At 37.2% G+C, this 57,443-nt stretch overlaps 5 protein-coding genes and 1 non-coding gene across 12 annotated transcripts in view; 2 read left to right on the forward strand and 4 right to left on the reverse strand.

The window, feature by feature from the left end:
• Window positions 1-17,713: 17,713 nt before the first annotated feature.
• On the reverse strand, window positions 17,714-35,038 carry Sdhd (succinate dehydrogenase complex subunit D). 2 transcript variants are annotated; one of them, XM_048796026.1, is made up of 5 exons: window positions 35,023-35,038; window positions 29,548-29,599; window positions 26,642-26,758; window positions 24,266-24,410; window positions 17,714-18,658 (listed from the first exon to the last, which is right to left on the reverse strand). In XM_048796026.1, the coding sequence occupies exons 2-5, from the start codon at window positions 29,597-29,599 to the stop codon at window positions 18,493-18,495; spliced, it is 480 nt and encodes a 159-aa protein (XP_048651983.1). In that variant the 5' UTR covers window positions 35,023-35,038; the 3' UTR covers window positions 17,714-18,492. The 2 variants fall into 2 exon arrangements, with proteins under 2 accessions (XP_048651983.1, XP_015345371.1); XM_015489885.2 differs by lacking the exon at window positions 35,023-35,038 and having other exon boundaries at window positions 29,548-29,694.
• Window positions 29,697-31,408, forward strand: Timm8b (translocase of inner mitochondrial membrane 8 homolog B). The gene is made up of 2 exons (XM_015489887.2): window positions 29,697-29,849; window positions 31,011-31,408. Exons 1-2 carry the CDS (start codon window positions 29,766-29,768, stop codon window positions 31,176-31,178), a joined length of 252 nt encoding a protein of 83 aa, XP_015345373.1. The 5' UTR covers window positions 29,697-29,765; the 3' UTR covers window positions 31,179-31,408.
• On the reverse strand, window positions 31,324-42,052 carry Nkapd1 (NKAP domain containing 1). 6 transcript variants are annotated; one of them, XM_015489882.2, is made up of 7 exons: window positions 41,919-42,038; window positions 41,005-41,166; window positions 40,310-40,386; window positions 38,356-38,456; window positions 35,989-36,138; window positions 35,182-35,235; window positions 31,324-34,080 (listed from the first exon to the last, which is right to left on the reverse strand). In XM_015489882.2, exons 3-7 carry the CDS (start codon window positions 40,376-40,378, stop codon window positions 33,573-33,575), a joined length of 882 nt encoding a protein of 293 aa, XP_015345368.1. In that variant the 5' UTR covers window positions 40,379-40,386; window positions 41,005-41,166; window positions 41,919-42,038; the 3' UTR covers window positions 31,324-33,572. The 6 variants fall into 6 exon arrangements, with proteins under 6 accessions (XP_015345368.1, XP_048651982.1, XP_015345366.1 ...); XM_048796025.1 differs by lacking the exon at window positions 41,919-42,038 and adding an exon at window positions 41,373-41,912; XM_015489880.2 differs by lacking the exon at window positions 41,005-41,166 and having other exon boundaries at window positions 41,919-42,052.
• A 104-nt stretch (window positions 42,053-42,156) lies between these two features.
• Window positions 42,157-49,334, forward strand: Pih1d2 (PIH1 domain containing 2). The gene is made up of 6 exons (XM_015489890.2): window positions 42,157-42,294; window positions 43,103-43,307; window positions 43,927-44,050; window positions 44,570-44,815; window positions 45,212-45,477; window positions 49,000-49,334. Exons 2-6 carry the CDS (start codon window positions 43,131-43,133, stop codon window positions 49,132-49,134), a joined length of 948 nt encoding a protein of 315 aa, XP_015345376.1. The 5' UTR covers window positions 42,157-42,294; window positions 43,103-43,130; the 3' UTR covers window positions 49,135-49,334.
• A 505-nt stretch (window positions 49,335-49,839) lies between these two features.
• Trnaa-ugc lies at window positions 49,840-49,912 on the reverse strand. Its single transcript has one exon. It is a non-coding gene; the product is annotated as a tRNA-Ala (tRNA).
• Window positions 49,913-53,913: 4,001 nt separating this feature from the next.
• Dlat (dihydrolipoamide S-acetyltransferase) overlaps window positions 53,914-57,443 on the reverse strand; it is a 39,273-nt gene continuing 35,743 nt past the window's right edge. The window contains exons 12-14 of the mRNA XM_015489889.2: window positions 55,660-55,822; window positions 55,233-55,369; window positions 53,914-54,136 (exon numbers count right to left, since the gene is read on the reverse strand). Coding sequence (XP_015345375.1) covers window positions 54,007-54,136; window positions 55,233-55,369; window positions 55,660-55,822 — 430 coding nt within the window. The 3' untranslated portion in view covers window positions 53,914-54,006. The remainder of the gene's footprint in view (window positions 54,137-55,232; window positions 55,370-55,659; window positions 55,823-57,443) is intronic.

Here is a 57,443-nt window from a genome sequence, read left to right on the forward strand (position 1 = left end):
CAATAGAGGTTTTTTTTTTTTTTTTTTTTTTTTTTTTTTTGCAGTGCCAGCAATAGAACTCTGGTCCTCATGAATGTCAGGCAAGTGCTCTACCACTGAGTCGAATGCCCAGCTCTCCATAGAAGGTTTAAATTTTTTTCTATTTGCATTTATTTTACGTAACATGGAAATGAGAAAAAAAAATTGGGGTAAGTTTACTAGTTAAAATTTCCCAGATCTTGTAAAAAGACAGAGGTTATATTGATGGTGTTTAGGTGGGATGTTGAGAATATTTGGGTTAAAATGTATACTGATATGTGGTTCAGTGGCAGAGCGTTCGCCTAGCACATGTGAGGCCCTGGGTTCCATCCTCAGCACCACATAAAAATAAATAAAATAAAGGTATTGTGTCCATCTAAAAAAAAAAAAAATTTAAACCTTTAAATAAAAAAGTACACTGAGTCCAAGATAACTTAGTGGTTATCTCTCATCTGGCCTGAAGAATATTTTGATTTGCTAAGCTTGTTAGATAAAACAAAAGAGCTAAGTAGTTTTTAAAAATTATTGTGTTCTCCAAGCTTCTAAGTCACAGAGGAAATAAACCAATGACACATAATCCCATAATTCTGCTCTGACAGCCTCGAGGGAAAATAACAAGTTTGGAGAGGGGAGGAAATGCTCTAGCCTCAAATTTGACAAGGCTACTAACATAGTTTAATTATGGTTGAGGCGGCAACATTGACATTATGTAAGCGATCACTCACACCCATCTTTTTAGGAAAAGAATATTCATAAATAGGACAATTGATAGACAAGAAAGTGCCACTTCCTTCCTTATTCACAGTAGCAGCTATCAGTCCAATTTCCTTTTAAGAATGTGGTATAAGAACTATTTGTATTGGTAAAATATTGAGATAGCAAGGAAAGATTTGGATTTGGAAACTGGTTCTTAAATTCTTTTGCAATGATTATCTCTTTCTTTCCACTAGGCGGCGCAGTTTTCTTGTTTCTTAATCAGTCTCCCCTGCCCGCTTCACTGACCCCCACCACCACCCACCACCACCACCACCCGCTCCCTCTGTAGCGAGAGAATAAAGGAGGAGGGGCGGGAGAGAGTGCAAGGGAAAGAGACAAGGAAAATCACGCGGGTAGTTGCTTTCCTTCATCTCTCTCCCCATGTCTGTCTCTCTGTGTGTCTTTTTCTTTCATTCATTTGAATCCCAAAAACAAACTGGACAGAATGCTTAGGAAAACTAGTCCTTAAGCATAGTCCTGGTGCTAGAGTTGGGAAGAAATAAGAAAAACCTTACCTGGATTTCATTTTTTTTTTTTAAGCACTATTTTTTCCATAGTAGAGTAGCTGAGACTAATAGAAACCCAGGCAATAGGAGTAGGAAGGAGGTGCAATTTCAACAGAGCAGAAGTATGCTAAATGAAAATTTGCTCGAAACTGGGAGTGTGTTTGGGATATGTTGGCATTATTCTGCCCTCCAGATGTAGACTTTAAAGGAGGAGTCAACCATGAGGCCACCATACAGTAAGCAGAACCAAAAGAGATACTGGTTTACTGTGCCTGGTAACAAACAATGACTCTGAATAGACACCACCTTGTTTAAAATTGAGTATGATGGGAAAAAGCAGCATGGAAACTATTTAAAAAAACAAAGCAAAGCTTAAAACAAGAGAAAGGAAAATATTCTAGCAGTGCAAAAGCTCTGCATTCACCTGAAATTTTTTTTCCCCCAGTAACCAGGGGGAGTAGGGGAAGATGTGGGAGACATTGGAAAACTGTTGGTTGTATTAAGTGGAATTGAGGAAGACATGAACTCTAACAGAAAAAAATTAATATAGGCTAAAATGAAAGGTAAAACAGATGTAATGAAGAAGGAAAAGACTGAAAAGAAATGAAAAACATAGAAAAAGGACTTAAAGCAAAATTAATTCTGTCAAAATTATAACAAAAGACATATTTGAATAAATTTTTCAGAAGCAGAGGACAAGAACAGACAAAAAAAAAATGCTTACCAAAAGACAAAGATGTAATCCCAATATGTTTCTCATACTATTATTTATGATAGGAAAAAAGATACAATTGGTTGGGTGCAATGAAACACACCTGTATTTCCAGCTGCTCAGTGTGCTAAAGCAGGAAGATCACAAATTCAAGTCCAGCCTCCATCACATAGAAATATCCTGTCTCAAAATAAATTAAAAAGTCCAGAGATGGAGCTTGGTGGTAAAGTGCTTGCCTAGCATGCGCAAAGCCCTGGGTTGTACCCCCAGTATAAAAAAAAAAAAAAAAAAAAAAAAGCCTAAAAATTTAACTGAAAGACCAGTTTAACCAATCATGGGACATTCATACACATTAGGTGGGTTTCCTTTAGGTTGCAAATAACAGCATATCCATTACTCTATCACACAAAAAAGAACACTAGAGCAGAATATGTCCTATTAAAGGTAGTAGGTGGACCCAGCTGGGTGCATGCAACAGATCACTGATGACATCCAACACCCGGGTTCCTTCTGCCTTTCTGTTATATCATTGTGGGCATATTGGCTTGTCACTTCTAGGTGGGTTGACTTGTGTCACAGTATGGTTGAAATAGCTTCAAGTATCACATTCTTATTTGACTGATTTTAAAGACAGGAAAAGGTTTCAGTAGGGAAGTTAAAGCCTTGGTTGAGAACATCTTTTTCAGAGAACATCTTTTTCAGAAAATGTAAAATCCTTTTACATTTTATTGACAAGAACTGAAAAACATGGCCACCTCTTGCTGTAAGAGAGGCTTAGAAAAAGAGAGGGTCCATGTTTTCAGTAAGCAGTAACAACAGAGAAAGAGGCTGGGGATAACAGGTGTACAACTCCAAAATAATAAGGAGTATTTCATGCATATTAAAGCGTGCACATCTATCTTTGACAATCTCATCATCTTCTTCGGATAGAGTTTTAAATTGGAATTCCTAGGTAAATTATCACTAGTCTTTTAAAAGCCCTGGTTATATAATGCAATTAATTTCCAGAAAGCAAGTACCATTGTATGTATGTCAATGTATGTGTCTTTCCTTTCCTTCTGAGTGAGTACTGAGTGATGTCCTTTGTTGAGGGTTCCTGTTTGTTTTAGCTGAAAAGCAGCAATAGGCATAAAAGGAAGAGCCAGGATTCTTTCTTAAATAGCAAAGATATGCATATTAAAACTAAGATAAAGCAAGATTTCCTGTTCTTTCTCATTTCCATTAATTGGAGATACTCACCTTAAAATAATGGGATTTTTTTTAATGAGGAATAAACATAAGGGAAAAAAGAACAATGTATCACTACTTTCAGGTGACATAAGCACATAATTAGACAATATAAGTAAGTAAAATAAAAACCATTAGAAAAAAGAGAGGTGGAGAAACAGAATAAGCAATATGCAAGGAGATGAGTGAGTACTCATGGTGTAAATTTTACATTTGGTGGGGGGCGGTACCAGGGATTGAACACAGGGGTACTTAACCACTGAGCCACATCCCCAGACCTTTTTTGTATTTTTTATTTAGAGATAGGGTTGCTGAGTTTCTTAGGACCCCACTACGTTCTGAGGCTGGCTTTGAACTCATGATCCTCCTGCCTCAGCCTCCCAAGACACTGAGATTGCAGGCATGAGCCACCACATCTGGCTAAGTTTTACATTTTTTAATAATAAAAGATCTTTTCCCAATTTTTACTTGTATCAAGATACATATAACATAAAATTTACTAAATTAACCATTTTAAATGCACAATTTGGTATTAAATACATTCATAATGTTGTACAACCATCACCATCTCCCAAACTCTTTTCCTCTTGGCAAAACTGAAACTCCATACCCATTAAACAATAACTTCCCATTTCTTCCTCCTCCCATCCCTGGGGACCACCATTCTACTTAATGTGTCTATCCCTTTGACCTCTCTAAGTACCTCACATATAGTATTATGGTTTAGATCTGGAATGTTCCCCAACGTCACATTTTGAATACATGATCCCCAGTGCAGCAAGGTTCAGAGGTGATGCTTTTAGGCAATGATTGTATCACGAAGGCCCTGACTACGTGTTGGACCTAGTTGGAGGAAGTAGGTTAATAGGAGTGTGCCCTGGAAGGGCTTATCATCTCCCCAGCTTTCTTTTCTCCTCTCCTTCTTCTCCTCTTGGTAAGAGCCATAGCCAAGTAGTATGATGCATGGCATTTTTGGTTGAAAGGTGACGCCAGCAAGCCATTGAGATGATATGATTATGTTAAGATCTGCATTCATATGGATATTAGACTCCTGTTGTCCACCTCGGCCTGCTACGGGACTCCTGGAGAGTTCCCATTGGTTGGGGAAGTGCGGTAGGAGGGAATTCCGGAGGAGGGACTTCCTGTTGGGGTCCGGGAGAGCGCCGCGTGTGTTGGTTGGCAATTTTCCCAGGAGCATACGGGGCATTGGCGGCAGTTTCAAAAATAAAGTTTGTTCCTGTTTGAGTGGCTCGTGATTTTGTGCCTAGCCAGACTGCGGCAATTGGTGGCCCATGTGGGGGACACCTGAAGCTTGGAGGTGAGTAAAATTGCTCGCCCCTGAGGGAAGGCGAGAGAATGGGTGACCATTTCAAAAAACAATGTGTTCTTGTTTTGATTTATTTTGTTTTTGTTTCAAGCTGCCTATCCCTAGAACTTTCTCAGGCAAACTGGGAAAAATGGTTGGCTCAAGGTTTGAAGTTGTTCCGCCCCGAGAAAGAGAAAATTGATACAACGATTTTTTGTTCCATTTTTGTTTCATTCTGTTTCGGTTTTGTTTTAAGTTATCTTGTTGGGTTGCGTTATCTTTATAGTAGATTAGAAATTAATAAAAAACAAACCGAAAGACTGTTAAGTAAATTGTTAGAGGTCCAGACTATGGTAGAAAACATGTTAGGTCAAGCAAAAGAGAAGGTCTCTCGAGCTAGTCAGATAGGGGAAAATTTAAAGGAAGAAAGCTTAGAGGAAAAACAACCATTGGGGGGGAGCTACAACAGGAGGCTGCTACTAACTCCATTCTATCACCAGAGGGCGTAATTCAACCAACAGCTCCATCTAGAGAGACAGCTGAGTGGCCCTCAACCCACGTAGTTGATAGACAGAATCCTGAGGCAGGACCTCAAAGATTAGCATGCCCTGTACTTGAGCAGGCAGGAAGGCAACGAATTCACCGTGCTTTAGATTTCAAAACAGTGAAGCAATTAAAGGAGGCTATAACAACCTATGGTCCACAAGCACCCTTCACCATAAGCATGGTCGAATCCATTACCAACTTGGACATGATGCCAGCAGATTGGGCTAATATATGTCGATCTGTGCTAAATGGAGGACAATATTTACTATGGAAGGTTGCCAATGAGGAATTTTGCACGGAGACAGCTAGGCGAAATGCAGCAGCCGGTTACCCTCAAAGAAATCTAGATATGTTGTTAGGAAAAGGACCTTATGAGAGTCAACAGCAACAAATTGAATATGATCCTGGCGTATACGCACAAATTGCTGTAGATGCGGTTAGGGCATGGAAAACTTTACAGGGGCATGGAGATTTACAAGGACAATTATCTAAGGTAATACAAGGAACTAATGAACCTTACGCTGAATTTGTAGATAGGCTTATTCAAACAGCTTCCAGAATTTTTGGGGATACAGAACAAGCAATGCCATTAAAAAAACAACTGGCTTATGACCAAGCAAATTGTTGCTGCAGAGAGGTCATTAGACCATGGAGACATGAAGATTTAAACACATATATTAAATTATGTAGAGACATTAATGAACAAGGGCAAGTCTTGGCAGCTGCCGTACAACAGGCTTTAGATGCCAGGCCAAAAACATGCTACAGTTGTAAACAAACAGGACATTTTAAAAGGAGTTGCCCCATAGGAGGAGGGTTTAACAAAGCTAGGTATAGAATACCGGGTATTTGCCCACGATGCCATAGAGGGAGATATTGGGCTAATGAATGCCATTCTCAAACTACCATAGAGGTATTCCGTTATCAAAAAATGGACAAGGACCAAGTATTTACCCACAATATCATGGAGAAAGGAATCAGGCTCCATTGCCAAAAAACGGACTGGGGGGCCCAATGCTCCGGGGCCCACAACCACAAATATATGGGGCAATGGAGGAACCCAGCAACACCATCAGGGTAGTGCCCAGGACACATTATCCATTAAATCCCTCATCAGACAAACTAGAGGGAGCACAGGGTTGGACATCTGCGTCTCCGCCAGAGCAGTACTAACTCCAGAGATGGGAGTTCAAATCATTCCCACAGGAGTAAAAGGACCTCTTCCCCAAGGAACAGTAGGCTTATTATTGGGACACAGTTCTTCTACACTAAAAGGACTTATGATAAGTCCTGGGGTAATTGATCCCAATTATGAAGGTAAAATAAAAATTATAGCTAGTTCTCCAAGAGGTATATCAGTAATTTCACCAGGATATAGAATAGCACAGTTATTAATAATACCCAGCCTACATGATAAATTTTCCAGTCATACTGAAGAAAGAGGTTCCAGGGGATTAGGCTCCACAGGTGTGGATTGGGCTATGCTGTCTTTACATTTAGATTCTCGCCCAATGCTAAAACTAAATATTCAAGGACATGAATTTAATGGGCTACTGGACACAGGTGCTGACCTTAGCATCATATCTCATCAAGAATGGCCAAAACATTGGCCATTACAACAAGCCACTCAAATGCTTCGAGGCCTAGGAGTGGCAACAAATCCCCATAGAAGTGCAATGGTATTAGATTGGAAGGATCCTGAAGGATGTGAAGGAACTATACAGCCATATGTATTGGATCATCTTCCCGTAAATTTATGGGGACGAGATGTCCTAGATCAATTAGGTTTGACATTAACAAATAACATCAACCAAAATGCACCCACTATTATGACTAGACAAGGTTTTAGGAAAGGAAAAAGATTAGAAAAACAAGAACAAGGTATAGCAGCACCAATACAAATAGATCAAGGAACAGACAGACATGGGTTGGATTTTCAGAAAGGGCCACTGAGACAATAAAAATTACTTGGAAATCAGAAAGACCAGTATGGGTTCCTCAGTGGCCCCTGACTAAAGAAAAGATACAAGCAGCCCATGACCTGGTCAAACAACAATTAGCAGAAGGACATATACAACCTTCTGTATCTCCCCATAATACTCCCATTTTTGTCATCAAAAAGAAATCTGGTAAATGGAGATTATTGCAAGATTTAAGAGCCATTAATAATGAGATGGTTATTATGGGACCTGCTCAATCAGGGATTCCTCAATTGTCTGCTTTGCCAAAAACCTGGTATGTTTTAGTTATAGATATTAAAGATTGTTTTTTTTCAATTCCAATTCATCCTGAGGATAGTCCACGTTTTGCATTTACTATCCCTGCACTGAATCATGAAGGTCCTGATCAGAGATATGAATGGAAAGTACTCCCTCAAGGGATGGCTAACAGCCCAACTATGTGTCAAATTTATGTTAACAAAGTAATCCAGCCACTTAGAAATCAAAATCCTGAACTACAAATATTTCACTATATGGATGATGTATTATTAGCACACAAAGATAAAAACACATTGCTAGAATGTTATGCCACACTTACAAACTTATTAAAAAATTATAATCTAGAGATAGCAATAGATAAAGTACAATTAAATTTTCCAATTAATTATTTAGGAGTTCTATTATCCTCAACCATGGTCCGTCCACCAAAAATTCAAATACGAGTAGATCAACTCAAATCACTTAATGACTTTCAAAAGTTATTAGGAGACATAAATTGGATAAGGCCTTATTTAGGTATACCAACAGGAGAGTTGGGACCTTTATTTGATATCCTAAAAGGTCCATCAGATCCAAATTCACCCCGAATGTTAACGCCTGAAGCAAGAAAGGCATTAAAAATCATTGAAACATATATGGAAAATATGCATTTGGATAGAATTGATATAAGTTTGCCTTTATTATTTATTGTACTACCAACAAAAAATATTCCTACAGGAGTATTTTGGCAAGAAGGTCCATTATTATGGATACATTTATCTTATTCTCCTAACACTATTCTTACTAGGTATCCTGAGGCTGTAGGACAATTAATACTCAAAGGAATAAAAGCAGCAAAGGGAGTGTTTGGAATTTCTCCCAATAAAATTATTACTCCATATACTATGAATCAAATTGATGAGTTAGCTAATGAGTTAAATACTTGGGCAATAATCATGTGCAAATCTAATGTTTCATTTGATAACCACTTACCATCTAATCCTTTATTGTCTTTTTGGTCATTGCATCCTGTAATTTTTCCAAAAATGACAAGAAAAACACCTATCATGAATGCTCCAAATATATTCACTGATGGGTCAAATAATGGTACAGCAGCAGTAGTTACCCCTGATCAAACTTTTACATTTTTAGTACCCAAACAATCAGCTCAAAAGGTAGAGCTTAATGCAGTTTTACAAGCTTTTGTGATGTTTAAAGATTCTGTATTTAATTTATTTTCTGATAGTCAGTATGTAGTTAATGCTATAGTATCTCTTGAAGATGCTGGTAGGATTTCCCCTTCTTCTACTGTTTTCTCTTTGCTTTCCACTATACAAAGTCTAATCTGGGACAGAAAAGATCCATTCTTTATAGGACATATCAGGGCACATACAGGATTGCCTGGAGCCCTTAGTTTGGGCAATGATTTAGCAGATAAAACTACACATGACATACATATTTTCTCTACACTAGAAGAAGCTATAAATTTTCATAAAAAGTTCCATGTCAATGCTAATACTTTACAAAAGCGTTTTAAAATAACTAAGGAACAAGCTAGACAAATAATAAAACAATGTCAAAATTGTGTGACCTTTTTACCACAAGTTAATCTTGGAGTCAATCCTAGAGGATTGATACCTAACCATATTTGGCAGATGGACGTCACACACTTGCCAGAATTTGGAAAATTAAAATATTTGCATGTTACAGTTGATACTTCTTCTGGATTTTTGATGGGCTCCCTTCATGCCGGAGAAAAAACTAAAGATGTTATAGCTCATTGCTTACAAAATTTTGCCACTGTGGGCGTTCCAAAACAGTTAAAAACAGATAATGGTCCTGGTTATACTTCTACCTCTTTTAAACAATTTTGCTCATCATTTGGCATTACTCATATAACAGGAATTCCATACAATCCACAGGGACAAGGCATAGTTGAAAGAGCTCATCAAACTATTAAAATGTACTTATTAAAGCAAAAAGAGGGAATTGGAAAGGGGTATATATCCCCCAAAGATAAACTTAAAATAACCCTTTTTACTCTAAACTTTTTAAATTTGGATTCCTCAGGGCTTAGTGCTGCGGAAAGGCATATGTGTCCAAAAAATGTACATAAGCCTAAGGTACTTTGGAAGGATATTCTAACAGGACAATGGAAAGGTCCTGACCCAGTGATTGTCTGGAGTCGGGGTTCTGTTTGTGTGTTTCCACAAGGAGAACAACAGCCGATTTGGATTCCAGAGAGACTAACCAAAACAATTTCTACAGACCAAAAAGAAGATGATTTGACTCAAATCCATAACAGCTAATATCCAGAGCTCCAGCTTGGCTATTCTTACATCTGCGACAGTGATTAACCAGGATGCTTTTTTCAATATCTATTTTATTATTGCTTTTTCCCACATTATAAAGTTCTATTTTATTTTTGAGCTCATACAGACCTAGGTTAATGTTTTTCTGATCAGTTTTATTTTTTGACTGTGGAGTTTTTAAACATTGCAATGGAGATTTCACTTATGTAAAGCTACAAGGCCTTTACTATTGTCTTATGTGTTGTATGTTATGTGTGCACATTTCTGTTTTGTGTTGTATGTCTGTATGTGCATATGTCCATATATCATATATGAGGAGCGCTCATGAATAAATGGATCCGAATTTTTTTTTATTATTCACGTGATTTTAATGGTTTAATTTAAATTGGGTAAATAGCTGTTGAGTATTGTTTTAATATGTGAACAAATAAGGAGATTAACAGATCTGTTTGTTTACTTTCACCTTTCCTTTTCATTATATATAATAATTCTGTTCAGGATAATGTAAATTGTTCAGAAAATTGTTTTCTTAGTACCTGTTGGAATGTTACATAATTTTTTTTTAGCATCATTGTCAGAATTCCTATCTTCAACCCAGTGCCGGTGAAGACAAAGATGAAACCAAACTAAGCTTCTTCGATAGTTATCACAACAAACTGTATAAACTGATGCATCAATGAATAATAACTCAACAAGCAATGCTCATTCAAGGAGTCAATTTATTTTGGGAGGAAATGGACACTGATAGATTCCTCCGCTTTGAACTGCTTGCAGAACTTGCCTGGACTGTGTATCACTTGTATGCATTGTGATCTATCTGTTGATGCAGCGAATTATGGTAGTGCTGGCGTATTTTTGCTGATGTGTCACCAGTGATGCAATTTTTCCTAGGAGCCGTCAATTGACTTGGTGTCGTGGCATTTCTGTATCCTCCTCCCTTCTACTAATGATGGTCTAAATTTGGGGGCCAACAGAGGTGAGGCAAAGAACCTCACCCCCCTACTGGTGCATAGGCCTATCCACAAGTATGGCTATATGCTGGACCGGTACTCAGTGACGGGTATGATCCAATTGCAGTGGTATCAACCTAAGACAGGAGGCTGACGCCTAGAGGTCAGTTCATCCGATGATGGGTAAGAACCATATGTTGAATTGGACAACCTAACAGGCATGGTCCCTAAGCCACATTGCTTGTTGGTTAATTAAACAGAAGGGGGGAGATGCTAAGAGCCATAGCCAAGTAGTATGATGCATGGCATTTTTGGTTGAAAGGTGATGCCAGCAAGCCATTGAGATGATATGATTATGTTAAGATCTGCATTCATATGGATATTAGACTCCTGCTGTCCACCTCGGCCTGCTACAGGACTCCTGGAGAGTTCCTATTGGTTGGGGAAGTGCGGTAGGAGGGAATTCCAGAGGAGGGACTTCCTGTTGGGGTCCGGAAGAGCGCCACGTGTGTTGGTTGGCAATTTTCCCGGGAGTGTACAGGGCATTGGTGGCAGTTTCAAAAATAAAGTTTGTTCCTGTTTGAGTGGCTCGTGATTTTGTGCCTAGCCAGACTGCGGCATCCTCTCCCTCCCTCCCTCCTTCCTGTTGAGCAGCTTTCCTCCACCACACCCTTCCTCCCAGATGTTTCTGCCTTGCAGCCACTCAACCATGGACTCAATCTTCTGAAACCATGAGCCAAAATAAATCTTGCCTTCTCTACGTTGTTCTTGTAAGGTATTTTGGTCACAGTGACAAAAAGCTGACTAGCACATACAGTATTTGTCTTTTTGTGACCGACTTATTTCACTTAGCAGAACGTTCTGAAGATTCATTCCTGTCATAGCGTCTGTCCAAATTTCCTTTCTTTTTAAGAGGGATAATATTCCCCTGTGTGTATATACCACAGTTTGCTTATTTATTCTTCCACTGATGAGCACTGGGGTTGTTTCCACCTGTTAGCTATAGTGAATAATACTGCTGTGAACATGTTATACAACCCTGTTTTCATTTCTTTGGGGTATTCAGCCTGATGTGGATTCAATCTGATGTGGAATTACTGGATCATATGGTAATTCTATTTTTGAGGAACCACCATACACTCTGCACAGTGGCTTTACACAAGCATTTCATTTCTCCACATACTCCCCTAATATTTATTATTTTCTGCTTTGGGCTTTAAAATAACAAAAAAACAAATAGTCATTCTAATGAGTAAGAAATGATATTTCATCGTAGCTTTTTTTTTAAGTAAGGAATTTTTTTTCAGTTGTATACACTACCTTTATTTTGTTTATTTATTTTTATGTGGTGCTAAGGATCGAACCCAGAGTCTTGCGCATGCTAGGCAAGCGCTCTACCACTGAGCCACAACCCCAGCTGGCCTTTCATGTGTGTGTGTGTGTGTGTGTGTGTGTGTTTGGTACCAGGGATTGTGAAAAACCAGCCTCTACCTCAGAGCAAACCAATTACAGACTGAAGGTAAAAGGATGGGAGAAAACATATTCACATGGATCTCATAAACAAGCAGGGGTTTCTAGCCTCCTATCCAATAAAGTGAACTTCAAGCTAAAGTTAATCAGAAGGGACAAAGAAGAACATTTCATACTGATTAAGGGAATTATACATCAACAAGAAATAACAATTGTAAATATTTATGCCCCAAACAATGGAGCATCTATGTACATCCAACAAACCCTTCTCAGTGTTAAGAATCAAATAGACCTCAACACAATAATACCAGGTTACTTTAACATACCTCTCTCACCTCTGGATAGATCCTCCAAACAAAAACTAAATAAAGAAGCTATAGAACTAAAATATACAATTAATAATTTAGACTTTACAGACATATATAGAATATTTCGTCCATCAATGACTGAATACACCTTCTTCTCAGCAGCACATGGAGCCTTCTCTAAAACAGAACATATCTTAGGCCACAAAGCAACTCTTAGCAAATATAAAAAAATAGAGATAATATCTTGTATTCTATCAGAACATAATGGAATAAAACTAGAAATCAATGATAAAATGGAATGAAATTAGAAATCAATGATAAAATAAAAAACAGAAGCTACTTTAACACCTGGAGATGAAATAATATGCTATCAAATGGCAAAGGAATAGCAGAAGAAATCAGGGATGAAATTAAGAAATATTTAGATGTAAATGAGAATATTGATACAACATCAAAATCTCTAGTAGGCTAAAATTTCCTTTATTCTAAGTTTTATGCCTATGTCTAATGATATTATAATTTATTTCTCAAAATCTTTTATTGTGTGTGTGGTGCAGGGGATTAGAACACAGGGCCTTGTGCATGCAAGGCAAGCACTCTACCAAGTAAGCTATATCCCCAGCCCCTCAATATCTTCTCTCTCATCTTAAACCATTATAGGTGAAGACCCCTTGGATCTATTATAAGAAGACTTCCTGGGCTAGACTCATCTTCTAAAGGATTCGATTTTTGATATGGTGTGATCTTGTTATATTTTATAAAAAATGAATCTCATATTCTATCTTATACAAATTATATGTCTGAAAGTGATAGAATTGGATATATTGTGCCTTCTATCACTTCCAGCAATGTATAAAACTGGGAAACTTAGATTTACTAAAAAAGACACCAATAAAAGCCTTGGAACCACACTAGAAATGGCTGTTTGGGGATTCTAACATGAAATGCAATTCTTAAGCGTCAGGTACACAGCTGTGGAGAAGCCTAATACAAAGGTGCTTAAGATCCTAGGACCTGAAAATCCAGCCCCATTGAGAAGTGACCCTGACAACTCAACAGGTCTCCAGAGAAAGGAATATCTTTCCTCAGTAAACAGTTATTTCTCATGAGTTTATGGATGAAGACTGCCAGGCATAAACTACTTCTTCAAAGACATTCTGATCCCTGACCAGACAACTGACTTATATTTAGGTTTACACCTATTTTATGTTTATATTGTGTATCTGAAAATTCCAGGATCTGCATTCTTTTTAGATGTGGTCCTGTTTCTTGTGCTGACTCACTTAAGGTATTCCTCTATGCATTTAAAAAAAAAAGATTACAATTTTTTTCTGCAAGTTCATATTAATCAAAAGATTGTAGGGATTTTTGAGGCCTGTGTTAGGGGAATCTTCCTTCAGTGAGGATTTGTGTTTATTTCTACCAAGCACTGCAGGTCTTACCAACTAGGTAAATGTTAAATTTGTAGCATGTAATCTTTTCAGACACGCAGACAGTATTAATTCAGGATCCAGACCACATGTGGACTGCTCCTTAACCACATATTCTCAAAGACTTTCTTTCCTCCAATCAGAACCAAGGTAAGACATCTTTTCTCTGCTCTCTGCATTTTCAGGTAAAAAATTTTTTCTAATTCACTCTCAGAGAGAGGGTAAGATTATAGTTCCTGGATTTATGAAGTCTCCGCTCTAACTCCCCAATCTGAGCCCAAGGATTTGCTCCTGGTCCCTGTATCTCCATCTCCAGACCAGAACTCTAGTTCACCTAGAGTAGGTGATGCTCCCAGTACAACTGATGCCCTCAGCATTTGCTTAGCTCTCTACTTGCATGATTATTCTGCTCTGACTTTAGAGATTTCAAGCTCACAAGTGTATTTATTTTTTGTATAACTTTATTTATTTATTTATTTATTTAGTGCTGAGGATCGAACCCAGGGCCTTGCACGTGTGAGGGGAGCACTCTATCACTGAGCAGTAACACCAGCCCTACAAGTGTTTTTAACAGTATTCCTGTTAACATTCCTACAGGCTTCATATTAAAATGTTTTCTAAAATTGTTCACCACGTTGCAGAAACAGAAGTCTATAAATTTTCTTCTTGGCCTATCTCACAAATTCAAAACTTCAGTTATTACATATCCCTCCCAGTATTAATTTCCCTTCAGAAATTCCCTCTGATCACCTCTTATCCACCTATTTAAAACAAAAAACTTTGAGAATAGATTTCTTCCTTGCTCTATCTTTAACACCCCAGTATAATTTGTTAACTCCAAGTTCAGAATATCTCTTGAATGTGTCTCCTTCATTCTGGGTACTAAATTTCTGAATTTATCATTTATGTTCTGACTTATTAGTTTCCTTTTTCATGCTTACCTTCCTCAAATCCATACTTCACACAGCTACAAGCAAAACTTATTTAAAATAACTGGCACATACCTGTAATACCAGCAATTCAGGAGGTTGAGGCAGGAGGATTACAAGTTTGAGGCTAGTCTTAAGAATTTAGCAAGACTCTTTAAAAAAAAAGGATGGGGGTGGGAGAATGTAGCTCAGTGGTAAAGTGCCCCTGGGTTCAAGCCCCAGTACCAAAAATAAATAAAAATTTAACTATGTACTTTGCATAACTAAGTCTTCAGTTGAAGACACCTTATCACCATCAAGATAGTGTCTCAATTATTTGCCATAGCATATAAATTCCCCCACAACCACTTGCTTGCTCTGCTACAGTAACACCAAATTACATGCCGTCTTGTTTCATCTACCATCCTCCTGTCTTCACACTTCCCTCCAGCTTCCTTGGCCACTGTCAGCTTCTTATCCCAGCTCAAAAATCTTCTTTCCTGGGATGGGGTTGTGGCTCAGTGGCAGAATGCTTACAAGGCATTTGTGAGGCACTGGTTCAAACTTCAGCACCACATAAAAAATAAATAAATAAAACAAAGGTATTGTGTCCATCTACAACTAAAAAATATTTTAAATATAATTTTTTAAAAATGATTTTTAAAAATGATTTTAAAAAATCTTTTCCAGAAAACTTAAGGCAAATTTCTTACTGTCCACTTTATCACAGCAGTATGTGCTTAACCATGATTTTACTTGTCACTGTAACCATTCATCTGTTGCCTCAATTAACTATAAATTCCTTTAAAAGTCAGAGAAAATTCCCTTTTTATCCATGGTGCCAATTACATGAGATACTTACATCTATGAAATGAACGAATGGTTTTGACTTAAACTTTATCTTTAGAAATTGACTCCTAGCTGGGCACAGTGGTGCACGCCTGTAATTCCAGCAACTTCAAAGTCAGCTTCCGCAAAAGGAAGTCACTCGGTGAGACCCTGTCTCTAAATAAAATACAGTACCAAAAAAGGAAAAAAATTGACTCCTACTTTCCACTGCCAAAGTTCAGGTCCTTTCTTCTACCTCTGCCCTCTTCCATCTCTTTCTGCTCTAGCTTATCAACCATCCTAAACGTACTAATTGTCACCTAACCTCTTCCTAAAGCACAATTCTCATCATTTCCTGCTTACCCTCAGGAACCCCTTAATGCAGATAGTCCCTTCCTCATTTTACTGCTGCTTTAGCAGTTCATAGCAACCACTGATTTTCCAGACAGAATCAGCTCCATCCTAATAACCAAATCAACTGGCACCTGGGCCAGGAAATGGCCAAACTCTCAAGTTTGCCTCAGCTGCTGGAGGTCATTTTTTTTTTAACTTTTATTTTTTAAATTCATGACAGCGGAATGCATCACAATTCATATTACACATATAGAACACCAATTTTTCGGGCTGGGGATGTGGCTCAGGCGGTAGCGCGCTCGCCTGGCATGCGTGTGGCCCGGGTTCGATCCTCAGCACCACATACAAAGATGTTGTGTCCGCCAAAAAACAAAACAAAACAAAAATGTTAAAAATTCTTTCTTTAAAAAAACAAACAAAAAAAAACCCCCACAAATTTTCATCTCTCTGATGGTATATAAAGTATGTGCACACCAATTCATGTCTTCATATATGTATTTTGGATAATGATGTCCATCACATTCCCCCGCCTTTACCTCCCTTTCCCTCCCACCCCTCTGCCCTATCTAGAGTTCGTCTATTCCTCCCATGCTCCCCCTCCTTACCCCACTGAGTCAGTCAGCTTATATCAGAGAAAACATTTACCATTTTTTGGGGGGGGCGGGGACTGGCTACCTTCACTTAGCATTATCTTCTCCAACTGCATTCATTTACCTGAAAATTCCATGATTTTATTCTTTTATTGCTGAGTAATATTCCATTGTGTATATATGCCACATTTTTTTAATGCATTTATCTACTGAAGGGCATTTACGTTGATTCCAGTTTAGTTATTGTGAATTGTGCTGCTATAAACACTGATGTGGCTGTGTCCCTGTAGTATGCTGTTTTTAAGTTCTTTGGGTATAGACCAAGGAGAGGGATAGCTGAGTCAAATGGTGGTTCCATTCCAAGTTTTCCAAGGAATCTCCATACTGCTTTCCATATTGGCTGCACCAATTTGCAGCCCCACCAGCAATGTCTGAGTGTACCTTTTTCCCCACATCCTCGCCAACACTTATTGTTTTGTCTTCATAATAGCTGCCATTCTAACTGGAGTGAGATGGTATCTTAGAATAGTTTTGATTTGCATTTCTCTAATTGCTAGAGATGATGAACACTTTTTCATATATTTGTTGATTCAATACCCTCTTCTGAGAAGTGTCTGTTCATGTCATTGGCCCATTTATTGATTGGGTTATTTGTTTTTTGGTGTTTAGCTCTTGAGTTCTTTATATACCCTAGAGATTAGTAATCTGATATGTGAGGGGTAAAAATTTGCTCCCAAGATGTAGGCTCTCTATTCACCTCACAGATTGTTTCTTTTGCCGAGAAGAAACTTTTTTAGTTTTAGTCCATCTCATTTATTGATTCTTGGTTTTAATTCTTCGGTGAGTGAAACATGCTAGCTCAATATTCTATATTATTAGGAAAAACACTTAAGCTGGCACTCACAAATCATCATGAGCTAGACATTTCTAATTCATACTACAAATCTTCATATACTATTCATAACAAACTATTTATACTTATTATTTCTACTAATCACATGTAAGTCTTTTTCATTATAGTACTTTGTGTCTGATTTACTTAACTCCTAAATCCCAGAACAAAACTTAAACAGTTCCGTTTTAGAGTTATGAATGCAACAATTAATTCTAATAAATAAAATTAGGGCCAAGCACAGTAGTGTACACCTGTAGTCCCAGCTACTTGGGAGGCTGAAAGCAGGAGGATCACTTCAGCTCAGGAGTTCAAGACCAGCCTTGGCAAAATAGTGAGATACCAACTTAAAAAAAAAAAAAAACACAAACAAACAAAAAAGACTAAGCACAGCTAATACATAAGAGTAGAATACATTTTTATTATACAACATTTTATTTAAAAAAAATTTTTTTCTTTTCATGGAATACATTTTCTTATTACCAATTCCCACAGTGGGCAAGTAATTTATTAGTTTTATATTTGTGGACAGATTATTTTAGGACAAGTAAAACACATTGGAGAATTACATCTGTTTAGAATTTGTAATATTCTGATGTGTCTACAAGGAAGACTTCTTCTCTAACTTGAGCATCTCTATATTCAGAAGCTTTCCAATCTTTCCTTCCTAGGATACAGAAATCTGTAATTTGAGATTTTAGCATCTCCTATAAAGTTTCCCTAGGACATAAAACCATCAGTAGCTGGTATCAACTGGACAGACGGAGAAGTTTCCAAAAGTAAACACCATCTAATTTTTTGCAAAGTCATGAATTAACAGTCTTTCCCTTTGTCCATTATTTCCAAGACAAATGCAGAAATGATCATATACTGATAATATTAAAGCTAAATTCTCTTTAAGAGACTGACAAAAGCAAAAGCTCATATGTAAAGTTTAGTCATACTGTGAATCTCATGAACTTGAAGACAACCCCATTAACTCACTAGAATGCAGAACTGGTTCTCATAATTTCTTGAATACATTTCCTCTCAAACCTCTTCCTCAACAATTAAATTCTAAAATAACCACGTGATTAGAAGAAGGTTTGCCCACCAATGAACTTTCTGTTATTTCCTCCTTATTGTGAGCTGAATGACAGAGCAGAGGCAGAGGCATACAATCAATTCTCAAGTCAAAACGGTCAAAGCTTCCACAGCATGGCAACAGCTTTGCAGATGCCCACGTCATGATAGTTGAAATAACAAAGCCCAGCAAAGGTTAAAGCTGAGAGTGCCAAAAGGCCTGCCTTGGCAGCTTTCTGTGATGCATCCCCATGAACATAATCAGTGACAATTTGTCCAAGGCCCCTACAGGGGGGGAAAAAAAAATCACACATGAGTGAAGTTGGAAGGCTAATAGATAATGTATCTAAAAACAACAGCAACAGAAAAAACCCAGTAGTTTAAAAATGCAATTTCTCTCTGTCCAGCCAGTAACTGTTTGCTTCTTTAGGGGATAGGTGGAATTATTTCCATATTTTTGTTGAGACAATAAACCAAACTCATGGTAATAAAAGTCATAAACCAAAATGAAGAAATATCAAGATTTTCGTAATATGTCATAAAAATATACTCATACTCTTTGGAAATCAATTTTCCAGAGTCATTTATATCAGAAACAATAACTGAATGCTCCCCTGTTTACAAAGTATAGTTATAGTTTAACTATAGAGCTTTTCATTAATTTGAAAAATATTCAAATTGATATTTGAATAGGAGATACTATGTGCCAGTACACAAAATGAAAATAATCATTCCATGCCTTTATGGGATAAATATTCTAAAAAGAAGAAAGAAAAAAATTAAATCTATGTGTTAGTATGAAGAAATATATTAGACAATATATATTGTCTACCTCAGTGGTAGAGCCCTTGCCTTGCTTGTCTGAGATTCTAAGTTCAATCCCTAGCTGCAATAATATTAACTGAAGAAATATATTAGAAAGAATGACTTAAAGAACAGTCCAAATAAACGTGACAATGACTGGTATCTCTGAAGGACATATAGGTGGAGCATACAAAGAACAGTATGGGGGACACAAGGAACAGTATAGCTGGAGCACATAAGGAAAAGATTAGAGGAAATGAGGAAAGATCAAAGGAAGGCAGAGGTAGATTGCTTAGGGCTTTGAAGTCACAGAAATTTAAATTTTATTTGAAATAGGAAACCAGGAGTATGTTTTAAGCAGGGAGGATCCTAAGTAAGGAGTGATCTAATTTTACTATTTTTATAGATAGTAATTTTATTGATAAATAATTTATACCATAAACTTCACCTTTTTATCTATACAATTCAGTGATTTTTATTATAGTCACAGAGTTGTGAACTATCATCACTATTTAATTCCAGAATATTTTTGTCATCCCCAAATAGAAACTTTCTACCATCAGCCATTACCCAACAACTAATTTGCTTCTGTCTCTGGATTTGCCTATTCCTTGTAAATGTTTCATATAAATGAAATCATGCAATACGTGGCCTTTGAGTCAAACTTTTTTTATTTAGCATTTTTTCAATGTTTACCCACATTGCAGCATGTATCAGCACCTCATTCCTCTGTATAGCTGAATAATATTCCATTGTATGAGTATGCCATATTTTATTCAGGTATTTATCAGTTGATGAACATTAGGATTGTTTACACTTTTTAGCTATTATAATGTGCTATAAACATTCTTATATAAGTTTGCAGGTGGAAACATTTTCAATTCTCTTGGGTATACACTTAAAAGTAGAATTACTGAGTAACATGATTACTAACTTTCGTTGGAACTGCTAAGGTATATCTAAATGTATAACATTTTTACATTCCTAGCAGAAATATATGAGAGTATCAACTTCTCTACATCTTTAGAAACACTTGTAATTGTCCGTTTTCTTTTCCACAGCCATCCTGAGTAGGTGTTTGGTAGTTTTATCATTGTGGGGTTTTTTAATCTGCATTTCTGTAATGACAAATAATATTGTCCAATTTTTCATGTGTTTATTGACCATTTATATCCTCTTTGGAAAAATCTGATTTAACTTTAAAAAGGTCACTTTGGCTATTGTGTGCGAATGGAAAGCAGGAAGAGATAAAAACAAAAGCAGAAAGTAACTGAAGTGACTTAAGCAAGACTGTTGGTTTAAAGAGACTCTGACCAAGGAGGTGATGTTAACTCACAATTCAGGCTACGTTTTGAAGAGAGAACTAATGGAAACTAAAAGGTAAGACAAAAAGAAATATCTAGAATTAATTCTAGGATTTTTAGATTGAGCAACTAGATTTAATAGAGGAGGAGGTTTTAAGGGGAAATCAAGAGAAATCTGGAAGAGAAAAAGAATGATTTGGGCAATATTAAATTGGGCATGATGCTCAGACATCCAAATAGACATGTCAATTAGACAACGGGATAAACAAGTATGCAGCTCAGGAAACGAGGTCAAAGCGGAGTTTGTCTGGGTAAACTATATAGAACATCAAGAAAGTCAAGATTAGCCAGGCATGGTGATGCAAGGCTGAGGCAAGAAGACTGTGTGTGTACAGAACCAGCCTCAGTAACTTAGCAAAACACGGTCAAAATAAAATATAAAAAGAGCTGGGAATATGGCTCAGTGGTCAAGTGCCCCTGGGTTCAATCTGCAGTACCACCCCCCCCACACACACACCAAAAAAAGCTCCTCAGGAGCCTGAAGCAGGAGGATCATGAGTCAAAGGCCAGCCCGGGCAACTTAGCAAGACCCTGTCTCAAATTTTTTAAAAATATATATTTTTTAAAGGGCTCAGTGATAGGGGCTTACCTAGCAAGCACAAGGCTAGGGGTTCAATCTTCAATTGCCAGCACCCCCTCCCCCACAAAAAAAGTCAAGAAAGTCAAGATTGAGCTCTGGTGACTTTATCATTCGGAGATCAGAAAAGAGGAGAAAGAGCTGAGAGGAAACATCTACAAAGAATCCAGAAAGAGAAAAGCTGACTTAAGGAGAGACCAGTCAATTGAGTTGAATGCTGCTGAAAGTTCAAGTGGAGGACAGAGAATAGACAACAGGATTTGGAAAGATCAAGGTCTTTGGTAAGAATGACTTAAGTGAACTGTTGAGAAAAAAGCCTAATACAGTTTAAAGAAATTGGATGCTGGGGCTGGGATTTGGCTCAGCGGTAGAGTGTTTGCCTAGCAGGTGCGAGGCCCTGGGTTCAATCCTCAGCACCACGTAGAAACAAACAAATAAACAAAATAAAAGTATTAAAAAAAAAAAGAAAGAAATTAGATGCTGAGGAACTGGAGCATAGACAACTCTTTCAAGTAATTTTTTCTGTGAAAAGGATAAGAGAATTAGTAAATGGAAGGAAATGGAGTCAAGAAATCAACTGAGATGAAAATGTATTTCTTTAGGATTATTCTCTTAGATAGACCTCCCTTCCAGGAACCATACTTATTTCTTAACCCAGTCTTAGAAAGCCTGGTAAGTAAAACCCCCCTTTAACATTAGTTAGAAATTTAGTCTGACATGTCACTTAACCTCCCTGGGATTTAGTTTCCACATTGGTAGAATCACAGGGTTGGTTAAGATATTCCAAGACTTTCTAGTTCTAACAATCTTAAAACACCTTCCCCCTCCCACCAATTATATTACATTGTCCTTGTAAAACAACAACTGAGTCAGGTGTGATGGTACCTCACACCTGCAATTCCAGCTATATGGGAGGCTGATGAGAAGAGACTGAAAGTTCCAGGCCAGTCTAGGCAACTTAGGGAGACTCTATCTCAAAATAAAATTAAAAGGGCTGGGGGTATACCTCAATGGCAGAGTGCTTGCCTAGCATGTGCATGGTTCTGGATTCTATCTGCAATATCTCCAAAAAAAAGAAAAGAAAAAGAAACAACTCAGGAAATTCAACCTGTTATTTAAACTCCTTTATACGTTTCATTAACTTAGCAAGTCTTAAAAGATAAGTAAATGGAAAATGGATATGCACTCATTCAACAAGTATTCACAATATGCTATGTGTCAGCTACTATTTTAAGTACAAAAGATACAAGAGCAAATAAAAATAATTTTTAAAATGCATTTTTTTTAAGGCAAGAGTAAACTATAGTATCTAGGGATGCACATTTGAGGGATAAAACTATGACAAAATGCAAGGAAGTGATTACTATAAAAATCAGGATAATGATTCCAGAGGGAGAAGGAATACTGAGCAGTTATGACTGAGATGAAATACAACGCAGAGGCTACTTGAATAGGTAGCAAAGTTCTATTTTTGATCTGGGTGCTATTACCCTTATAATTCATTAAACTATAGATCTAATTTTTGTGATTTTTCTGAATCTGTACTTTCATTATGCTGTTAAGGGTGGGAAATGACAAATATACAAATTAATAAACAGCTGATATTGTATATTAAAAGGTTATAAGCACTATTGATAAAAATAAAACAGAAAGATAAGGAATATCAGAAAAGATAAGAAACATTACACTTCTGAGGAATTAGTTTGGGAAGGATTTGTTGAAAGAGTGACATTTAAGATGTGAAGGAGATGATGGAACAAGCCAAGTATGTAACTACCAAACTTTCAGATAGAAAGAACATTAAGAGTAAAGCTAGGGTCATGGCTCAGTGGTAGAGTGATTACCTATCATGTGTGAGGCACTGGGTTCAATCCTCAGCACTTCATAAAAATAAATTAAATAAATAAATAGATAGATAAAATACAAGGTATGTGTCCATCTACAACTTAAAGAAAAAAAAAAAAGAGTAAAGCCCTGAAGCCTGAAGTGTCCCCAGTGTGTTTGAGAAATATCAAAGAATAATCTGATAAAAAAAAAAAAAAAGAATAGCTGGAGATGAGGGAAGCAGAGGACCAGATCATGTAAAGTCTGAGGGCAGAATCTATTTATTTACTTATTTTTATTAGAGACAGGTCTTGCCAAGTATGGTGGTGCACACCTGTAATAGTAGCTACTTGGAAAGCTAAGGCAGGAGAAAGTCCCAAGTTTGAGGCTAGCTGAGTAATTTAGCAAGACCCGGTCTCAAAATTAAAAAGTCAAAAGCAGCTGGGAATGTAGGTCACTTCTAAGAGTGCCCCTGGGTTCAATCCCAGTACCACAAAAAGAGAGGAGATGGAGAGAGACACTGAGTTGCTATGTTGCCCAGGCTGATCTTGAACTCAATATTTTCTCCTGTCACCTGGATGTGGTGGCACATGCCTGTAATCCCAGAGACTCAAGAGGCTGAAGGAGGAGGATCACAAGTTTGAGGCCAGCAATTAAGCAAGGCCCTAAGCAACTTAGTGAGACCCTGTCTCAAAATAAAAAATAAAAAGGGCTGGAGATGTGGCTGTAGCTCAGTGGTTAAGTGCCCCTAGATTCAATCTCTATTTAAATTAGAAAAAAAATCTCCTGTCAGCCTCCCCAATAATAGTTCGGACTATAGGCATATGCCACCATGTCCTAGGTCATGTACAGTCTGTAGAGCACTGAAAAATTCTTTTAGTTTGAGTAAGATTAGGAGATAAAAAAGGGCTTGATAAGGGGAATGTCTTTTCCTAACTTAATATTTTAACAGGATCACTGGATATGTTGTGTTGGGAACAGATAGTAAAGGAAGAAGTTAGGAGATTACTAGTGGAATTAAGGATGAGATCAGGTTTGACTTGAACAAACAGAAGCAAAATGGAAACATTGTCAATTAAGATAGGTAAGGGTACAGGAGGACCAGATTTGGAAAAGACAGGAACTCAATTTTACTTTTATTCAAAAGCCTGTTTAGATATGAAAATGAAAACATCAAATAGACAATGAATATATGTATCTGGATATATAGTTTTCTACAAGTCTTGAATATCTCAATCAACTTCTCCCTCACATACAATACAAAACTCACAAGCCAAGCAAACTGAGCAGACAACATAATACTGAAGAGACTGTTATACTTGCCAGTGACTATGAAGAGTGAGGACTGCAGCCAAGGAGTAGTCCATTGCAGAGCAAGGATTCAAATATGCAGCTGGAAGCAGGCCCAGGAGCAAAACACTGACAACCCTCTCACTAGTCCAGTGAAGAGATGCAGCCTTGGAACCAGCTGTAAAAACAGACCAAATTCCATAGAGTTAAGAGAAGAGGGCTGGGGTTATGGCTCAGCAGTAGAGCGCTCACCTAGCACGTGCGAGGCCCTGGGTTCGATCCTCAGCACCACATAAAAATAAATAAACAAAATAAAGGTATTGTGTACAACTAAAAGATAAACATTAAAAAAAAAAAAAAAAAGAGAAGAGACACACAGCTCTCATGTTCAACATTTAGCACATAATAACCTAAAATGAGAGAACGGCAAACAGTATACATGCAACATTTAACTGAGCAAAAAGAGATTAAGATATAAAAACAGGTCACTGAGAGAGAGAACATTCCTTTGTTGAAGTCTTTTAGCACTAGGGTGTCTCATGCCTATACATATTAATTAGAAGACAAACATACTTTGCTTATTAGCAAGAAGGCAGAATTAAGCCAACCTTGGACTTCAGTGAAATAGGTACCTTATGAATATAAGTTAGCAACATCTGAGGAATTACTTGTTTTTTTAGACCTTCTAACCTTTGCAAGTAATGTAGTATTATCCTCTGAAAATAAAGTTAAATCTACCAACTCAAAGCAAAGCAAAGGTCTGAGTCAACTTCAGAGATCATGGTCCTTCTTCTGACCTGGACTTACAAATAAGTCCAAAACAAATGAAACACAAAAAATATTATTAGGGGCTGGGGATGTGGCTCAAGCAGTAGCGTGCTCGCCTGCCATGCGCGGGGCTCTGGGTTCAATCCTCAGCACCACATAAAAATAAAATAAAGATGTTGTGTCCACCGAAAACTAAAAAATAAATATTAAAAAAAAAAAACTCTTATTAAAGTAAAAAACAGTAGGGACTTTAAATATCTCTTTGAAAGACTATCTTTTTTTGGTTACAGACCCCTTTGGGAATCTAATAAAAGGATGGAGGAGTTTCTTCCCAGAAAAATGTACATAAATACATATTTATGTATACAACTTCAGAGACTTTTCTTCAGCCCTGTGTACTCCAGAACCACTTTGCTAAATCCAACCATACTAAGCAAAGGAATCCACAAACAAAAAAGTTTTTTCAAAGCTGGGTATGGTGGTATATGCCTATCATCCAATGATGTAAGAGACTGAGACAGGAGGCTCACAAGTTTGAGGCAAGTCTGGGCAATTTAGCAAGACCACGTGTCAAACTAAAATAAAAAGAGCTGGGGATATAGTTCAGTGGTATAGCAACCCTGGATTCAATCACCAATAATAGGAAGAAGAAGCAGAAAAACTATTCTCATTTAGGCTCTCATAACTAATGAGTGAAGTCTTTATATAAAACACTGTTCCCAGTAGCTTGGGAGACTGAAGCAGGAGGACTGCACATTCAAAGCCTGCCTCAGAACCTAATGAAGTCCTAAAGCAATTCTGCGAGATCATCTCAAAATAAAACATAAAAAAGGGCCGGGGATGTGGCTCAGTGGGTTAAGCACCACTGGGTTCAGTCACTGGTTACTAACTGCCACTCCCCAAAAGCCAATCACTGATCTCTCCAGACTTTAAAAATAAAAATATGGTTGGGTCATTATTTACTTCCTCATTTTTGGGGTGGGGGTGGAGGGTGGGGATAGGTACTAGGGATCAAACCCAAAGACCCTACACCAGTAAGCTACAACCACAGTCCTTTTTATTTCAAGACAAGTTGCTTAGGGCCTCACTAAGTTGCTGAGGCTGACCTCAAACTTGCAATCCTCCTGCCTCAGCCTCTTGAGTTGCTGAGATTACAGGTGTTCACCACCACATCCAGTTCATCTTCAGATTTTCTAAGACTAATCTGAATAATACTAAATAGCATTCCTCTAAGAAATGCCATATGGTTTTAAAGTAACCTTAAAAAAAAAAAAATCCCAGCTATAAATACACATTACAGTGCACGGACATGACTTTTTAAATTGTCTCAATTATCTACATCTGGCTCCTATCCATTAGCTAAATATACACAAGTGATTAAATTGTACTGAGCAGAATCTTCCTAAGCATTTTCCTTTTTAAAGAAATTTTTTAAAAATTTTAAAGACCTAATTAGGCCAGAAGGTTCTCTCTGAGTATAAATGGTATTATTCAACTATGCTGTCATTGTCTGCCTAAAATTAGCTCTTCATTTGATACAGGTGGACAGAAGAGTCCCCCTAATAGACCTCAAGCCCTACCAAAGACATGATAATGAACCCAGGTTAGAGCCAAGAAAACAGCAGTGATGGAAAAACATACAATGGCGGTTTGGTGACAGGTGAATGTGCTGTGTTGCAGTCCATCCTGGGGTAGGTCGGTCCTGGAGAAATGCTGAGATGTGAGCAGGTCTGACCAATGGGGTTCGGAGGAACAGAGCTGAGGAAAGAAACATTACAGGGATCATAAGCACCTCTTCTTTAACAGAACTGACAGACTTTCTAAGTGATCATAATAAACAAACTACTTAACCCTAAACAGGAGATAATATCTCATCTACAAAATGAAGATAGTATTGATTTCACTGGGTTAACTATGAACTCAATCAGGTAATCATCAAAAGACTGAAGACTCAATGAAATACTTATGCAAAAGGACCTCACTTTTATCTACTTAAAAAAAAGGTAGCTTCTTCTCTATTCTCATCTATTTATCCAATATTTACTAAAATCAAGACTATGCTTGGTTCAGGAGCAAGACAGATAAAAGACAAAGTCTCTGCTCTTGAAGAATTCAGTCCAGTCTGAAAAGTTCACATATTAACTTCTTCCATTTCAAGACCAATGTCTCTACTTAATACTGTCGAACCATTTCTATCCCTGTTGGACCCTATCTCTTGGTTGAAAAATAGACCTAATTCACCCAGGTGCACCACTTTTTACCTCTGACATAATAATCAGCTTAATTAAATGGGGTCTCTAAGCCTCAATTTCCTCATTTGTTAAAGAATAATAGTACTTACTTCACAATGTTAAAAAATTGATAATATATATAAGGGATTTAGCACAGTTTTCATAAAATTGAAGACACACAAGAATTCATTATTATTTTATCTCCTGTATCTTTAATTTCTCCTTCCATTTGGCTATCTTCCCTCAATGTAATATACTTAACCCTTACTTTAATCCCATGTCATTTAAGAAATGCCGCACACACTTTCCCAGCTCTTTCTTTTTCTTTCCATCTTAACTCAGGGAGATGACACTGAGCCCAGACTTCTACCACAGTGTCTCCCTGACTTGTATCTGAGTCTACTATATCTTCCATCAGAGCCATGTACTATATTGTTACCAAATTGATGTTTAAATTGCAAATCTGTCAAACATTTTTTTTTAATTTTTTTAAGAGAGAGAGAGAAAGAGAATTTTTTAATATTTATTTTTCAGTTCTCAGCGGACACAACATCTTTGTTTGTATGTGGTGCTGAGGATTGAACCCAGGCCACACGCATGCCAGGCGAGCGCGCTACCGCTTGAGCCACATCCCCAGCCCCTGACAAACATTTCAATGGCAACCCTTTAGGAGTTGGAGGACAGCCTGGACAAAATATGAAGATTCTGTCTCAAAAAAAAAGAAAAAAAGAAAGAAAAAGTCAGGCACAGTGGTGCATGCCAGCAGCCTGGGAGGCTGAGACAGAAGAATTGTAAGCTCAAGGCTAGCCTCATCAATTTATCAAAGCCCTAAGCAACTTAATGAGACCCTGTTTCAAAATAAAAAGGAATGGGGATGTGCTCAATGGTAAAGCACCCTGGGTTTGATCCCCAGTACAAAAAACAAAAACCAAACCAAACCAAACAAACAAACAAACAAAAGCTACACTTCAATAAGGTAAGGCACACAATCTTATATTAAGATCAGTTCTTGGGGTTGTGGTTGAGTGGTAGAGTGCTCGCCTAGCACTTGTGAGGCACTGGGTTTGATCCTTAGCACCATGTAAAAATAAAAATAAATAAAGGTATTTGTCTATGTACAAGTAAAAAATATTTTTAAAAAAAGGATGGATTCTTTTATGATTCAGTTTCACTTCACATTTCTAAACTCATTTCTCACCTTGATCTTCATGTTCTCACACTATTTGTTTTCTCTCATACCATGCAGATTCTATGCCTTCATCATTGTTTTTGCTCATTTCAGCAGATCCTTATTTTCTTACTTTCTTTATCCTCAAGACTCAAATCAGGCATACCTCTTTAGGAGCCAAGTACTGGCCAAATAACACTGTTATACTGTGTGCATGCATAAATATATAATAAAAAAGCCCAAAATTATGTATAACAATAATACATAATTATTAAATTATTAAATCTTAGATCTTTAAGAAAAAAAAAAAAAAGAAAGAAAGTAAGAAAGAGAGGAGGGGTGGTACACGCCTATAATCCCAGCAAATCAAGAGCCTGAGGCAGGAGAATCTCAAATTCCAGGTCAGCCGCCACAACTTAGTGAGACCCGGTCTCAAAATAAAAAGCAAAAAGGGCTGGGGATGTAGCTCATTAGCAAAGAACCCCTGGGTTCAATCCCTAGTAGTAAAAACAAAAACAAACAAAAAAAACCAAGACAGGGTAATCCTTCCAAACTACAGCTAAAAATATTCCTTCTCTGAACTCACATAACAATTTACTTACACAACAAATTTTTGCTTTATGTTAGATTATTGTTATCAACATTTTCCCTAAAAAATGAAAGTTCTTCGAGGGCAGGCGTTACGTCTTATTCAAACTTGTATCCAGCCTTACTTCAGCACTGGTAGAACATAAATGCCCAGTTACAAGATTATCGAACTGATCCCCTACATCACTCTTAAACACAACTCGTTAGGAGAAACCTGAGAAACCACGCATTGGGACTCTTTCTCCTGGTGCAAGGTAAGAAAAAACAAAGAGTTCCTATGTGGAATATCCTCGGGAACACTGTAACTTCCAGAGGAACTTTCTTCCAAATTACCCCATCACCACTTCAGCCTTAAACAGGTGTGATACGCGCTCAGGTGAACATTTGGGCCCGCAGGCCACAGTGATCACTGCGGTGATTCGCACAGAGGCCTGAGGCGCAGCAGAGAGGGAAGACCTTCTACTCAAGATGTCTCCCCACAGGTCAGAAGAGTCTTCACTCCCACCCCCTTCCTCGGTTGGAGGCTGCGCTAAACAACTCTACCTGCCAGGACCCCTCACCTCGGCCTCCTTGAGCACCGCAGAGGACACCGAGCCTCAGGAGAACCGCCATCTCGCTTTTGAGGGCTCAAGGTCGTCCATCAACCCGGAAGCAGTTATGCGACAACTCCCACCCCACAACGACCACAGGAAACGCGGAGAAAAACGCTAAGTGAACCGGAAGTAGGAGTCTGTCGCACTCACTGCGCACGCTCACTCACCCGAGTCTGATTCTGAGAATGGCGGAGCTTGGGGAGGCGGACGAAGCGGAGTTACAGCGCCTGGTGGCCGCTGAACAGCAGAAAGCGCAGTTCACTGCACAGGTGAGAGGGCCGGGATCAGCCTTGGGAGTTGTAAGAAAAGGAAGGTGAAGTACAGGTCCCGGACCCGTGGAGCTCTGTATTACTGACGAAGTGGTGAGGCAACTGGAAGCTGGATCCCGGCTGTGACCCGGTCCCCTGCAGTAGTGCTCAGGTAGGGGATAGAACTTAAAAGCATGGGATCCTTACCAGCCAGGGGACCGTGTGGGCTCCCATCTGCCTCTGCCTTTTGAAGGCCACGTGCCAGGAGGCGAGACACCCACCCACTTTGTTTTGATTTCGTTGTCGCTTTCTGCCTCTGTGGATTGGTGAAGATCGTTTGCGATAATGTATTTGAAAATAGTGGGCACTAAAACATTATTGGAGAAAGCTCAGCTCTTAAGAATTCATTGCAGGACTGGGATTGTGGCTCAGCGGTAGAGCACTAGTCTAGCACGTGTGAGGCCCTGGTTCGATCCTCAGCACCACATAAAAATAAAGATATTGTGTGTTCAACTACTTCTAAAAAAAAAATAAATGTTAAAAAAAAAAAAAGAATTCATTGCAAAGCAAGGGTTTTGTTTTGTTTTGGAGAACTTAAGGGGAGATTCAAACCCCAGCGTGGCCTTTGCTGGCTGCATGACCTTGGACATAGAGTTATTTAGTACCTAGCCTCTCAATAATACCTCGGGTAAATGTTTATTTTGTCCCTTTTGCTGGGCAGTAGGAGGAGGCAGCTATGCAGGAAGAGTAGCAAGAACCTGTTAGAAATTTTTGGGTCTTGAATATTCTGAAAATGCACACATTTTCTGTGCCCATATATGCATTTTTTTCTGGAGAATGAATCCGTATTCTTAATGTTTCCATGGCCCCCACAATGTTAAGAACTAACATTGTCTTCAGGGCACAGGTTCTGAATGAGTGCTGCTACTTTCCTGTTTTTACCTTGTGCTGGCTGCCTTGGGGGATATTAAAGAAGGTATTAGCACTACCTGAGAATTTGCCATCTGTAGGGATGAGGATCTGGGCCAAGTGGAGACATGTAACAAAGAGCCCAAAGTGATTTCCCATGGTTCATTGGTTGAAAGGATGGTTTTGTGAGGAAATTGAAAATAAAGAAGTAAGAGAGTGATCACTTAGGGTTATCTACAGACCCCAATGGTTAATATTTTTCTTCCCCCTTAGGTGCACCACTTCATGGAGCTATGTTGGGATAAATGTGTGGAGAAGCCAGGGAATCGCCTAGACTCTCGAACTGAAAATTGTCTCTCTAGCTGTGTGGACCGCTTCATTGACACTACTCTTGCCATCACCAGTCGGTTTGCCCAGATTGTACAGAAAGGAGGGCAATAGGCCACCCCTTAAGAAAATGACAAAAGCAGTGGACTTGTTATTAAGCAGATTGAAGTGCAAGTGGGGGAGGAATTGTCAACTGATTGTCAAGTCAGCATCAGGCTGTTACCAAGTTTGTTGGTGCTAAAAAGTAACAGATCGAATGTTCAAAAAGTGAAATTTTATTTATTTGGAATTCAGAAATTCCAGGTTGTATCGCACCAGTTATTCAATAAACATGAATTCTCCAACTTTTTTTTTTCCTTTAAATTTCATTTTAGGATTTAATATTGAGATATCTGGCAGGAACAATAGAAATAAACATGTTCCAAGGCTAGTAGTGCAAATAGGAGATGATAGGTTTTGAAGAGCCACCCTAAGCCATAGTTAAAAGGGTTGGAAGTAGATCAAAGTCTTAGCTTAAGGCATAGAAGAGAATCTGGAGTTGAAAGATGAATAACAAAACAGCTTTATTGCTTATACTTGACCAAGAAAAGATAAAACATGGAAAGGAAAAAAAAACAGGCAAAATATGTATTCCTTGGGAAAGAGATAAGCCTGCTAGTATGGTAGGAGGGAAAGGTCAAGACCCAAAGAGCCAACTTCCTGGAGGTGCCTTATTCTACTGGGCTCATTTTCCCAAATCTGTGCTTTCAGTCAGTACTTAAGAGCACAAAACAATGCTAAAAAAATACACACTAATAACTCCTTCCAACAAAGACTTCAGTTGCTCCAAGAAGGTTAAGAGGTAGTAATTAAAAGACTCTTCTTACCCCCTATTAGGTTTCCACTTATGCCAAGGACAAAAAATATATACCATGGAACACTGACAACTGAGTACCAAAGTATTAGTATTTCAAATAAATATCCCAAAAGGTAGCACCCACTCATAATCAAAGGATAGGGCACCTCTGGCCAACCATGTATTTTAAAACCAAGCATTTATTAGAAATTGTTCCATAAAGAGAACTAATTTTAGTAGTTAGAACTATAAAATAAACTTCATGGAATGTCATCATAGTTGTATTCTATTGCTGGTGTCTTAAATTGTCATGCTACCATGAAGTACTTCTCTATTACACATGGGGAAAGGCCAGGGAGATTAACTTAAGCTGCTCTAGAACTTGCAACTGATTAATGGCAGAACTAAGAACAAAAGTCTTGAGTTTTTAAGCCTTTTTCTTAGCTCATAAAGTGACAATAAGGAAGAAAATGACAATATGCCACTTGACCTTTTCTCCCATAATGAAAAATTCACCTGTGTTCTGCCAGCCTTCTCTCAGTGATATTTTGGTTTCTGAAGAAATAACATAGTAGGGATCACAGTATGGCAAAGAGAAATAATGTGGTCTTTACTTGGTGCTTTAACTCAAAAAGGCAGAGTGGGAAGAAGTAGATATGTCCCTGAGAAGCCTGTTTCATTTTGGAACTGATTCAACTTAGTTTCAGGGAAAATCTAAATTCATTACTAGAATTAGAAACGAACAAGGATGACAAAGGGCTGGGAGTATAGCTCAGTGGTAGAGTGCTTGCCTAGCATGCATAAGACCTTGGGAACAATCCCCAGACTGGGGGGTGCGGACAATATTTAGACATTTAGATGGCTGTTGCTACCCTGAATCCCTTTCAGAGCATTATTAGCATAACTAATTCCTAATTCTTCCCCATTTGGTAGATGTTATGACAACTGAAGAAATAATTTTGAACACAAGTCTGTTTAGGCAATATACAGCAATGGAACTAGAAAACCATTTACTATTAAGTTACCATGTGTTACAAGTATACTAAGTGTAGCTATAGATCCTGTCCAGCAGGGAAATTGGGAAAACCCTAGACTCTCTTTTTAACAGTTGTCTTTGGATCTTAACATGAAACAGTTTGTTCTTAAGCCATTTTCTCATTAAATAAACCAGACCACAGTTGTGGGGTCAAAAAAACCCCAAGGATCAAAGCACCAAGGCTGAAGACAAATCAGTTAGGATACCTGCTGTATAAACATAGTGTTTGCTTTATCAAACCATTCTACTTAACACTGCTTTCCAATCAATCCCTCTTGATCTTGCCCTCAGTTTCCCCAACTTCAACATTCCAATTGGTGTACCCAGGTCATTATTGGATTCAGCTTTCTGGGTTCTTTAATTTACTATATATGTCCTCTACACTAAATGTGATTAATTGCAAAAAAATAATCTCTTCAAGAAACCTTCATAACAAAATACCAGATTCCCTATTAACAAGAAAAGGGGATCAAGTTTAACAGGCCAAAACAGAAGACAGGAGTCTGTCAAAACATATAGATGGCACAAGACAGCTCTGACCTCAGACCCCCTGTGCTGAAGGAGTCACTGGCAAAACTCCAGGTGTAAGAGCTGTAAATAACCAGAGTCAAATAAGAAATACAAGAATGTTTCCCATTTAGTCATCCTCTGAGCTCTCCGCAGACCTTTCATCTGTAGCCACTTTCCAATTTGTGCGTTTGTTTGTCCTCTCCTGTATGTCATTGTTAACTACGGGGATATGGACATTTTTCTCTCTCTTTTTCCTTTTGGTTTTCTCATTGTCTCTTTCCTCACTCTCCTCAGAACTGCTGGATGCTGAATCATCTGACTGGGAAGTGTCACTTTCTGCCCCTACAAATAAAGCAGATTTTTTGAGAGACTTTTTCCTAGATTTTTTCTTGCGCTTATGTGGTTGTTTTCTTTTCCGGGTACTAGAAGCCCCAGTTTCTTCTGAGAACTCGCTTGAGGAATCTGCTGTTACATCTGTGGCTTCCTTCTTGCTTTTCTTCTGTTTTTTGTGTGATCTTTTTTTCTGCTTCTTTTTGTGAGATTTCTTTGACTTCTTATGTTTGCGGGATTCATGAGTAGATGATTTTACCTGGGGAGATGTTTTTTTCCCATTGGTAATATCTTGCTGATCACTACTAATAAGAGTTAAAAACAAACAAATAAAAAAAAAAAAAATCTTTTATGTAGAAAAGGTACACATAAACATTTTAATATTCTGCATTCTAGATAAGAAATTGTTAACATTTGAATTTTAAATCAATTTTGACAAAGGATTACTATGAGTCTTACACACTTACATTGAGTATTTGTTTCATCTTTAAAATGAAGATAAAAATTCTAATATTGTACCATATTGTACAGAATAGTTAAACACCAGTCTCCCCTTATCCATGGTTTCATTTTCTGTGGTTTGTTGGCCAATCATAGGGCAAAAATACTAAATGGAAAATTTCAGAAATAAATATTCACAAGTTTTCAATTGCATGCCATTCTGAGTTGTATGATGAAATTCCTCACAGTCCCTCTTTGTCCCACTTGGTATGCAAATCACCTTGTCCAGCTACCCAACCCTTAGTCATTTAGAAGCCATCTGGGTTATCAGCTCTATCATGGTACAGCAGTGCTTATTTCAAGTAAACCTTATTTTACTTAACAGTGGCCCCAAAGCACAAGAGTAGTGATGCTGGCAGTTCAGATATACCAAAGAGAAGCCATAAAATGCTTCCTTTAAGTGAAAAGATAAAAGATAAAAGTTTGTTACAGGTACGTATTATGTGCAGGAAAAAAAAAAAAAGAGTAATATAGTGCTTGAGGTTCAGTACTATCTGAGATTTCAGGCATCCACTGCAGGTCTTAGAACACATCTACCATACATAGGGAAGGACTATTATATATAAAAATCAAAATATTTACAAATATGCCAAATATCAATCAAAAACAGACAAAATAGGGACTGCCTCCCAACCAAATCTTTTTTTGTTGTTGTTGTTGTTGTTGTGGGGGCAGGAAATAGGGGCTTTCTATATTGACCAGGCTGGTCTCACTTCCTGGGCTCAAGTGATCCTACTGCCTCAAACATCGGAATAGCTAGGACTAAAAGTATAAACCACCACACCTAATTCTAGCTACATTTTCAGTGGCAAATATTTTAAAAAATTAGGAAGGCAATTTATAATATAGACTGTTTATGCTACCTTAATTTTCAACTTCTTTTTCAGTAAACCTAATTACCTTACCTGTCTGTTTCAAACTCTTCAGGGTACAATTCTTTATAACCACTGTGACCCCATCTGTAAGGTGACACATTATATTGTTAAAGCAATGCATACATTTTGGGAAATTAAAAAGATTAATTTATGCCATATATACACATTCATACACATGGGACAAAGAAAATAGACATATAGTACAGCCATATCCTTATTATAGCTCAGTAATAGCTACATTTTCTGTATTGTACACTATCATTTCAGACACAAAGGATTCCTCTGTCCATTTGTAAAAGAATTATCCATTCTTTTTTAAGATACTGCTCTTTAGGTAAAAAGCACTTTTCCCAAAAAATAATGTCATTGGGGCAATTATTTTCTTAAATAACAGCAATTTAAAAATATTTATTGAAATATAATTCACATACTGAGAAATTTGCCCTTTCAAAATGTGGTGCCTCTAACCCATGACAACTATTAATCTGCTATCAATCTCTACTCATTTGCCTATCTTGGACATACCATGTAAAAATAAATCATGTCACTTTTTGTGTCTGGCTTTTCTTTCATCTTGCATAAGATTTAAGGTTCTTCTATGTTGTAGTACATATCAGTAATTCATTCCTCTTACTGCCAAAAATATATCCCCTTGTACAGATATCCCACATTTTGTTTATCAATTCATCAGGAAATATTTGGGTTTCTACTTTTTTGGCAATTATGAACAAAGCTGCTATAAACACCTGTGACCAGGTTTTTGTTAGGTCACTAATTCTCAAGTACATATTCTCAGGCCAAATACCATTAAAGATTATAAAAAAATTAATCACAAACCTGTCTGGCATGTTAGCTTCATAATCATATAGCTTCTTATTCCAGGATTTAGCTTTCAGAAAATCATCTTCCAGAGTCCCAGCAATTTCATTCTTTGGCCTCCAGTAGTCTCTTTGACTTTCTTCATCAAAACCATCACTACGCATCCGACTACAGAAGAAAACAGAACTTTTAGACTTCAAAACAATCTGTATGGTTACTTTATGAAGTATCATGCATAAAACACAGAACAGGCTGAGAGGAGGAAAAAAAACAACCAAATATTGTTTAAAAAATAAAAATAACAATCCTCAAGGAGAATAAACAAAATCGCAGTTGGGGACATTTTACTCTAGAGATTCTGAAATACACCTCCTGCTCTTGCAAATCAGCAACTTGCTGTAATAAGGCCATAGTAACAATGGGAATAAGGACTAATCCATGGTAATATTGGGGCAGGAAAAAATGTTGATAACCACTGATCTGGCCTCTGCTTACAATCTCCACTAACCAGCCACTAAGCCACCTCATGAGTTATTAAAAATGTTTAAGGCTCTCCTACATGCCAGGCACTACTGTTCTAGCTGGTAGGAACAGAACAGCAAATGACATTATCAGAATTCTTGTCCCTAAAAAGATTGTTTTAAAATTTATTCACTTTCAGTTGCAGCAAATCTAGGGGCTGAGACAGAAGGACTTCAACTTAGCAAGGTCCTAAGCAACTTCATGAGACCCTGTCTCAAAATAAAAAAAGGGATAGGAATGTAGCTCAGTGGTAAAGTGCCCCTGGGTTCAATCCCCAGTACTGAAAAACAAAAAAAAAGATTTACCATTCATTCACCATGACAGCATTAGGAGAAGTCTACTCCAAGAGAAATCGTTTTATTTGTGGATTGCCACTTGGAATTAACCAGTACAAAATAATCATTACCTGTACTAACTCTACTTCTGAATTCTCAAAGGACCACCTTCAGAAAGGAAAAAAAAAAAAAAAAAAAAAAAANTATCCTTATATTAATTGTGATCAGATATTTCTTTCTTTTAATGGTGAAGGAAAAACTATTCCTCAGGACCTTTGACTTCTAGTTCAGTGATCTTTCTTTTACCTCATACTTCTTTATAAAATTTAACAAAAGATGAGACAATCAAAGAGATTATTAAGTGTTATTTATTTATATTGTGACTGTCTTTTTCCCATGTACATCCTAAATACTTCTTACTTGAAGCTATTCACACATAGGTAATCATACACTGAAGTCCACATACTCCATAGGCATACATACTCTCCTTAAATATCTCATTATTAACTGTTAATTTCCACCACCACCCCCAAAAAAAGCTTTAGAAATCAGAATTATGACTTTATATTCATTTCTCTTAAACATAGCTCCTACACTTACAGGCATATGAGTGAAGCCTAAGAGATGTTCCAAGTTCCTCAGACATTCCTATACCTCCACAGATAAAAGAAAACTAAGCTTGTATAATCCTTCACATTCACACTCAAAATTATTACAAAGGAAATGTGGAAAGCTATTGATCTGGCAAAGACAGTAAGTAGACGGAGCAAAGAAAAAGGCTGAAAGAATGAAAAGTTAAAGGGAAATGAAATGATTGATTAATTAAATGACCAAAAGATTCCAATAGAAAACTGTAAGTTTAAAAACTATTAGACAAGGTCAGAATCTACGACCCTAAGTATTTACAATTGTCCACAGCCAAATTTTTTTTTAAGTTTTCCATTGCAAATAAGTATTGCTGGGCATAGTGGCACATGACTATAACCCAAGTGATTCAGGAGGCTTAGGCAAAAAGATCACAAGTTTGAGATCAGCCTTGGCAACTTAGTGAGACCTTTCTCAAATAAAAGATACAAAGGGTTGGGGATTTAGTTCAGAGGTAGAATGCCCACTGATATGGTTCAAGCCCCAGTACCACAAAATAAACTTGAATAAATTAAATGAAAAGGATTGGTATTCCAGCAATTCGGGACACAGAGGCAGGAGGATTTCCAGTCCAAGCCCAGCCTTGGCAACTTAGCAAGACCCTGCCTCAAAAAAAAAAAAAAAAAATGCTGGGAATGTAGCTCAGCTGTAGGAGTAAGAAATTTTAGAATAAGTACTAGCATGTGTGAGGCCCTCAATTCAATCCCCAGCACTGGAAAAAAAAAAAAAAAAAAAGGCAAATAAATACAAAGTGTCTAGCATATGGAATATGGATCATAGTCATTATCTTTATGTTTGGGTGTAGATTTGTGAAAAAGGGAAGGCTTAATATAACTCACATGACTGAATTGATCTATCTTAACATATCAAAATATTTTTAAGCAAAAGTTGATGATTATTAAGAAGATGAGAAATATTCTGGTTCTCAGAGCTGCAACTTCACCTTGAACTGCTGGGTAACATTTTCCTTTTCGTCCCCTGGTAAGCATCCTCCATCTGTTTCTCTAGTTCTCTTATTTTCCACATATCTGACTCCTCCTGAATCTAGATTTATTTTTAAAAGGAAAGAAACAAAAATAAGTCACTAAAAATAACACTTTACATTGCAGAAAAGTATCTGAAAATACAGTCTGCACTAATTACAGGTTACAGACTGGACTATGATCAGGCACCTAGAAAATAAATTCTGGCTTCTCTAGAAAGTGGCTGAACAATTTAATAGATGAAATCTCAAGTATGTAGAATTCTACAGCAACAGAACTTTTTAACCCCTGCATAATCAGACTTACTACCCTACCAATTTTACAATTGTGCTGCAATTAACAAATAACAACAATTTCTAAGATACAACATAATTTTAACTACATAATCTCAATTGACTCGTAAGCAACTTTATGAGGAAAACGAGGCAGGTATCATTATTACGTTTTACTGAGAAAAAACAAAAGCTCAGAGAAAGTAAAAAAAAAAACTAAAATTTCTAAGCCAAGACTCTTTGGACATTATAATTCTTGTCAAAAACAAAAACAGTATGGTTGCTAGAGAATTTCCTAGAAAGCAAAGTACAACTGCCCACGAACAAGAACACATTTTATTTCTAATTTCTCCTGCATAATTGTTTTAAATCTGTGCTAGGTTTATCATTTTTAGCTACCACTCTCAAATCTTAAGTCCCCCATACAACTAGAAGTAGGTTAACACAATTGCACATCAGCATAAGTAGCAGTTATAACCTCACCCACAATTAAAAACTCAAGTGATCTGATAGTGGTATTATTTATGATAAAACCAATGGTACAATTTACTGAAGAACACTAAACTAGGGGTCTTGGCCCCTCCTTTTCATTATATGTACTCTCCTAGGTGACCTTATCTACCTACTCTTATGACCTCTATCATTTATCTACATATCAATTTTCATTTATGTCCATTCCCAACTTTTCTCCTTTCTTCCAAATTCAAACTTTCAATTGTAAGCCCCACACTATAAAATGGTCAAAACCAAACTAAATAAAGTTCTCATCATATTTATCTTTCATTGTTATTGTTCCCTGTTTTAATTAATGGGACCATCATTATCATCTACCTAGTCACACACACTGATTCCACTCTTATCACTATCATCCCATCAGTCTCCAAGACTTTTGGACTGTATCTCCTAAATTGCTCTTCTGATCCCTACAGTCACTGCTTTCATTCAAACCCTCATCATCTCTCATCTGGAACACTATATTCATTTCCTCAATGATCCCTCTACTGTTTCTCCCATCTGATTTATTCCCTACCCAGTTAATAAATCATCTTTCTAAAATACAAATATAATCATGTCATGCCCTGCTGAAAATATTTGATGGCTTTTTTATTGCTTTGAGGTAAAAGTGTAATTTCTAAACATCACAAACTAACCCTAATTTGCCATTCAGATCTTATCTAATACTATATTCCCTATTTTCTAGATGTACACCAAGTGATTCATGCCCTTTTTTTTTTTTTTGGTGGTACTGGGCATTGAACCCAGGGCTTTGCACATGCTAGGAAAGTACTCTACTACTGAGCTACGGCTGCAGCCCATGCCTTATTGTTTCCATAGATGATACTCTGTTCAGAATGATCTTTTATATCAAATAAAATTATAGCAATTCATCAAGAACCAGTTAAAATATCAGCAGTTCAAATACATTCATTCTGCAGGAACTTTTCTAATTTCCCAAGGCAGAGTTCAATATTCCTTCTTCAGTGCTCTAACACACTTTGTAACTGTCTCTACTAAATAGTACTTACCAAACTGTACTGTAATTATCTATTGATTCATACTGGTACTTCCCAACTGTGCCAGAATAATGCTTAGTATACTACATGGGCTAAGAGTTGAGCAATGACTGGGATGTACCTCCCACCTTATTGTGAGCATCTGTATGCCGGATGACATTCCTCAGGAGGACTTTCCCCAATGGAACCCGAGACATTCTTCAATCTGAAAGGAATAAATAAATAACACTTAATAATCTCTTTGATTGTCTCATCTTTTGTTAAATTTTATAAAGAAGTATGAGGTAAAAGAAAGATCACTGAACTAGAAGTCAAAGGTCCTGAGGAATAGTTTTTCCTTCACCATTAAAAGAAAGAAATATCTGATCACAATTAATATAAGGATATAAAGAAATAATGCACATTAAAGTCCTTTAAAACTCTGTAAGACTGCACAAAATTAAGTGCTTTCATAGGCTCAGATTTATTTAATCTTCACAACTCTACGCTTTAATAAGGCAAATAGCTGTCCCTCAGTATCTACAAGGGATTGGTTCCAGGACCCTGAAGATATCAAAATCCAAAGATGCTCAAGTCTCTAATACAAAATGGAGTAGTATTTACATTTAGCCTATGTACATCCTTCTGTATACTTTAAATCATCTCTAGATTACTTATAATACCTAATACAATGCAATGTAAATAGTTGCTAAAGTGTATTCTTTAGATAATAACAACAAGAAAAACATCTGTACAGGTTCAGTACAGAGGCAATTTTTTTCTCAATATTTTCAATTGGCTGTTGGTTGAACCCGAAAACGCGAAGATGCGGAACAGAGGATACCGAAGGGCCGACTGCATCTCCATTCCTATTTTGTAGATGAAGTTCCCTTAAAAAGTCGTAACTTGCCCCAGGCCTCATAATCCCAGGCAAACGATGTGTGTCAATGTCCAGTTTAGAAATCAAATCTCGAATCCCAAAATTAGTTTGCGATGAAGCAAATACCTAGATTTAAGAGTGTCAGAAACCACAAAAGTCAACAGTAACAAAAACTGATGCCTAAAAACATCAAATGCAAAGATGGGTTTAATTTCTTAATTCGGGGCCTTTTATTTTCTATTCTGTATGGAAGTTTCCAAAAACTAGATGACAAAGCTATGCACATGTGCAGCTAGCAGGGGCTTTGTGCAACCACCCCAACGCTCACTCACCCCTCGATCCTGAGGAAATCAGGCATCTTGTTAGTGTGAGACGAAGAACCACTCCATTACAAGATCTCCTCCGACCCAGGAAGCCAAGGAGTCAGGGCTCAAAGGCAGCTCTGCAGCTTCACCCGAGTCCTTCGTGAAACGTAGCCTTCCCACCGGTTATTCTGCCCTCACCCGTGGCCCAGGCCACGGCTGCCTTCCCCCAGCCCAGATCTCTCTCCCGGACTGAGACCAGAGGGAGCGCCGGTACGGAATCCGGACCGCCGGGCTGACCCAAGCATGCCCCGCTCACACTCTGCTGGGATAGCCCCCCGGAGTAGGGTTTCACTCCCCAGAAAGGATGAAGACGCTCGGGATGGGTACGACCTTCCGTTGGGCCCCAAAAGTGTCTAGGGTGCTTGAAATGGGGGTTGAGGTTTCCAAGTGGAAAACAGAGAAAATACCCCCATCTTTGTCACCGGGGTCCCTGTCCCCCAGCGGCCTTGGAGCTCCCGGTGTTTTTCCCTTCAAACGCCCGCCCCACACAAATACACACAAACACACCCATACCGTGCGCCGCAGCCTCGCGTGGCGGGGGTGGGGGGAGGAAGCGATCTGGGAGAAAAAGGAGGAGGCTTCCCTTCCAGGCCGGAAGTCGTGCTCGCGAGAAATCTTTCCTTCCTATAGGAGACCCAAGACTCCCTCTGGGAGGGTTTCCTGGGCACTCTAGGGGCCGACGCCTACGGAAAGGAAGCAGGCGCTTTCTTGGAAGAGAACACCGGTCTGGTCCAGCTGAAGTGCAAGCCCGGCACCACAAGGGGGACATTCCGGAACTGCATGTAAAGAGACCTTCTCTGGCTGGAGCTTCCCGGGCTTAATTACAAGTTGTACCGTCTGGTTACCGTGGTAACAGGCGTCGCGGTTAGTCTAGGAACCGAGAGAAGAGGTGGGTTCCCAAGCTTTTGGAATGATTGTTCGTTGGGTTTGGTTGTCTATTTAATCTAACCCTAATGTAGTATTCAAAGACTCTAAGCCTCCTCTTTTCCTCATTCTGTGGACGCTATGAGACACCTCTCCAGTAGGAAGAGGGTAGGGGGACCAGGAGGGTTATCTCAAGAGATAGAAATATTATTACTCTTATGTAATGTTTACCAAGTGTTCCAGCTTCTGTATTTTAAGGAGCTAATTATTTAATCCTGACATTAATTGTCAGAGATAGGAGTTATCTTCATTTTGAGTAGAATAGAGACATATTTACATTTCTTACTCAAGGTCACATAGCTAGCAGGAGATAGAATTAAGATTAGAATCTATGCATACTGGCTCAGAGTCCTTGATCTTAACCACTAAACTACACTGAGGATTAAGAAGATCTCATGTGGACCTTACCCCACACACAAACTTGTCTATTTCAGTACTGGGGAGGCTCCAGTCAACCAATATTCAGGTGTTGGAATCACCTAGATCACCAGAAAACCCAGACAGAAGATGACTGCTATGCTCACTTAGGGTTTGTGAAGGTCTAGGTAGAGGTAAGGCCTTATCTGAGAGGTCAACTTAAGAATTTAGGAAGGGATGTAGAATAAGGAAATGATAAAGTCGTGCTGGGCCACAATCTTTTAGACACAGGTGTTAAGGTTAGCTTACCTTAACTTCACCAAAAAAATTCCTGATGAGTTCCCCCTCCCCTAATAAAAATAAATAAGTCAATAGTTACACAGACAGTTTTTTCTTTAAGTTATATCTTTCCACAGGCTTTAGAGGCCTATTTTACTATCAATCATGAAGACATCCTCAAAAGGTCTACTCACCCAGCTTACTCAGTTCTGGACCCTTCTAGATGATCTGGCTGAAAATGACCCTGAGGGCTATAAAAACTTTATTGAACAAGAGCTGAACGAGGGAAAACAGCTATGTGCTGGCCCAGAACCACAGTTCTGTGTACAGACCAGGATCCTGGTATGTATGTAGAGTTAGTGCTAGGGATGGGGAGGTCTTGAATGAATGAATGATCCTGGAATAACCAAAGAATGAATACCTTACCCTTAGCAATTGTTATTTTCATACAAGAAAACTTGATGAAATCTGCCTTTTTAAATAGAAAATGGAACATAGTGTGGAAGATTGTGTTGAAGGAGTAAGAATGGGAAATTCATACTTGATATGTTTTGGAAATCTCAAAATGAGTCACTTTTTCTGCTAGAAGGAAAAGATGATGTAGTGATTTAATAGAGAATTGTAAAGTTGAATCTTTTTCAAATAAAGAACTTATTTAAGATATAAAGTGGTGAAATGGGGTCAAATGCACCTAGATCAACCGCTTAGATAAATTCTCCCTTCTGCTGTCAAGTGTTTTTTTGGGAGGGAACAGCAGCTAGATTCATGCTGAAAAAGTCAAGAGCTTTGGGAAAATCAAGTATAATTTATCAAACATAGTTTTAATACATGGAATGACTTAGTGCCTAAAACTCCCCCTCTTCCAGCTTTATTGTGAGTTGCTTTGAGGATATTATCAAAACCTAAGTTAAGAAAACTAAATTTTTAAGGTTTTGAGACATCAAAATTATTTGCTTTCCAGAAACCAAAAGAAAAAATGCTTTTTATCAACCTTTGTCAGTGGAAAAGGATCCCTGCTCCCAAATCACTCACTCATCCAGGACCTCTAATTGTTGGCAGACCAGAAGACATCTCTGAGACATCAGGTACAATAGGTTAAAGGAGAGAAAACATATTTTTAAAATTTTACTGGGAATTAGCATGGATCAGAGTTTACTTGGTAAAGGCATTTCAAGTAAAATATTTTACTTGATCATAACATAATTAATGTCAGGGCTGGGGTTGTGGCTCAGCGGTAGAGCGCTCGTCTAACACATGCGAGGCCCTGGGTTCGATCCTCAGCACCACATATAAATAAATAAACAAAATAAAGGTGTTGTGTACAACTAAAAAAAAATAAATAAATATTAAAAAAATAACATAATTAATGACAAATGAATTACCATGCAAATTTAACACTGTTCAAATTTCCTAATAATATGAGCCACTTTTAACCCATATGAAGATGCTAAGCAATGCCTTCATTGGAATTTTGTGTATATAATGCTATTGTGATTGGATCTGAAAAATACAGACTTTATTGGGAATATAGTTTAATATATAACCTGACACTATCATGAGAGAAAGAATTTATCTTCACTTTATACCCTCTGAATTACACACAGATACTTACACAGTCATCGATGTTGCCTACAATCCTGATATTCTCCAGACAGCAGAAAAGGACCAAGTGAAAAAAGATCAGTTAGTAAAGATGACTATGAAATGCATTGAAGAACAACTCCAATTCACTCTCTCACACACTTACCATATTACCAAATTCAGAATAAAAGGAAGCATTCAAAGAACAAAACAAAATCTAATGGGAATACAGGCTGAATGCACAGATTTAAAAGAGAGAATGAGAAAGGGTAAGTAGATGAATATAAATCAAAATCTAAACTTTTGATTTAAAATTTTCTTGCAACCTGTGTATGTATTGCAATCTAGAAGTCTTCAATGATGAGAAACTTAAAAGAAAAATATAAAAATTAGATATTAGAAATGTTAAAGAATCCATGAAGACTTCTAAATTGTTCAACCAGATTTTTTTTGTTGTTTGGATGCACTAGGGAGCAGACATAGGAGCTCCCATACTTGGCAAGGCTTCTATCACTGGCCTACATCCCCAGATTCTTTTGGCTTAATATTCCTAAACTAATTTAACTGCAGCTTTATCTTCCATCTCAGCTAACAATACATATCTTGCAGCTCAAACCTGATAGCATTTTGTAATTTTTATCTCTGCTCCTTTTTTTTTCATAAAGAACATAGTCTTGGACAGATAAGAAGCAGTACTGTGAGCAATCCAGATCAATTTCCTCAGCTGTTACTGCCCAAAGACCAAGTTTCAGGCAAAGCGGGACGTTTGATAGAAGAGATTTCTAGTACTGAAATACAGGTGGAGATGAAGATACCAGTCTATGAATTAAAAATTGTGAAGGATCAGAATGAGAAACCTCTGAAAATTGAATTAAAGGTTGAATTACCTGGTATTAATTCAGTGTCTCTCTGTGACCTTAGCGTTTCTGAGGTAAGTTCAGAAGGTAATATGGTAGTCCCTAGATATCCATGGGAGATTGTTTTCATGAACTCCTACAGTTACCTAAATTCAAGGATGCTCAAGTCCCTTATATGAAAATGATATAGTTATATTAAATTTGTATATAACCTATGGGAGTACCCTATGCACATCTTCCTATATACTTTCAATCATCCCTAGATAACTTATAAACCTAATACAATGGAAATCCTACGTAAGTAGTTGTGCATTAGCTTTGTTACTATAACAATTTCCTGAAATAATCAACTTTCAAAGAAAAATGAATGATTCACAGTTTCAAAAGGTCCCATCCATGATCAATTGATCCTATTTTTAGACTTGTGGCAAGGCAGCACATCACAGCAGGAGCATGTAGCAGAGCAAAACCACTCATCTTATAGTGATAGGGAAAAAGAAAGTACCCAAGGTCCAGTCTGCTTCAGGGGCATGCCTCAATGACATAAAGACCTGCCACTAGGCCCTATCTTCTAAAGGTTCCACCGCCTTACTTCCCACTAGCTACTTCCCTGGGGAGCAGTCCTTTACACATGAACCTTTGGGGGATACTTAAGATCCAAATTATAGCAAGTAGTTGAACTATCTTGTTTCAGAAATAATGAAAAGAACAAAAGCCTATTACATGTTCAATAAAGATGCAGTCATCATTTCCAATGAATTCTACATTTCCAGTCCAAGATAAAATTGAATCCATGGATGCAGAACCTTTAGATTCAGAGGGTCAGCATTCACTGTTATGAACTTCAGAATTTCAGGGGCTTACCATTTGCTCAGGTTTGTCAGCTATACCTGTTCTGCTCCATGAGTCTGTCACATTCCGAGATCCAGATGGAGTAATTACCATCTGAGATATTCCATTCTTGTGGTAGAGGAAAAGTAGAAATGGTAACCCATGCAATGGGGCTAAAACTTCCATTCAGACAGTATGGATCACTTCTGATTGCATTGCATTAGCCAAAGTACAAGGCCAAATCTTCCAATCAGTAAGACTGGGTAAAGACAGAAGTCCCTGGCAGGAATGATTCTCTTATAAAGAGCAGATAATTGAGGACTCGGGAAATAGCTCAGTGGTAAAGTTTACCATGCATGAGGCCCTGAGTTCAACCCCCAGCACCACACAAAAAAAAGTATGAATAAACTTATGCTGGGTGTAGTGGTACATACTTGTAATCCCAATAGCTTGGTAGCCTAAGGCAAGAGGATCACAAGTTCAGAGCCAGCCGCAGAAACTTTGTGGAGACCCTGTCTCAAAATTAAAAAAAAAAAAAAAAAAAAAAAAGGCAGATAATTGGAAACATTCCTACAGTCTGTCACTCTACCCTGATCAGATATTTGTTCCTCTGCTCAAGGAAAACACATCTATTCCCAGTATCAGGCTCTAAAGTACAGGATTTTGCCATTGTAATCTGTGTTGCTCCTGAATCACAGCCTGAAGACATAACAAGTTATTTATTCCTCCAGCCCCATCCACTGTATAATGTGGAATGGGGAGAGGAAAGCCATAATTTACAGTGTAAGTTCAGAAATGGGAAAAATGAGACTCACTGATGTTACCTGGTGCACAGCAATTCTGAAATACTAGTAGGCAAACCTTGTGAAGGCCCTTTACGTGAAGGTGAAGGATATTCTTAGCTCCCCAGTTTCATGATCTTCAGCTCCAGATGCAGGAGGTTTTTTTTTCCTTCTCCATTATCCACCTTGGCTGTATCTTAAATATTATAGACTATGCCTTTCTCGTGTGCTGAGCAGCTTTCTCAGCCTGACCTGCTCATGAAGTGTCAGAGGCCCAAAGGATATTTAAAATTTTGAAGTCAGTTCCTTTTAGTCCAAGTTGTTTTTGTTTTGCTTACATTCAGTGCACACCCACAATTCCTTTTTAGACATGCCCATGTTTCAAAACCTATCTCTTGAGACTTAATTGCTGTCATTTTAGCCAAATGAAAGGATTTACTGAAGTCTACCTTAATCCACTCAAGAGGTTTTAACAGCAGGCATAAAGATCTGTGATTTAATCTTATCTCTAAACTGTCAAAATCAGGCTTTGTTAATAAAAATTTCTCAATTTTTATCCTTTATTGGCTGAAAACAAAAATATGTTCAATTTTTCAGTTTTCAATTATTAGAAATTTTGGGCTCCTATTCTATGTATTCTCTTTCAATTCTACTTGCAACATGGGTGTTGTGGTTTGGATGCCCCCAAAGCTCACTTGTGAGACAATGCAATCAAGTTCAGAGGAGAAATGATTGGGTTGTGAGAGTCTTAACCCAATCAGTGAATTAATCATCTGATAAGGATTAACTGAGTGGTAACTGAAGGCTGATAGGGTGTGGCTGGAGGAGGTGGGCATTAGGGGCGTGGCTTTGGGTATATTTTTTTGTATCTGGAGAGTGGAGTCTCTCTCTCCCCTTCCTGATGTGAACTGCTTCCCTCTATCATACTCTCCTGCCATGATGTTCAGCCTCACCTCAAGCCTTGAGGAATGGAGCCAGCCTTCTATGGACTAAGACCTCTGAAACCGTGAGCCTTCAAATAAACTTTTCCTCCTTACAGTTGTTCTGGTCAGATCCTTTAGTCACAGCAGCAAAAAAAGCTGACTGAAACACTGCGCAATTGTTTTCTATACTAATTTTTCCTGTAATATCTTGTGAAATACAGAGCATAAGAATGGCATATTCTAGCAGGGCACAGTGGTGCATGCCTGTAATCCCAGGAGATTGGGAGGCTGAGGCAGGAGGATTGCAAATTCAAAGCCAGCCTCAGCAAAAGCAAGGCACTAAGCAACTCAATGAGACCCTGACTCTAAATAAAATACAAAATAGATCTGGGGATGTGGCTCAGTGGTCAAGTGCCTCTGAGTGAAATCCTGGGTAGCTCCCAGGAAGTTTTAGCCCCATTGCATGGGTTACCATTTCTACTTTTCCTCTACCCCAAAAAAAGGATGGCGTATTTTAAAATATTCTTTTTACGATGTAGCCAAGGTGGATACTGCATAGCAAAATACTTCCCAACAGATCATGAAAAACAATGAACTAGGGAGCTAAGGAATAAAGAAATATTTTAAGGAACCTAAGATGCTAACATTCTACTTCCCATTTCATCTCAATCCACCAATTCATTAGGTATATTATTTGTCTTCCAAATGATCATGATAGGTTCACTAAGAGCTTTATCACTGTGAAATATCTTTCAAGTCCAAGTAAGTTTCCTTGCTGTTTTCTGGTTGACTCTTAAAACAATACCACATAATTTAGTATGGCAATATCCTACTTCTAGTACTCTATCAGTTAACATCTGACATACTGAGCAGCAATAACAATCTCAAAATGTCAGGAATTTACACCAGAAATTTTATTGCTCATTATAAGTCACATGGCAATAAAGTGATTCTCCTCTTATAGAAGTGAATAACTGGGAGCAAAATCTACAGCATAAACTTTAACCAGGAAATATTTCTATTTTCACCTTTTAATAATCTCTCAATTTATTATTCTTAGGATGATTTACTGATCGAGGTCTCTGAAAAGTACAGATTACATCTGAATCTTCCAGAATCTGTTAATATTGAAATGACTACTGCAAAATTTATCAAAGAGAAATCTACATTAATGATCATGATGCCACTGGTATAAAACAGCTGCACTATGTTTGGGATTTTTTAATGCTATAAGTCATGTAAATTACAGATAAAGAGGTAGTGGTTTAAATATTAATTACATATTTTTAAGAGGTCACTTTGATGTATTGACATTTTGCCTTCAGCTGTTTTATCTATTTTTCACTCACTTTTTCTTCTCAAATAAAGTTGTCATCAACCCCAAACTATTAAAAACAGTGAATCCATGAGGTACTTACTTTAAAAATAATTGAGTTGACCTTAATAACTTAAATATTTGGGGGGAAAAATTCTCATTATTTCCAAATAGCATGTAGGAAATCTTGTCTTACTGCTTGAAAAAATTTCTTTTAAAATCTCTAGCAAAGTTTTACATTAGGAAAAACTACCAGACTGTGCAAAGTTTTCTAAAACCAGGATAGGCTTTAGTAAAGTTTCCTCCAGCAATAAAGATACAGGGCCAAATATAATACTCAAATCTATGCATCTATGAACTTGTGTACTTCAGTTAAACAGCCATCCAATCAGACCTTTTAATATCAGGTATGAACTTGTCTGTTAATGGATACAGTGATGCAGTAAGAGTAATGATGTTATTGCTCATCATAAGCAGAATAGATCCATCTCTAATTTGAGGGAAAAAGTTGATTTTAGGAAAAGTACCTTTCTCCCCAGAAATGAAGTAATGTACATTTGTGTGTGTGTGTGTGTGTGTATGTGGTGGTGATGCTGGGGATTGAACCCAGGACCTTGTGCATGCAAAGCAAGCACTCTACCAACTGAGCTACACCCCCAGCCCTGAAGTAATATATTTTCAACTTCCATTAATCTAAGGTGTCAGATACAATCTGATATAGCAATATGCACATCAAATTTTGAACATTCTTTAATCATCTTTTCTAGATAAAACAGATTCTTTAATTATTACAAAGTCTATAAATTTTAAAACCTTTAACTTTAGAAACTAATGTTGTATAGATAAAAGAAATAATTTGTGTGATGTTAAGCAAATATAATTTTCTTAAACCTGGCCTGGATTTGAATTCTATTAGCAATACAAAAATTTATCTTCTGAAAAGTTTCAGCAGTGATATCATGCCCTAAAATTAACAAACCTATTAAATTGTTATTTCTCAAAACATTTGGAATGCCTTCACCATATCTTTTCTTCTACAAAAACAGTCAAAATGTATTTTCTAGGAAATCCTCCTAACGACAAGGAACTGACTGAATCTCTCCTTTTGCACTCAGTACACACGTGCTTGTTGCATCACTATATCTGTGTACTCATTAATAAAATGCATATCAACAGCTAATATATTTAATAATACAATGTTAAATTTACATTCTTGATAGTTTCTTAAATATCACTCATATCTTAATGGATTTTACATTAAGAAAAATACTTTTGCCTCCTCCTTCCTACAAAAAAGCACTATGTTCCCAGAAAGGGCATTAATAATGAAATATGTGCTGGCTTAAATTTGAATCTTATTAAGATATAACACCTTTATTTTATTTGTTTGTTTTTATGTGGTGCTGAGGATCAAACCCAGCACCTCACACTCTACCACTGAGCCACAACCTCAACCCCTTTATTAAGACTTCTTTTAGAATGAAATTATGTCATTTGCTGGTAAATGGATGGAACAAGAGTCTACCATGTTAAGCCAATCCCCAAAAAAAACAATAGCCAAATGTTCTCTGATATACAGATGCTAACACACAATAAGGGGGTGGAAGGGAAGAATAGAAGTTCACTGGATTAGACAAAGGGAAATGAAGGGAAGGGAGGGAGGTTGGGAATAGCAAAGAGAGTAGAATGAATTCAATATAACTTTCCTATGTTCGTATATGAATGAATACATAACAAGTATAATTCCATATCATATACAACTACAAGAATGGGAAGTCATACTCCATGTTATGTATATCATAATACATTCTACTGTCACATAAAACTTAAAAGGAACAAATAAAAAGAAAAAAAGATTTCTTCCATTTCTTCTCAAAATTTGAAATTTAAAGAGTAAGTTTTTCTACAAATTTAGTTTTAGGTCCCTTATCAGTAGTGATTATGATTTCCCCATATATTCCAACTCATGCGTTAATAGGTAATGACTTTCCTTTGCAACATATTCCTATTGTCTCTCACCCAGTTACTCCTTTTATAGAATATGCTTCAGGATACCATAACTTTAACTCACAAACCTCAGAATTGAGACTAAATTATTAAACAGAGCCAGATCTCACTTTCTTTCCATTTTGATAATAAGTACCATGTCTGAACACAGGCTGCTTCAGTAACTTCTTAAGCTTAAAGACTTGGCTATCCTCCTAAACTCAGACCTTTACCAATTTATCTGTATTGAGAGTTTATTAGTATATAGCTGACACTGAAACTTAAATCATTTTTTAAAAATTCCCAAAAGATGAAAAATTAGACCACACACATTGAAAACAAAGTTTAATTTTAAAACAATCTAATTTAAACCAAAATCCATGACTTTTTCCTTTTCTAGCTTTCTTCTTTTAGTTCTGGTAAGATAGATATACTGAGTCCAGATTTAGATTATAGCTGAGATTAATTTTTAACTCAGAACAACTTTTTATTATATGGGAACTTTTTATTTTTCTTTCAAGGGAACAACAGAGCCATAAGCATTAGGAAAGAATAAATTATCTTTGAAATTTCTTGTTTGAACCAAATTTGGCTCATACTAATTTTGGTCCCTTGTGATAAACTTGTTCTTTTTGCATAATCTTCAACCTGAAATTACTAAATACTGTGAAAAATCAGAATAATATGTTGAATTATTTTCATAATAATATAGCAAGGTTAATGTTTGAGGAATATATAGAGTATCACTTATGCACCATATAATAAATGAACATTCAGAAACAGATTCAACACTGAAATACTTAAAGCAAATTTCAGGGGATAGTTGCACATATTACATATACAAGGAAGCACTGGTCAGGTTTATTTTAAGTAGTTATAATAAATAATTCCAAACATTTATTAAAATGTGTCAATTCAATAGAAAGTCTGAAACTGTGATAAAGTTCCCAATTCATTTTTATTGTTCTGGATAGCATATCCTCCTCCTCTCCAAGAGAAAGGCAAAATAATAAAGTTGAAAAAAGTATTTAGACTGATAAGGTAGCCATAATTAATTTTTTCTCTCAAATAGGATTTCAGGGCTATCTTATTTTACATGAGACAATGCTAGGGTAGGGAAAAAAACGACTATATTAACCATTTTTACTTTATCCAAACAAATTATCATTTTGTTTTGGACATCATTTATATTTATTTTTTCAGACAGGGACTGAATACATTGTCCAGGTTGGTCCCAAACTCCTGAGCTCAAAAGATCCTCTAGTGGAGCCAGGGAAGAGTCCCTGGGTTATTAACCTCCGAACTTAGTGCCTGCCAGTGTTGAGTGGGTGTGTGAGGGAGAGCATGCCTGCTTGGGTAGGCACAGGTGCTAAGCAGCTGTGGTTGCCCCATATTCTGACTTAAAAGCAGTTTGACTTTGTAGAGTTACTTATGTCATTGTAATGATTTCACTTTTAACTGTGACATTTTTATCAAATGTGTGAATAAATACATAAAGATTGGTACAAGGACTGGGGATGTGGCTCAAGCAGTAACGCGTTCACCTGGCATACATAAAGATTGAAAAATAAATATTAAAAAAATTCTCTCTCTCTCTCTCTCTTCAAAAAAAAAAAAAAAGATCCTCTAGCCTCCTGAGTAGCTGGGACAACAAGGGTAACAACGGTGCCTGGCTTGGGCTTCATTTTTTAGCATTCTAAACAAATCACCAGTGTATCCCTTCTCTTTTCAGACAGGACTTGCTGATAAATGGAGTTTGGCACACATCCAACTTTAGTAACCATATTTTACATATGTACACTTATTCCGTATATATTCCATAATTATTTCATAGTTTTCCAGTTATTTGAATAATAAATCCTGATAACTAAGTTCATTTGCAATCAACTCTCAGTTAATCTTAGAAAATTCTACCTCCACAACTTCTTTTTTTTCTTTTTTTGGTGGTGTTGGGGATTGAATACCCATGGCTTTGTGCATACGAGGTAAGCACTCTACCAACTGAGCTATATCCCCAGCCCTTCCACAACTTCTTAATTGTATTAAAATTTTATAAGCATGTTCTTTTATTTGGAAGTAACTATAGAATTCTACTTTCAGAATTACACATTTAAATTGTTTAAATAAATACCCACATAAATTCTCATTTATACCAAGAAATGATTTATATTTATATCGTAAGAGGGGGAAAATCATTTCATTTAGAGATTCATAGAAAAATAAAGACCAACCAGTGAAGAGGTGTAAAAAAATGTGGACTCTTAAAGTTTCAGCTATTTTCCCTGAAGTTCTATACCCTTCCCATGAATGATAAACCAAAACCAAGTTCATATAATAGAAAATTTTGAACCAGTGTTAAAAATTCTAAAATAAAGCTTGATTCAGTTCAGATCTTTCTCTTGAGAAGTAATTTTCCTGATTTCTCTTTAAAACTGTAAGGTTTTACTCAGGTTACTTGTCTCTAGGGAACCAGGTTTCTACCTATTCTATATCTCCTATAGAAATACTTATCCTCAGGCTAGGCCACATGTCCCATGACTAAAAGTACACAGATTAAAATCTGGTGTTTAGTTACCAAATGTGTAAATATTTGGGTATAACTGGCATTTAAAAAAAATTTTCAGTAATGCCCATTACAAATAATTTATCTAGATAGACTCAAAAATTAACTGGTTAACTTTAAAACAACCACCTGTTTAATAACATAAATATCTCAATAAGAATGAACCAATGTGACCAGGGAGAATACAGAAATTCTTGGGTTAATTATAACAACATGGTGATAGGTTTCTCAAGGTACTTTCTAAACTCAGCAAGCCACTGGGCTCCAACTGCTCCATCCACAACTCGATGATCACAACTCAGTGTAACAGACATCATGCTAGCCACATCAAATCTAGAAAGAGTAAAAATATTATTAGTTACTCTGAAAGCAATAAACAGATTTTAGCCAGCAATCACCCACATGCTGATTCCTACCCTATAATCCAACCCAAGTAATATTATTATTTTCCACCTACTTTTCATGTCCTCTATATCTTTTTTAAATATTTTTTTAGTTGTTGATAGACCTTTATTTTATTTACTTATATGTGGTTCTGAGAATCAAACCTAGTGCCTCACACGTGCTACTGCTGAACCACAGTCCCAGCCCCTCTATATCTTTTTAAAAATTTTTTATTTATTCTGATTTTTTTATACATGACAGTAGAATGCATTTTGATTCATAGAACACAAAGGGTCATGTTCTCTATATCTTTAGTTCAAATTAAAAGCTTGAAGAAAAAGACCAGAGAGACACCTGGGAACAGGGGTTGGCAAATTATACCACATGTGCCATTATCCTGTCCTCTGCCTGTTTTTATAGAGATTTTTTTTTCTTTTTTAAAATTTTAATCCTTTCATATATTATTTATGCCTGCTTTCATACTACAATGGTAGGGTTTTACAATAGAGTCCAGATGCTCAGAAATATTTATTATCTGACCCTTGTAAGTGTGCTAAACTCTCATCTAGAATAAATCTCAAATATGATCCCATCAATAGGATCTCATTTTATTTTTCTTATTTTTTAATTTAATTTCACTTTTTGGGGTACTGGGGATTGAACTCAGGGGCACCTAACCACTGAGCCACATCCCCATCCCTAATTTGTATTTTATTTAGAGACAGGATCTCACTGAGTTGTTTAGCGCCCGGCTTTTGCTGAGGCTGGATTTGAACTCCTGATCCTCCTGCCTCAGCCTCCCAAACCAAGCCACTGGGATTATAGGCATGCACTACTGAGCCCAGCAGGATCCCATTTTAAATAGGATTACTGCATTTAGTAAAATACAAGTTTCTGCTCTAAGGAATTTCATCCTATATTTGCATCTGACTCTATTAAAGCTCTAGTACACCATGCCAGTAAGTACCTATAAAACCAAACTCAGAAACAGATGCATAATGTAATGAAAGTCAGCTTATAATTCCTTCTCCAATTTGGCACTTACCCTTTTTCATTGTCTGCTGGAACCAGCTTATCCTCTGAAGCACCAATTGCCAAAATACATGCCTGAGGTGGGTTAATAATAGCAGAGAAATTCTTAATTCCAAACATACCTAAATTGGAGATTGTAAAAGTGCCACCCTAAAGGAAAAAAGATTAAAAACAGATCATATTAATTGCTTGCCAGTGTAAATTAGAAAAAATTACAAATATTCTGTGAAAGGTCTTACGACAATTTTGTATTGGCTTCTGCACACTAGTTGGAAAATGTCTTATTTTCAGCATTTGACATGTGACTCAATTTTCCTTTATTTTTAGGACCTAGTATCAGTTAAAACTATGTGGCAGAATCAAACAGTGGAAAATAAAATAAGCATTAGGCTGACCTTAAAAATAACATAAGCCTTAAAGGTCAGTATGTACTATCTCACCTGGAACTCCTGCGGCTGTAGTTTACCCTCTCTTGCTTTAGCTGCTAAAGAAACAACATCATTAGCAATGGTTTCCAGTCCTTTTATATGTGCATTAAACACAATAGGTGTGATGAGTCCTGCAGGAGTGCTGACAGCAACACTGACATCGACAACATGATTTCTGTTTAAAAAGAAAAAAGAAATGAAAAATAATCAATACTGATATTTTTTTAAGAGCCTATGGACAGGGTATGTAGCTCAGTGACAGAGTACTTGTCTAGTACGCAAGGCCTTGTGTATAATCCTCAATACCACAAAAAAATTTAAAAATTTTTAAACAGCACCACGTTAAGGAGGAATATGAATATTTAGAAATTTTTAGAGCCAGTTTGTGCTTCAGTTCAAGGTGTCTGTTCTAGTTTATACATTTTGCTGTGCCCTCTCCTTGACTTACACTTTTTAAAAATGATTATGAGAAAAAAAGAAAATTTTATCAGTAAATTGGAGTCACACCACTCTAACTTCCTCCACCATTCTTGACCAAAAACATGGGTGTAGCTAGCAAAAAACAAAAAATACAACATTCAGTAAGAATTAACTATCTGAACTCGAAGACTAAATGGAGGTGCACAGGCTGGAGCTGAATCTCTGTAGGCAGCAGTTGAGCAGATGAAAAAAAGAGTGAAAGAACAGAACGGCATTAGAAGGGAAAAAGGAGTACTCAGGACATAGAGGTGGTGCTATCTCAGAACTTAAAATTAGGTTTCCAAATTTTTCCAGAGTAAATCACCAGAAGCACCTATGTATCTGGGTTTCATCTCAGATTTATTTTTTGCAGTGCTGGGACTCAATCCCAGGAGGAGTTACATCCTCAGCTGTCGTTTCAGAATATTTTTTAATACCAAAAATAATTATTTTTGTAATTTGAGTATTTTAAGAAACAAAACTATCATTTTGAAGTGGAGATAAGCAAAATAATATTTTAAGACAGATGCAGTGGGCTGAGGCTGTTATTCTGTGGTAGAGCACTTGCCTAGTGTGTGCGAGGCACTGGGTTCAAGTCTCAGCACCACATGAAAATAAACAAATAAAATAAAGGCATTCTATCCATCTACAACTACAAAAAAATTTTTTTAAAAAGATAGATGTAATAACTACAATGTGATATGAAAATAATTTTATTTGTTACTAACCACAAGTACTATGACATTTCTTTATATGTTCTCTACATTTATGAAAGGAAGAGATAATAAATGTTCATAGAGGTTTAAAAAAAAGGTGACTTTTTTCCCCCATCCAAGTTCTGAATTGTACCTACAGTCTCTATGGGGTCTTTAAGGGATCCTGCCCAAGTGTTCTTCAATTGAGAAAAAGTCAAAATTCCACATGAAGGCATGGCTCTGCTCTAAAGAAAGAACTCGAGTCATTTCAGCCTTTCCTAGGGATAAGTTCTAGAAGACTGCAGGTACCAAGTCCCCCAATTTGCCCAAGCTGGCTAGAGCAAGGCTTTTGTTACTTGCAAACACAGAGACCTCTACCAGTAATATTGTGGTCCTTATCAGTTACCATAACTGGGCTTTATTAATCGAATATTTCAAAATAGCTAGTAGAGCCAGGTATGGTGGTACATGTCTGTAATCCCATCTACCCAGTAGTCTAAGGTCCGCCAGGGTAACTTAACAAAACCCTGTCTCAAAACAAAAAGGCTTGGGGCTGATATAGCTCAGTTGATAGAGTGCGTTACCTCGCATGTACAAGGCCCTGGGTTCCATCCCCAGCACCACAAAAAAAAAAAAAAAAAG

Source organism: Marmota marmota, unplaced genomic scaffold, assembly GCF_001458135.2.
Source record: "Marmota marmota marmota unplaced genomic scaffold, marMar, whole genome shotgun sequence".
In the NCBI taxonomy this organism is placed as follows: domain Eukaryota; kingdom Metazoa; phylum Chordata; class Mammalia; order Rodentia; family Sciuridae; genus Marmota; species Marmota marmota.

Bases quoted from the DNA above. Each gene is read 5' to 3' on its own strand.
- Pih1d2 (XM_015489890.2), top strand. From the start codon at position 43,131: ATGAAGACATCCTCAAAAGGTCTACTCACCCAGCTTACTCAGTTCTGG. The intron at 44,816-45,211 runs GTAAGTAGATGA...TTTTTCATAAAG, and splicing joins AAAAGAGAGAATGAGAAAGG to AACATAGTCTTGGACAGATA. The intron at 45,478-48,999 runs GTAAGTTCAGAA...TATTATTCTTAG, and splicing joins GTGACCTTAGCGTTTCTGAG to GATGATTTACTGATCGAGGT.
- Sdhd (XM_048796026.1), bottom strand. From the start codon at position 29,599: ATGGCGGTTCTCCTGAGGCTCGGTGTCCTCTGCGGTGCTCAAGGAGGC. The intron at 24,411-26,641 runs GTATGTTTTTCC...CTGTTTTTACAG, and splicing joins CCTGTCACCAAACCGCCATT to CTGGTTCCAAGGCTGCATCT. The intron at 18,659-24,265 runs GCAAGTATAACA...CCCCCCCTGTAG, and splicing joins CTCACTCTTCATAGTCACTG to GGGCCTTGGACAAATTGTCA.
- Timm8b (XM_015489887.2), top strand. From the start codon at position 29,766: ATGGCGGAGCTTGGGGAGGCGGACGAAGCGGAGTTACAGCGCCTGGTG. The intron at 29,850-31,010 runs GTGAGAGGGCCG...CTTCCCCCTTAG, and splicing joins AAGCGCAGTTCACTGCACAG to GTGCACCACTTCATGGAGCT.
- Nkapd1 (XM_015489880.2), bottom strand. From the start codon at position 40,378: ATGTCTCGGGTTCCATTGGGGAAAGTCCTCCTGAGGAATGTCATCCGG. The intron at 38,457-40,309 runs GTGGGAGGTACA...AAATAAATCTAG, and splicing joins ATACAGATGCTCACAATAAG to ATTCAGGAGGAGTCAGATAT. The intron at 34,081-35,181 runs GTAAGGTAATTA...AACTCTTATTAG, and splicing joins GAAGAGTTTGAAACAGACAG to TAGTGATCAGCAAGATATTA.